The sequence below is a fragment of the Sprattus sprattus genome, assembly GCF_963457725.1.
Source record: "Sprattus sprattus genome assembly, chromosome: 9".
Lineage (NCBI taxonomy): Eukaryota > Metazoa > Chordata > Actinopteri > Clupeiformes > Clupeidae > Sprattus > Sprattus sprattus.
The window spans coordinates 32,466,493-32,538,581 of NC_137928.1; the positions used below are offsets into that span (position 1 = coordinate 32,466,493).

The 72,089-nt window shown below is 40.9% G+C and overlaps 2 protein-coding genes across 4 annotated transcripts in view; one reads left to right on the forward strand and one right to left on the reverse strand.

Moving 5' to 3' along the window:
* Positions 1-21,690: 21,690 nt before the first annotated feature.
* ercc2 (excision repair cross-complementation group 2) lies at positions 21,691-51,562 on the forward strand. 3 transcript variants are annotated; one of them, XM_080844248.1, is made up of 23 exons: positions 21,691-21,864; positions 30,157-30,256; positions 30,334-30,411; positions 30,495-30,557; positions 30,685-30,798; positions 30,878-30,994; positions 31,173-31,289; positions 33,251-33,374; positions 33,483-33,579; positions 33,752-33,885; positions 37,894-38,062; positions 38,298-38,416; positions 39,484-39,553; positions 41,831-41,900; positions 42,001-42,102; positions 47,158-47,221; positions 47,309-47,430; positions 47,609-47,701; positions 47,839-47,911; positions 48,144-48,214; positions 48,350-48,493; positions 51,013-51,156; positions 51,308-51,562. In XM_080844248.1, the coding sequence occupies exons 1-23, from the start codon at positions 21,860-21,862 to the stop codon at positions 51,398-51,400; spliced, it is 2,283 nt and encodes a 760-aa protein (XP_080700374.1). In that variant the 5' UTR covers positions 21,691-21,859; the 3' UTR covers positions 51,401-51,562. The 3 variants fall into 3 exon arrangements, with proteins under 3 accessions (XP_080700374.1, XP_080700373.1, XP_080700375.1); XM_080844247.1 differs by lacking the exon at positions 51,308-51,562 and having other exon boundaries at positions 51,013-51,292; XM_080844249.1 differs by lacking the exons at positions 47,839-47,911; positions 48,144-48,214; positions 48,350-48,493; positions 51,308-51,562 and having other exon boundaries at positions 51,013-51,292.
* Positions 51,563-62,940: 11,378 nt separating this feature from the next.
* Positions 62,941-72,089, reverse strand: part of klc3 (kinesin light chain 3) — a gene marked incomplete at both ends in the record, with an annotated part of 17,018 nt that continues 7,869 nt past the window's right edge. The window contains 5 exons of the mRNA XM_080844367.1: positions 62,941-63,042; positions 63,125-63,188; positions 63,269-63,399; positions 65,957-66,006; positions 66,575-66,674. Of these exons, the coding sequence (XP_080700493.1) occupies positions 62,941-63,042; positions 63,125-63,188; positions 63,269-63,399; positions 65,957-66,006; positions 66,575-66,674 (447 nt within the window). The remainder of the gene's footprint in view (positions 63,043-63,124; positions 63,189-63,268; positions 63,400-65,956; positions 66,007-66,574; positions 66,675-72,089) is intronic.

The following is a 72,089-nucleotide window of genomic DNA, read 5'->3' on the forward strand; positions in this document are numbered from 1 at the left end:
TGGGAAATTTGAGCCAATACGGGACGCGATTTGTTCCGTATTTCCATAAATGTACATATACAAATACACGTCTGTCACCCACACATCAACACTAAATCTAACAATAATTGTTTGTGAAGTTGATATATGGGAGGTGGAGGGGATGGGTTGGGCACATTGTGGGCCGGTGCAGTCAGAATAGTCCCGCGGTGGATTTTTGTGTCCCACTCCGCCCCTGCTATGGGTCAATTGCTAACACGAGCTAACATTGACTGAAGGAGAACAATCTATCCACATGAGCTTGTTATCATTTTGTTTACAAAATTAATGCTTCTGTGATACTCGACTATGCATGGCAAGTGCTTTACCTCGAGGGAGTTCGCTGGTTTCATAGCCAGTGTCTTACCACAGTTCTGGTAGTCCGTCATTGCCAAGCACAATAAAACAGTGAAACGATTGATTTGTGTTACATTACTTAGCATCAAGGGAAATCTCACGTCCAACGAGGGTTCGTAGGATTCAACATTTCAGCCAAATGTGGTACGTAGAATAGCTGCTAAGTACGCCCTAAGATGAGCTCTGAATTTCGCGTGCTCTGAATCAGATATGTGCTAAATCCACAAGCTACCTCACTCTGAGCGGCTCCCCAACTGACAGCTCAGTAAACTTTACTCCCTACATCCTCCGTATCATTCATGCACAATAACTACGCAGACACCTTCAACTTGTCTCATTATAATTGCAACTTTATTTGCGCAATATGAGCGCATCCACAGTTTGAAGCACAGCGACTGTCACAACACCCGGCATCTCATTCATTCATTCTTCAGAATAAAGACGAACATAGAAGCTACGCAAACATTATCTAAAGAAATTAATAAAACAACATAGATTAAATTATAGAAAGTGGACATGTCCGGAAGACCAAAAAGACGCCAGCTCACTGACGAGGAAATCAGGGAGATCTTTTTAGACGTGGGTGAAGATGCTGCTGATGAGCCAGCGCTAAATGAAGCGGACGAGCAGTCATCGGATGAGGAGGATCTGCCAGAGAACCTGACGGCCCTTGATGAAGCCCCAGAGCCAGAGGACAGCGAGGTATTTTCTTGGAGGAAGGGGGACTTCAGGCCAAAGGCCATCCAGTTTTCAGGGCAGTTGTCAGGGTTGAGGAGGCAGCCAGTAAATACCACCGAGGCAGAATGTTTTAAAATGTTTGTCTCCCCCTCAACTATTCAATCTATAGTGACTGAAACCAACGGCTATGCCCAGTCACTAAGGGAACAGTTCAATAATGCTGGGAAGCTAGCGAAATGGGTGGATACATCTGTGGCAGAGATGTACGCCTTCTTCTCTGTTCTGTTCCTCATGGGTCTGGTGAAAAAGCAAAATGTCAGAGATTATTTTACTACCAACCCAATGCTCCTGACTCCATTCTTTGGCACCATTTTTTCCCAGGACCGCTTCCTCCTCCTAATGAGAGCCCTTAATTTTACCCCAACAACGTCTCCTGACCCCCTACAGAAAATTCGTTCGGTTTTGACCCCAATTATTCACAATTTGAATCAGATTTTTTACCCCCACCAAAATTTGTGTATTGATGAGTCAATGGTAAAGTGGAAGGGAAGGCTTTCTTTTAAACAATTTATTCCCTCCAAACGTCATCGCTTTGGAATAAAACTATTTGTGTTATGCGATGTAAAAACAGGGTATGTTCAGGACCTCATCATATACACCGGTAAATCAACTGATGTCACTACCATCAGGGGTCTGGGAATGTCGGGGTCAGTCGTCCATGCATTGATGAAGCCTTTTTATGGCAAGGGCCATATTTTGTACATAGACAACTGGTATTCCAGTCCTTCCCTTTTTTCCCATCTACAACACCATGGAACGGGTGCCTGTGGTACAGTGAGGTCCAACAGGAAAGGGATGCCAAAATGTATGGACAGAATGCAGAGGGGTGAGGTTGAGTCCTTCCACAACGGGGATATTCTCGCTACAAAATGGCATGACAAGCGAGATGTGCATACTCTGTCCACAGTACACTGCGAGGGCATGGTGCCGACTGGCAAAGTCAACTATGCCACAGGGGAAACCATCACCAAACCCCTCTGTGTGCGGGACTATAATAAAAAATATGGGCGCTGTGGACAACTACGACAGGCGCAACACTTTTGTAGAGTGTGCCAGGAAAACATTTAAGTGGTACAAGAAGCTATTTTTTTATGTGCTGGATGTGTCTGTGTTTAATAGCTATGTGGTCCACCGTGAGCTAACAGGGCAGGAGATGCCGTACGCTCGCTTCAGAGAGAATTTGGCACAACAGCTCCTTGAGCAGTTCCACTCTGCCAGAAGGCCTTCCAATGGTGGACGTCCACCGATGGACAACCCTGTCCGTCTCTCAGCTCGCCATTTTCCGTCTCTCGTGCCCCAGACAGCTCAGCAGGGTGACCGATCAAGGCGCCGTTGCAGGGTCTGCCAAAAAACTACTAGGCGTCCACAGCGGCGACAGGCCACAAGATATATGTGTGTCCCCTGTGACGTACCACTGTGCGTGACACCTTGCTTTGAAGAGTACCACTCCCTGAAGCACTTTTGACTGTACTGTTCCTGTTCCTGTAAAAGATGAAATCAAAATCAAATGTTCTATTGTTACTGTTCCAGTATGTATGTGTAGGTGTGCATGTGCAAGTGTGTGTGTGTGTGTGTGTGTGTGTGTGTGTGTGTGTGTGTGTGTGTGTGTGTGTGTGTGTGTGTGTGTGTGTGTCCATTAATTAAATATTTTGCTGTTAGAAATACTATGCTGAAACTGTCATTCATCATTATCAATAAGAGCGCAATTATCATAGTTGTTATGCTTAGTTCACATTCAATGATTTGGGGGAAAACAATTCAAACTCACAGTTTCAGACATTACTTTTTAGCCATTTACCTTTTTTCCCAAACTTTTCCTAAACTGAGTCTATCTGAGATTAGACAACACACGGTAGAAGTAACACAAACTAAAATTCAGGTTTATGTTTAGGAGTGAGTTTTACAACAAGCTCTGAAATAGATAGTAGCCTACTAACTACTTTACAGATATCAATTTGTCAACAAAAAACTGGTGTCAAGCTAACGCGCTATGCAAAGTCTGTAGGCATTGATTTGCATAAATGACAAGTCTGACGTTTTCTACTATTATGTATGTATGTCCACTTACCTTTTGTAAAATCCATGGTTGGATGAGGGTGGAGCTGCAGCCACAACTCCTGAACAGAGCCCAGTTTACCTACTCCTGCTGCTCTGAAGGTAACATCAGGGGGGGGAGGGGGGGGGGGGGGTGTGCCTGGATGAGGTGTGGGGGGGGGGGGTGTGCAGGGATGAGGTGTAAAGGGGGGGGGGGGGGGGGGGGGTGCAGGGATGAGGTGTAGGGGCAAAAGGCCACCAGGAAAGGAAAAGGGATGCCAAAATGCAGAGGGGTGAGGTGGAGTCCTTCAACCAGCAAAGGGGGGGGGGGGGGGGGGGGGTTCAGGGATGAGGTGTAAATGGGGGGGGGGTGTTCTTCAACCAGCGAAGGGGGGGGGGGGGGGGGGGGGGGGGTGTCCTTCAACCAGCAAAGTCCACTATGCCACAGGGGATGGTGTCGTCAAACCCCTGTGTGTGCAGGAGGCAGCCAGAAAATACCTGAGGCAGAATCCCTTTGTGTCTGGAAAAGACAACAAAAAACCCACAGAGAAGTTAATGTCTCAATACGTATTGAATCAAATGATAATCGTCATTGCTCACGCGTGTGTGTGCATGCACACGTGTTTGTGCGTGTCCATGCACACGTGTAATTAGCCTCTTCTGACAATTAGGGTTACTTGTTTCATGAATCAAAAAGTGCTCTTGAAAATAATTACCTAAATAATAACCTTTCCTCAAATTTCAGTATACATTTACAAAATCAATTTTACTGTTCGACACGTACCATCTCCCCAGAATCAACCTCCTTCTATTTGGGATTGATTACATTAGCTTCACAAAGTAATACTAGCTGTGGATTTGCGCTAAATAGGATGGGCTTGTTTGTTGAAGGGATGTAATAAGACGTTTATTTTCTGAACCACATTTTCTTTCACATCTAGCTAGCTCTATTGGCCTACAATCTGTTCGACATCGATTGTATTCACGTTTGTATTGTTTTTCATTCACACATGTCATTCGCTAGCTAGCTCTATTGGCATACAGACGGTTTGACATAGACTATTATAGCATAAATTACAACTCTGAGATTTTCTGGATAAATAAATCAGTCATAAGATCACTTACCCTTTGTTGAAGCCATGCGAGGAGAAGAATGGAAAGGAAATGGTTTGTGCCAAGCGAGGTAACGACAAATCCACGTGTGTGGCTGGCTGGAGACGTTGTCATCGTTTCAAACGTGCACGTACCAGTTGGCCTACATTGTTACGATGACATCACACGATTGAGAAAGAACCACTTGTTGAGTTGTTAGTCTGATATTAGTAAAATATTTTAGCGAATGCATTGCTGATAAAAACGTGAAGGTAGCACATCAGATCAGGCAAACATTTATAATTTCCTTGCAGCCTTGACAATGACTGTAGAATGTTCCTGTAGAACATTCTGTAGAACCTTCGTGAAGGAGCCAGAAAAAAAACTCACCCAGCTGAGTACGTTGGAAAAATTTAAAACCCACGTTCTTAAAGGTTAAACCCCTACTAAAAAAGAGCACTCTAGATTCGTCTGTACTTAATAACTACAGACCAATATCAAATCTACCATTTATAGGTAAGGTCATTGAGAAGGTTGTCTATCAGCAGCTTAATAGCTTCCTCAATAGTAATGATCACTTTGATATCTCTCAATCCGGATTTCGCCCTAATCACAGTACTGAGACAGCGCTAATTAAGGTGGTAAATGACATTCGCCTGAACTCAGACACAGGTAATATATCAGTTTTGGTTTTATTGGATCTAAGTGCTGCATTTGATACCGTCGACCATTCTATATCATTAGATAGACTTGAAAAATGGGTTGGACTCTCTTATACGGTCCTTCACTGGCTTAGGTCATACCTGCAAGACCCTAGATTATTTTATTTCCCAGTTTAGAGCCAAAGAAGTCAATGTTTAATGAGTGGAATTGAAATCATATCATGAAACAGATACCCTTCTCAAAAAAAAATACTATAAAAAATATATCTGAAGGAGTTACTATATCTAAACTAGATTTAATTCGACACATGAAACTGAAATAGCAATACAAATGAATAGGAAGTGATATTTTTGGCATAAACAGCATTAAAATTGACATTAAAATGGCCTTAGTCAACACCATCAGAGAAACGTCAACACCATCAGACACAAATTTTGATGGTGTTGACGTCTGATGGTGTTGACAAAAAAGTAAATTTCTCCTTATATCACACAAGATTCTCACAGGAGCCATCTTGTTTATCATGTGTTGATCATGGTCCAGCCAATCTATATTGATACACACTAGATTGCAGAACATTTTACTCTAATGTTGACTCTTTAGCCATTTTGGAGTTGATACGCTATGGTTGTGACTTGTGCATATTAGTAAATACAGTAGATATGAAAAACAAAGTATTATTAAAAACTTACCAGAGCTCAAATTTTCTCATGTTACCAGGAAGACCAAGGAGGAAGGAAAGGGGTCCTTTGAGTTAAAGCTGCCCTAAATTATTCCTGATTTTTTTTCCCAATTTAAAAAAGTCTGATGGTGTTGACGAACACTCTGGACACATGTTCAACTGTCCAGAAAGTACATTGAAAATGTTTCAAAATTATAATTTTTTAATGTCTGTTAAATAAATACTATGTTATTTACATATGATATAGATAAAGTTCAATTTTATATCACTTTTTAAAGCATTGGAGTGTGATGTGACCTGCTTTCGGAATGGGTTTTTGTAGGCACTGGTCACATATCATATCATTAAGAATAAAAACAAAATGTTAGACAACAACAAAACACACTTTGTTGTGCTACCCTTGTCCTGTCGATGAGTTTGGTGAGGCTTTTAAAATATATGATGTAAATTTTAAGATGAAAAACTGTGATTTATGTCACGGACATGTTTTATCCCAGGTCACAAGAATCACTGAAGTGTTAAAATGCTAACACTAAAACTACTGTCGCTGCCCTATCTGAGTCGGCTGCCCTATCTGAGTCGCGCATGCGTAGTAGTTACCGGATCGTAGTCGCTTGCCTCACTTTACGACACTGTTACAACGAGCCAGGTAATCCACCAAGGTTTATGATGTTAAGCTTCATGTTTATTGCATTATTAGTTAAGCAGTGCATTCATTTCTAGTAACAGTAATACAAAATAGCCCCATATGTTGACGTTGAGCCTTATGCTGTTAACCGTTTGCAACACAATTAAATATAACATTAAATGTCCCCGTATTATGCGTTAAGACCAGCCCCATATGTTGACGTTGAGCCCTATGCTGTTAACCGTTTACAAAATTATAAAACATTACGTTAAATAAACCTACATTATGCGTTAAGACAAGCTAGATATGTTGATATTGAGCCTTCTGCCGTAAACCGTTTGTGTTTGAGCATGCGCAATGTGTGGGACTCAGATAGGGCAGCCGACTCAGATAGGGCAGCGACCATAGACATATAGAATTACTAGATGATTCACGGCGGAGTCTAGAACGTCCGCAGAGGTCGGCCATCTTACTCCAGGAGGATCGCTCACCGTAACATTGTGTTGGTAGTGATACATTTACTTTTTAAATAACCATAGCTTGCTCAATTTTCAACAGATTTTTAAACTTGTTGGTTTGTTATAAACGTCAGAGATGTAGTTATGACACTGTATACGTATGCATACTTATATAATGTTCTAAAAAATCGAATAAGGATCAAAAGTAGGTACAATATTTCCCTGACCAGGGCCTCGTTTCCCGATAACGACCTATCTTAACGGCCTACGTGGATTTTGGCGACATCATAGACTCATCATTGCCGTAAGTGCGGCGTCGGGAAACCGCTCTGCAACATCCCTCTTACGACCGATTTCAAGTCCTTTTTAGCGTTCGGGAAACTAGGTCCAGAATGGTTTCCGGGGACAGTCCCCGTTTTTTGGTAGCCTGTCCCCGGCTGGCGCTGCCCCGGTGTGACCAATAACAGACCCGGAACACAAGTTAAACATTTTAAAAAGAGAGAAAAGAAAACAATAACCAAATGTTTAGTTGGGAAGTGTAGTTACAGTTGAATAGAGAGGGACAGAGAGAAGAGGAGCCTTGGAACCTTAGCACATCAGTTGCAAGCCAGTTTAAAGACCCTATTATGATGTCATAATGGCCCGATTAAGTCAATGGGAGAAATTGTATTAGTTTTTCTTTAATATTTTAAAAACTATAAAGTTTAGAAAAATAAAAAGTACATAACATAAGTGTCCTTTACAAGACCTAAACAACACATTTTGAATGAAGTTTCTACGTTAAGTGGTTCGAGCTGAATTAAGCACAGAAGTCGGTACAAAGAATAATAAGTATAAGAAACGAAGGAATAACAATACAGGGCATTTCATGCACTGTAAGTATTCATAAGTATGCAGTGTCATAACTACATCTCTGACGTTTATAACAAACCAGACCGTTTAAAAATCGGTTGAAAATTGAGCAAGTGATGGTTATTTAAAAAGTACATCTATCACTACCAACACAATGTTACGGTGAGCGATCCTCCTGAAGTAAGATGGCCGACCTTTGCGGACGTTCGACTCCGTTGGCTGGCAATGCAGATAAGATATCTAGTAATTGACAACTACAATGTTCTGGTAACAGAGGAAAGCAAGCGAGCGAGGTCGTGAGTGGAAAGGAAGAGCTGGCGGAACTTCTGGGTAGTGGATTTGCACGCTGGCGGGTTTGTTTGAATCTACGAGGTTCCTTTTTCTTTAATCCTAGTAAATTAACAGGCGGTTTGCATAATCTGATTTGTGACTGGGTCTGGATATTAGAATGGAGGAATGTAGTGGTGGTGGTGGTGGAGACGACGAGGATTGGCTAAGCTTTGAGTTTAGGAATAGTCAAAGATATGGGAATGGGAGAGAGAAAAGAGCTTTGGAACAGGAGGAAACAAACATGGGAGATAGGATGGTACGAAGGAAAGTGTGTCAAGAGGATGAGTTGAGGGTCATGGTTACATTTAAAGAAGGGAATGACATAAACAAGGTTAATTTGTTTGTGTTAACTAATGGATTGAAGAAAGCGCTAGGGGAGATAATTATGGCAAAGGTGGTACGGGTTGGACGATTAATGATTAAATGCAGGGATAGTGGTCAAAGAGATAAGGCATTGAAAATGCAATCAATTTGCAAAAAAGAAGTTAGTGACGTCCGGGTGTTTGGTGAATGGGGGACGAAAGGGGTTGTATCAGGTATACCTCTGGGGGAAAAACTGGATGAACTTAAGAAAGTAATTAAGGGAGGAACAGTACAGAATGTAAAAAGACTTCAAGCAAAGCGAAATGGGGAGAAAGTGGATAGTACTTCCGTCCTATTGGAATTTAAAGAGAAAGTCTTACCTTTAAGAATAATGATAGGATACATGAGTTTCAATGTACGAGAGTATGTCCCTCCCCCTGTTAGATGTTACAAATGTCAAAGATATGGCAACGATGCGGAAAATGTGGAGGGGAGCATGAATATGGGGAATGTGGGGACGGTGGAGAAAAGAAATGCTGTAATTGCGGTGGAGACCACACGGCTGCATATGGTGGTTGTCCAGTGAGGAAAAAAGCAGTAGTAATCCAGCAAGTGAGAACAACAGGGAAGTTATCCTACGCTGAAGCTGTTAAAACAGTCCAGAGAGAATACAATGAGGAGAAGCAAAGAGAAAGTCAAATACATGATGGGGGGGCTATAGAAAGGACTAAGGAGCAGGTCATAAATACAGAAAAGTTAGTGCTGTTTATAGCTTATGTAGTCAACTGCTCGGATCAAGCAAAAACTAAAACTGAGAAAATTAAGATAATAGTGAGAGCTTCAGCTAAATTTCTAAATATAGGGAATTTGTCATGGGAAAAGATTCAAACAGATCTTATGCAGAGTGAGATGAGCGAGTTATCACCATCAACACCATCACAACCTTGTTGATATTTCAGGGGAATGCCAGAAGTTTGGTAGCTAATGGACAGGAATTAAAGGGTTTCATAAATGATAGTCATGATAAACCAGACATAATATGCATACAAGAAACATGGTTAAAACAGTCACTGGATTTAGTTATAATTAAGGATACACAAGTGTAAGAAGAGATAGAGAGGACGGTAATGGTGGTGGGTGTGCTATATTTGTGAAAAGAGGGGTACAATTCAGGGAAATAAAGAAAGGGAGAGAGTTAGAGTACATTATAATAGAGGTATGGACAAGGGTGGGTAGTGTGAACATTATTAAAAATGAAATTTTGGATGAAATCTGGGAGACTTTAAATGGGAAAGTTATCTGGTGTGGGGATTTTAATGCCCATAGTACACTTTGGGGTAGTAGGGATGATTATAATGGTGGTCTGATTGAGGGTTTTTTAGATGAAAAGGGGTTAGTTTGTTTAAATGATGGGTCTAATACTAGAATGGATGTGGTGAGGGGCCATGAGTCTGCGATAGATCTAACTATAGTGACAGAAACAATTGCTGATAAATGTAGATGGGAGGTACTTAATGGAAATAGTATAGGAAGTGATCACTTCCCTATAACTATTAGAGTTGAGTTTGAGGTGGAAAGAGTGAATGAAATGAGAGAAGGAAGGTGGATTTTAGGGAAAGCTGACTGGGAAAAGTTCAAAGAATTAAGTGACTATGAATTAGTGAAAGTTAATAGTAACCAAAGGGTGGAAAGATTATGCACTGACATCAGCAGCGGTATATTACGTGCAGCAGCACTGGCTATTCCAAAGACTGAGCCCAAGAACATTAGTAAAATTGTGCCATGGTGGTCTAAGGAATGCAGTGAAGCTATCAAAAACAGAAATAAGGCGTTTAAAAATTTAAAAAGGACACACAACTTTCAGAATCTTATTGCGTACAAGAGTTTACAAGCTAAGGTAAGAAATATAATAAAAAGAACAAAGAGAGAGTGCTGGAGAAAATTCTGTAATTCTCTTGGACGTACAACACATATAGAAAGAGTATGGGGAATGATTAAGAAAATGAGAGGCAATGGAAGGGAGTATGAATATCCAGTAATAATAGAAGGAGATAAAGTTATTACTAACAGTAAAGAAAAATCAGAGGTAATAGCAAAACATTTAGTGAAAGTACACAGTTCAGAAAATGTAAGGGATGAGGAAAAAAGAGCAAGAGAAGCGACATTGGATAAACACAGAGCGGAGGTACAGGAAAATTATCGGGAAGGTGGAGTGATAAATTAATTATTTACCTTGCAGGAGCTGAATAGTGCATTGAGGAAGGTAGGTAAATCTACACCAGGGGAGGATAGAATATGCTATTCAATGTTACAAAATCTTAGCGATATGAGTAAAGGAGTCTTGTTGGGATTATATAACAAGGTATGGGAAGAGGGAGTAGGGAGTAAGGGAGTAATCCCTTTGTCCTGGAAGGAGTCCATTATTATCCCTATAAGGAAACCTGGAAAGGATCCAAAATGCCCAGGTAATTATAGGCCAATTGCTTTAACTTCCCAAATGGGAAAATCATTTGAAAGAATGGTGAATGATAGAATGGTGTATATATTAGAAACTAAAGGTTTAATTCATCATTATCAATCTGGTTTTAGGAAGGGCAGGAGCACCATGGATCCAATTATAGCCCTTGAGGATAGTATAAGAAAGGCTCAGGCCAATAAAGAAACTATTCTGGCAGTATTCTTCGATATAGAAAAGGCTTATGATATGTTGTGGAAGGAGGGGTTAAGTGTGAAGTTGTGTCAAATGGGAGTAAGAGGCAGAATGTTGCGATGGGTTAAAAACTTCCTATCAGAAAGGAAAATTAAAGTCAAGATAAATGGGGATTTTAGCAGCAAGTATAATGTTTACAATGGTACCCCTCAAGGTAGTATAATAAGCCCCCTATTGTTTACAGTTATGATAAATGATGTATTCAAGAATATAGATAACTCAATAGGTGTTGCATTATTTGCAGACGATGGATCCATGTGAAGAGGAAGGAATATTAACCATATTGTTAATAAGATGCAACAAGCAGTGGATTCTGTCCAAAAATGGGCCCTTGAGTGGGGATTTAGGATATCTGTAGCTTAAACTCAAGTTATGTTCTTTACAAGGAAAAACATAAGCCAGGGCTTATACATTAGAGTGTATGGAAAAGAATTGTAAAGAATAGACTATTTTAAATATCTTGGTATGTGGTTTGACAAGCGTTTAACTTGGGCTGTGCATATCCAAAAAATGACAGAAAAGTGTAAAAGGGAATTGAATGTAATGCGATGTTTGAGAGGAGTGGAGTGGGGTGCAGACAGGTCTGCATTGAAAACCGTTTATATTGGATTGATAAGATCAATATTTGATTATGGGTGTGTTGGGTATATGTCTGCTGCTAAAACTGCAATGAAGAAACTTGATGTAGTCCAGAGTCAAGCACTTAGACTTTGTAGTGGAGCAATGAAAACTACCCCTGTGGCTGCTTTACGAGTGGAATTAGGAGAGATGCCTTTGCATCTTAGGAGAGACCAATTATCTCTTGTGTATTGGGCCACTCTTAGGGGTCATCAGGAGGGTCATATAGGGCTGAATTCCCTGACAAATTGCCAAGAGAGGACGAACACACTAATCAAAAGCTTTGGGTGGATTATTAATGAAAAGGCAAGGGAAATGGAGGTAAATAATTTAACTATATGTCCAACAGTTTCATACCCTGTTGTTCCTTTTTGGACCCTGGAGGTGCCTTCTGTGGATTTTGGACTTCTAGAGGTAAAGAAGGAAACAGAAGAAATTGGCAAATTTTATGTAGAATGGTATATTCGAAATAAGTATGGAGAAAGAAATATTTTATTCACAGATGCTTCAAAAATAGATAATGAAGTGGGGGCTGCTTTTTTCATCCCTAAATTAAGTATAGCCAGAATGAAGAGGCTAAGTGATAAATTAGCTGTATGTACAGCAGAGCTGGTTGCTATTCTGTTAGCGCTATCGTCAGGGGTTAAATTGGGATTTTCTATGTGGGGGGGCTCTGATCCGGAGGGGCAAATTTCACAAATCTTTCGTGGATTATGCAGTAAATAATTTGACAAATTAAACAAAAAACACATCACCGTTAAAGTTGTATTAGTATTGATTCACATCCATATGAATGGATGACAAACAAGTGGTGGGAAATGGAAAGTATTTGTTAGTAGGTTACTTTTCTCTAATCACATTTCTTTTATTTAATAAAAATATTCACAGGGTCAATGCTAAAATACACTCCTCACCCAATAGCCAGATATCCCTAACTTTTTGTGAGTAGTGTATGTTCAAGGACCAATGCATAGCCAGGAGGAAGATTCAGATGATGAGCAACCATCCACAAGCAGTGAAGCAGGCAGCCAACAACTCCAGCATTTTTTATATGTTGCTTAATATGTAGCCTACTCTGTAGATTTTGAGTGTGTTTGATGAGGTCACATTAAGAGCTGATTCATAGATACAAATAAGTTTGAAATTCATCCAGCTAGGAATGAGAAATGTGATTCGGAGATCGCATAGACTACTTGCTAAATCATTTAGAATTAGCAGCATTGTTCTTTTTAACTAGCGCTTGCGAGTTGACACACCATGTAGCAGGCTATCCCTGCATGTCTAAGGTTAATTTTTCCTGCTTAATGAAAATACAAGCCCATATCTAATGATATTAGCCTATTGGTGATGATCGACCTCTTTCAAAATACCGTGCACCTTTAATTTTGTTTCTCTTACCTCGCCATTCACCTGTCTACTACAATATGTCTGATGATGACCGATTGACGTTGTGTTGTCTGATCGCGGAGGAGGAGCTGCTGCGCAAGTTTCGTGCGCGATATGCCTACTTCTCAAACTTGCTCCAGATGTCTAGGCCAGCCTTTCCCTACCATTATTTAGATTTGTGTTTTAAAACAACATAGATTTGCAATGGAAAAGTTGTAAATGAGTAGGACAACATTGCTCGTGAATGGACTAGGCAGACTGCTTTGCAGAACTCCAGACCCGGCAGCTTATGTGCCGGGGCTCCGCCCCGGACAGCCCCGGCCCAATTTAACCACTGGCTATCGTGGTGCGAGAGTAATAGGAACAGAACAAACATAGTTATAGCTTCAGACTCCGCAGCAGCACTGCAAAGTATCAATAATATACAATCTCAATCCAGACAAGATATAGTACTAGACATAATTCAGTTAGCAAATAATCTACAGAAATCGGGAATCCTAGTTACTCTCATTTGGGTTCCAGCTTACATTGGGGTGACAGGGAATGAGGTGGCAGATCGATATGCGAAAAAAGTGTCGAAATGAATGTTACCTATAGCAAGGCTGAGGTAAGAAGTATAATAAAGGATCAAATGAGAGAAAAGTGGCAGAATCTGTGGAACATTGAACAAACAGGCAGATATTTTTACAACATTCAAGGGAGAGTTGGATGGTGCAGGAGTACATCAAGAAACACCCAGGAAGAGGATATCATATCCAGATTGAGGTTGGGTCACACTGGTTTAAACAGTACTTTGTTTTTAATGAAAAAACAGGTTAATGGCAACTGCACTGACTGTAATATCCCAGAAACTATAGAGCATGTATTGGAATCATGTCCTAGATACTAGCACGAGAGAAGGAAGTTTGTGAAATGTCTTGAGGCTGAGAAAATGCCTCTAAGGATTAGTGAAGTATTACAGAGACAGCCAGGTGAAGCATGTGTTAGAATTCTGTTTGATTTTCTTAGAGAAACGGGTCTTATAAAGAGAATATAATTTATCTTTTTATTTTTAGTTATTCATTATTTTTCAGTGCCCGTAGGAATTATGCATTCTGTAGTGTTAGCAGATGTAGGTGTAGCTGTTGGGTAGTGTAATAGCAAGACATATTTGCACTCCACATAGGTACAGGTTACACTGAAGTATTATTGTGATGCATGTTTCCTTTTCATTAAGAAATGTTTTAATGTTGTATAGCCTTTTTGGATATATACCAACAAACAAAAGTTTGAGATTATGTAGTGGATGCAGTTGAATATAGATGTCAAAGTTGCTGTCTAAACTATAAACTAAATGTCATAAAGAAAGAAATTATTTAAAATGAAGTTATGGTTGAAATAGGATCACTTCTTTATTGTAAGGGTAAGTGTAGGGTAAGAATGGTCATGCAGTTGGACTCAAATGTAGGTTAATTTTATTGAATGTATGTAGCTTACTGTACTGAATTGTATGACTTCGATGATGCTAGCTTTGACAGCCCACTCTCAGACAGATCGTAATCTAATTATGTCCTTACAATGGGAACACAGTTTAAACACTCTGACTGGAGATGGCGTTACTATCCCCCACCCGAATTCAGTGCAGGACTGGGAGGATAACATGACGACGTGGGCCCAACATAACTTACAGCGAGATTTGCGCGTATTTCGTGGACTCCATAGCAACAGATGGGAAAGCAATGGACAATCTGAAAGCCTCCGAGGCTTATCAATATAAGCTACCATTTGTAGCGGTGTAGTACTCCACTCTTGCGTTGTGATTAATGAACACAGAGCAAAGGCGATCACACACAGTATCTTCGGAATGACAGCCTCTCCCAGCCAGGGTAAATGCAGACTGAGGTTTATAATATTGCAATAATGAGAAAACAAAGTACACACGAATTACAACATATACATCGGACACTAATACATCGGAAAACCTCTCTCATTGCGTCAGTAGATGCATGAATGCATGGTCAGTGGGCTAACCACACGACTGTTCTATGACTATGACATCGTTCACGTCGCGCGGGTCCGCCCCTCTTTCTCTGAATTACTACAGTACCAATAGTGCCTCCCTACCCATAGTGCCTATGGTAAACGATAACCGTAGTGCCTACGGCAAACGGTAAAATACAAATATCTCGCAAACTATGAATTCAGAAATCTTCAAAATCAAGGATGCACAGGTTCATGACATGCGTAAGCTACATTTCAGTTGGCTAGAGTGGGTGACGTCACAATGGCTCAACATTCCACCATGTTAGTCTATGAGAGAAAAAGGTGATGAAATAAAGTGCCTACGGGAAACGATAAAATACAAATATCTTGCGAACTATGAATTCAAAAATCTTCAAAATCAAGGATGCACAGGTTCATGACATGCGTAAGCTACATGCGAAATCTCATAACTAACGTAACTACCGTCAGGGAGATACGCCTGTCACAGACAGACAGACACACAGAGATTTCTGGATTTATAGATAGATTTCTTATTTAGTTTGGAGTAGAAATAATCCAGATCCACACTCCTTATCAGAAGGTGGCGGTAATGCACACCATTCGTTGCTTGCCAACCGCCAATAAAAACGAAAAAGAAGAAGAAGAAGAACTACATTGTTCTGGCCATAGACATCCTATTCGCTCTGTGCACAATATGGCGACCGTTGGCGGAACTGATCTGTATAGGATGCTGAGCACTTCCGGTCTAAGCATCCAGATTTGACAGCGACCACGAAACAGCCAGAGAGCGAATGAGTTTCAGGGCTCTCAAGTGTCACACATTGAGCGTGACAGTCACTAATTTCGGTCTTTAGTCACGCACTCCCGCCACACATCGTACACGCTGAAAAAAACTCTCTAGGCTGTTTAATGTGCCGTATCACGCAAACATGACCTGGCCACGCTGCCCTCACCATGGAGGAATCAAGCACGGAGTTGTGAACCTAGCATACTAGCATGTATAAATATCCTGGCCATGAATGCCTTAATCATTGCATCTGTCTTTCAAAGATGTCAGGTAAAAAAACAAATGAGCATAAACACATTAACGGAGGAGATGGTGGAAGAGGAAGAGACAGTGCAGGTGGAGGGGATGGTGGAAGAAACAGGGAAGGAGATGGCTAGAACAAATGGGAGAAAAGTCCAGGAGCAGCCACTACAAGACCTCTTTTGATAGTGAATGGACCTCTAAATGGCCATTTATTACTGTAGGAAGCACCAGAGTTCGTTTACAATAATGAACACAACTTTAATAGTATTGCTATAGTAATAAGCGAATTACGAATATAATAATGAACGCAACATCAATAGTATTGCTATAGCCTAATAATTAGCGAAATACGAATATAATAATGAACGCAACATCAGTTGCTATAATAATAAGCGAATGACGACTATAATAATGAACGCAAAAGTAACTGCGTAATTAAGTAATTGGGGTCACCGAAACGACTTGACTGCACAAATAAGTTATTCAGTGTCGTATAAGTCAACCCATTTAAAGGCACCCAGTGCAACTTTCGAGGCTTAAAAATAAACATTCAATTTCTAGTCTTTTTTACACGTAGTAAGTTTCAATAACTCCATACCATTACATACCGACATTCAAGCAGCAAAGATGACACGTCGTTGTGTGCTGAGAACTGATAGAAAATCGATAACAACATCAATCGCCGCCATTTTCTTTATTTTTTGTAACCTACAATAAATAAAGCAGGCTTCCAGTCAATGGAAAAATGGCTTCTCCCCACCGGCGATTGTTGTTGTTTACGATTTTCTATCAGTTCTCACCACACAACGACGTCTCATCTTTGCTCCTTGAATGTCGATATGTAATGATATGGAGTTATTGAAACTTACTACGTGTAAAAAAGACTAGAAATTGAATGTTTATTTTTCATTGAATGTTTACATAAAGTTGCACTGGGTGCCTTTAACACAAGATATAACAGTAAAATCCACAATTTAAAAGTACTACGATCTCGAGGAGCGGTACCGTTACCTGTCGACAGAACCACGCCTACCAGACGTCATTTCATTCATTCAAACAAATGATCAAAAACTTAACTAAAACCATTTAACTTGACCCTAGAAAATAAAAATGTTAAACTATAACACTTAATATAAACATGAATTATTTCAGTCTTGCCAGAAAATATATAAAGTATAAGCAATCAACCTGTCGACAGAACCGCGCCTACCATCGTGCCGGAAGTACTGAGCATCACAATCGAGGGAGCGGAAGTAGAACGGAAGTAGCTTCTTGCACCCATAGACATGTATAGATAGACGCCGCCTCCACTGCTTCAGCCCGTTTCCTCGGCGAAACGCGTCGCCGCCATTTTGGGAAAGGAGCTCTCTGCCGTCAGAGGTCTGTCAGACGTGTCAAACAAGCGCAAGTTGCCAGGAGCTGCGGTTTATCTGGATAAAAATCACGATAACCTTTTACATTTCGCAACCAATTTCATGGAGTATTCAAGGGTTTATGCTCTACTACGTGAAGTGTGTGAAAAAGATTTGCCTCTATGTTACTTTGAATCTCGCTAGTTAAATCGCCAGTCATACATGTGCATGGGTCTATGATTAACGCTCACTTTTCTTGCAAAGCTCGTGCATTTTGAAAATACTGAGAAGATCTATAAACTATCGAAATAGTGCTTCTTTAGTTACTAGTATTGACCATCATTAAGAGAAAGAGCATACATCAAATAGTGAGAAACTGGCAGTCAGTGTGTTTTTCATAGTTGAATAGTTCCTTTTCAAGTATGTGCATTAAGAAACCTTGAACAGTGCAATTGGCAATACACAGTTATTTCACAATTATATATTGTGTCAATTGCACTGCATAGATCTGAAAATGTTAAGAGCATGATTGTATATTATGTCAAATTGTACAAATGTACAAATATATATATATATATATATATATATATATTTATATATATTATAATATGAATATATACTTATACTTAAAATATATTATATTGTATCACATATTATATATATCATATATATGTTATTCCATTGCACATTATACTGAGTCATTATATTATATTGTATTGTATATATGCTATGTTATTTATATTACAGTTCAACTATTGAGATGTGTAGGCTATGTATATATTGAGATGTGTATATTTTTACTGCTATAGAAATATATAGCTTTTTTTTGTAATGTTGATTTGTGAAATAACTGCGTATTGCCAATTGCACTGTTCAAGGTTTCTTAATGCACATACTTGAAAAGGAACTATTAAACTATGAAAAACACACTGACTGCCAGTTTCTCACTATTTGATGTATGCTCTTTCTCTTAATGATGGTCAATACTAGTAACTAAAGAAGCACTATTCTATTTCGATAGTTTATAGATCTTCTCAGTATTTTCAAAATGCACGAGCTTTGCAAGAAAAGTGAGCGTTTATCATAGACCCATGCACATATGACTGGCGATTTAACTAGCGAGATTCAAAGTAACGTAGAGGCAAATCTTTTTCACACACTTCACGTAGAGCAAACCCTTGAATACTCCATGAAATTGGTTGCGAAATGTAAAAGGTTATTGTGATTTTTATCCAGATAAACCGCAGCTCCTGGCAACTTGCGTTTGTTTGACACGTCTGACAGACCTCTGACGGCAGAGAGCTCCTTTCCCAAAATGGCGGCGACGCATTTCGCCGAGAAGCAGTGGAGGCGGCGTCCATAGACATGTATACGTAGACGCCGCCTCCACTGCTTCTCGGCGAAATGCGTCGCCGCCATATTGTTACAGGAACTCTCTGACGTCAGAGGTCTGTCAAACGTGTCAAACAACCGCAAGTTGCCAGGAGCTGCGGTTTGTCTGGATACAAATCACGATAACCTTTTACATTTCGCAACCAATTTCATGGAGTATTCAAGGGTTTATGCTCTACGTGAAGTGTGTGAAAAAGATTTGCCTCTACATTACTTTGAATCTCGCTAGTTAAATCGCCAGTCATTCATGTGCATGGGTCTATGATAAACGCGCACCTGTCTTGCACAGCTCGTGCACTTTGAAAATACTGAGAAGATCTATAAACTATCGAAATAGTGCTTCTTTAGTTACTAGGTATTGACCATCATTAAGAGAAAGAGCATACATCAAATAGTGAGAATCTGGCAGTCAGTGTGTTTTTCATAGTTTAATAGTTCCTTTTCAAGTATGTGCATTAAGAAACCTTAAACAGTGCAATTGGCAATACACAGTTATTTCACAAATCAACATTACAAAAAAAGCTATATATTTCTATAGCAGTAAAAATATACACATCTCAATATATACATACACATCTCAATAGTTGAACTGTAATATAAATAACATAGCATATATATCATACAATATAATATAATGACTCAGTATAATGTGCAATGGAATAACATATGAAATATATAATATGTGATACAATATAATATAATGTAATGTATTTTAAGTATAGGTATATATTCATATTATATAATATATATATACAGTACTGTGCAAAAGTTTTAGGCAGGTGTGAAAAAATGCTGTAAACTAAGAATGCTTTCAAAAATGGAAGTGTTAACAGTTTATTTTCATCAATTCTTCATAAATTAACAAAATGCAGTGAAGGAACAGAAGAAAATTCTAAATTAAATCAATATTTGGTGTGACCACCCTTTGCCTTCAAAATAGCATCAATTCTTCCAGATACACTTGCGCAGTTTTTGAAGGAACACGGCTGGTAAATTGTTCCAAACATCTTAGAGAACTAACCACAGATCTTCTGTGGATGTAGGCTTCCTCAAATGCTTCTGTCTCTTCATGTAAACCCAGACAGACTCGATGATGTAGAGATTAGGGCTCTGTGGGGGTCATACCATCACTTGCAGGACTTTCTGTTCTTCTTTAAGCTGAAGATAGTTGTTAATGACATTGGCTGTATGTTTGGGGTTATGTTCCTGCTGCAGAATACATTTGGTGCCAATCATACGCCTCCCTGATGGTATTGCATGATGGATTAGTATCTGCCTGTATTTCTCAGCATTGAGGACACCATTCATCCTGACCAAATCTCCAACTCCACTTGCAGAAATGCAGCCCCAAACTGGAAAGGAACCTCTACCATGCTTCACTGTTGCCTGCAGACTCTCATTATTGTACCTCTCTCCAGCCTCCAGCGAACAAACTGCCTTCTTCTACAGCCAAATATTTCTAATTTTGACTCATCAGTCCAGAGCACCTTCTGCCATGTTTCTGCACCCTAGTTTCTATGTTTACGTGCTTAGTTCAGTCACTTGGCCTTGTTTCCTTGTCGGGGTAGAGCTTTTTGGCTGCAACTCTTCCATGAAGACCACTTCTGGCCAGACTTCCCCGGACAGTAAATGTCTGTACCTGGGTACCACTGGTTTCTGCCAGTTCTGAGCTGATGCCACTGCTTGAAATCTTCCGATTTCGAAGGTAAATAAGCTTGATGTGTTTTTCATCAGCTGCATTAAGTTTCCTTGGCTGAACACTGCGTCTACGATCCTCAACGTCTTCTTCAAAAGAGCTGGAACTGCACATTTTGAAACCCCTGTCTGCTTTGAAATCTTTGTCTGGGAGAGACCCTGCTGATGCAGTATAACTACGTTGTGTCTTGTTGCTGTGCTCAGTCTTACCATGTAAATGGATAAAAAATAAACATTTATTGTTTACATTTTTCAAAGGATTCTTAGTTCATAGCATTTTTTCACACCTGCCTAAAACTTTTGCACAGTACTGTATATATATATATTTGTACATTTGTACAATTTGACATATACAATCATGCTCATAACATTTTCAGATCTATGCAGTGCAATTGACACAATATAGAATTTCACACAATATATGATATAATATAATAATTTAATCTAGGCTAGAACCCTTTAAAAAGTATCGTATTTTTTCGACTGTTGCCAGTCTGTAATTGCAGCGTGCTCAGTTTTGCAATGTGGTGCAGCCTGATTTTCTGGAATATGAATATATACCTATACTTAAAATATATTATATTATATTGTATCACATATTATATATATCATATATATGTTATTCCATTGCACATTATACTGAGTCATTAATTTCTTAATGCACAGTCATTCATTTCTTAATGCACATACTTGAAAAGGAACTATTAAACTATGAAAAACACACTGACTGCCAGTATTTCACTATTTGATGTATGCTCTTTCTCTTAATGATGGTCAATACGTAGTAACTAAAGAAGCACTATTTCGATAGTTTATAGAGCTTCTCAGTATTTTCAAAGTGCACGAGCTGTGCAAGACAGGTGCGCGTTTATCATAGACCCATGCACATGAGTGACTGGCGATTTAACTAGCGAGATTCAAAGTAATGTAGAGGCAAATCTTTTTCACACACTTCACGTAGAGCATAAACCCTTGAATACTCCATGAAATTGGTTGCGAAATGTAAAAGGTTATCCTGATTTGTATCCAGATAAACCGCAGCTCCTGGCAACTTGCGGTTGTTTAACACGTTTGACAGACCTCTGGCGTCAGAGCGCTCCTGTAACAATATGGCGGCGACGCGTTTCGCCGAGGCAACGGGCTGAAGCAGTGGAGGCGGCGTCTACCTATACATGTCTATGGCGGCGTCTACCTATACATGTCTATGCTTGCACTGAGCGAATTACGTAATAGTACGTCTATGGTTCTGGCCGGCTTTATTTCCCAAGATTCTTAGCGACCGGAAGTGTTGATGAGGCTAGACAAATGCTACGTGCTTTTGATAATAGTTTCACAGTGCTTATTTTAGGCAGGACCCATTTGCAAACAATTGGCGCAGGGCGCTAATCCAAACAAACATTTGATGGTAATGTGCTTAAAACTCAAAGAAGAAGACGAAGAGCCTTGCAACCAACACCACGACCAACAAGGAACAGTAAAGATTATCGGAACATAGTTGAAACATCTTCTGTTGGATCCGGTTTTGTAGTTGAAGAGGAATGAAGTAAGTTCCAGGCATGAGAATCACTCACCTTTCAGCGAAATTCGCCGTTTTGAAAACAAAATAGGTGACCTACGTGAATCGTGTAGATTCGATGAGTTTTGTTTTTGTGGGGGGGGGGGTTGGACATATTTTTCATATTCAGATGACATGTACATTTGTACTGAACTAGTGCTGGCGGCGGCAAGGTCCTCAGTGTTGCCAGATTGTAAATTGCGTATCATATCAAAGGCTCAAAATGATCGTATTTGGAGGATAATGAATTATATCTGTCAACACTGGGAAAGTTTGACCAATGACAGAGCTCGCGCAAGAAGGTGGAACGTAAGTGATACCCTTTCCAAAACGTGTAAAGACGTAATAACTCATTTGTGAAAGACCCAGAGAAACAATAATATCCGACAAGGCAAAATCCCGGACAATTTTGGAATCCCTGCTGGACGCATTTTTTTGTGTGTGACCGTAATGTTACCATATAAAACGTTAAAACATGTGTTCGGTAACTTAACGGGATGATTCATTTCAAGGGGCATAACCTTCAGATACAAGTATGAAAAAGTTAGCAATGATGTGATTAGCCTGGTTACGAGACGGCCACGGTGTGAATAACTGATGGAGTAAGATAATTTAGCTACATTAACTCAAACGCCACGGAGACTCCCTGTTCTAACTTTGAATCGCTCTGTTGGGGCAAAGTGACCATTGCAAAGGTGTTTGACTACAGACTGTTAACGTAGCAAATAATTCCTACTATTTCAGCCAGTCAACTTACAAGCCTTGCAGGTATAAAACAAATCATGACGTCAGATGACCATTTTCAGTCTCGTTACCATAAACAAGACCCAATACAGTGCAACCCTGAGCACTGACATGATAAGCACTTTGGTGACAAGAAAGGTGAGCATGGCTGAAAAGGGGACTCTTGTCACATGGAAGGCTTCAGTGATTCTCTGCTCAAAAAGGCCAAGTCGCCAAGCTATGAGGCAAAGCAGTCAAGAGCAAGTGCCACTGGAAGTAGATAGATGGATACTTTAATAGGAGCTTAACATATTTTTAAATATATATATCCAGTTATTCAACATAGTAAATCAGCGGCGAAAAAAACAATAGAATCATATTTTCTTGACAAGAATTCCATAAATGAAAAGAGATCCTTACATTTTGCATCATTTAGTACTTCTAAAGAATATATGATTGTATTGTTTTTTTTCGCCGCTGATTTATTATGTTGAATAACTGGATGATGCGAGTGCATGGAAATATTAACGCGAAGGGCCTCGCCAATAAAATGTATTGAAATCTGAATTACATAACATTGTATTGGCTGTCAATCATGATGGAAGAGTAGACAAGTTAAGTTACGGCATCTCTCGTGGGGGCTATGCATTAAGCCATTTGTGGTGCCCTTACCACATTGTGCCTCATATACTGTAAATGATAGACCCAGTGACAGGCTGGCATGAAATGGCTTGCATAATACTAAGAAAGGAGGCCAAAATATTTTTTGACTCATGGCTGAAGCTAAGTTTCTCCAGCTCTCCCCAGGTTGGAAAAAAAGCATCTCAAACTTCATCAGATTGACGCTTTAAAATATGGAATATTTAAATTTTACTTACAGGGGGGGCACGCCCCCGGACCCCCCCAGAGGGGTAATATCCTCCTCACCTTTTTCACCCCTTACCCGTTTTCATGCCTGAAGTTCAATAAGCCCTGACAAGGGCTGGTTTCGAAAGCCAATTTTAACATGTGGTGATACGGCTCTGTAGTTTGTTGCCATATTCATCTGGTCAATTATTTCCTGCTCTGGGCCAAAGTGCTGGATTTAAATTCGACTGGGCCTTTCTGTACAACACACATCTATCAAAGGTGCACACGCACCAAAAGCCTGCTTAGGACTTTTCTATGCAATGACGTAATTTAATTGAACAGGTGATAAGGTAATTTAACAGTAGTACTGTCCGTGTAATCTGATTAATGGACTGTATACGCTAATTGAAATACATGCACCGAGATAGAATACGTTTGATAATGAAAAAGAAACTTTCAGTTCAGGCAATACTTTAATTATGAGACTCGATCATGACACTCACAAACCCAAGCGCAACGGCCTGGACGATTCCTTAATTCTTTATTGAAGCCGTGAACTGTAGAAATTGCAGAATGCTGAAGTGCGTGATCTGGGTACGAATACATTGTCTATACAGTGTTATGAGTGTTAGGCTACTGGCCAAAACAGGTGACAGACCATATCCTAAAATCTAATTTGTAACCTATTCCATTAGATTACTCAAAGTGTGTATTCTAAATTCCAGGATAACATCAGCATTATTTTATGTATTTTTAGCTGTTGATGAAAATATTTTGCAGACGTTAAGGTTGTAAGAGCCAACACCAACACTAACCCCCAAAACCCCATACCCCCACCAAGAATAACCCACGACCCCCCCCCCCCCCCCCCCTTGCAGTAAGGATAGATAATAATAATTTGTCGTTTATAACTTGAAATATTATTATTATTATGATTGTGACTACTAACAACAGCAGTTGTTACGATGGCCAAATAACCTATGAATTGATTACAAAAACTCACCTGTGTTGAGAAATCTCGACCAATGACTGGACTATTGGCCAACAAACTGATTAACTGATTTTATAGTTCAACACAAAATTGTTGAAAAATGTAATAAGCTTCTTGTAATGTCATTTTATTTGCATTGGTCTACTTTGATCAACATTGATAGTTTTCAGCTGATGTCAGAATGACCAGATGGCGGGTAAAAAAGACGTTCCACAGCTGTTTAACACGGGAGTAAATACAGGAACCACCCACCTTTCAAGCTCTTTTAATATAAGTTAGTAAAATGCCAGACAGTTGTTGCTCGGTTGGCTGTTTAAATCGGGCAAAGAGACAAGCCCGAATTTAGTCTTTATCGCATTTATAACCCACCCACGCTCCTGCCAGCTGATTAAAAAAAATATATATTTCACCGTGGCTGCCAGCTGATTGTACGTAGACGTCTTCTGGGTCAACTTTTCTCGGACACACCGTAAAGTAGCCTTACTTTTGGAGCTGGAAATAAAAGCAGTCATCCTGTTCTGGTCACGTAATTTATCAGAATAACTACCTAAAATGGGAATAGATCAAGTAATAAAGACAAGAAACAAAGCATCCACACGATTCAAATCTGCTCTATCTAGAGCTGCTGCTCTATCTAAGTACCTAAGCAAGCAAGTAGGCTAGGCTAGTGTATTTTGTTATTCAACTAGTAATACTACAATGTCAGTAGAAAATATATGGGAAGATCATTTAATTTGTCATTCGCCAGACCAGGTTTTCGTACTTGTTTAAACCAGGGAATTGTGTCATAATAAAGAACATCGTTGGGTAGACTAACGGTTGCTAGCTTACATCAGGTACCTTGCTAGCTAGTACCTAGCTATTAAATGGCACTCATCTTTGCTCTGATTATGAAGATGGTTTTTAGTTTTCACCTTCCAGACGACATCGTTGTGAACCCAACCACTTCTGAAAATTAAATAACTATCTGTGCTTTTGTAGGCTTTCAGTTTTTGAGATGTGTATCGGGACGGATTTTCTATTAGGTAGATGTAAATATCTCCACACTGGAGCTCAGACAGGGACTTTAGGGAGGTTAACGAAATAAAAATGTCAGGACACCTGCAGTAAATGTATCAGAAGTTCCAAATTTGTTTTACCTTCGGAATATTTCTGTCTGGCTATAGTGGTATGGTCTGTGGTTGATGGCAATCGTATTTGAGTAGGCACTGCTCGAAGTTTTCCACTGTTTCTCGCTGTTTCGCTGTTCTTTTTGCCCGTCAGCTAACAATTGTAGTGACGTCACTGAAAACTATCAATAGGCTCATGTCGCGGACCCCCTGCAATGCCGTCGCGGACCACCAGGGGGCCACGGACCCCCTGTTGAAAACCGCTGGGCTAGCCTACTGATACTGCAGAAAGAATGGCCCTTTCTTGGGCTATTAATTAGCCATAAACAGAAAATAATACACTTCCTTTCTTAATATAACAAAGCTGAAGTGTGTGACAAAGAATTGGCACAGGAAGCCTCTGTTCAAAAAGGTACTTTTTCACCACTCTATCGAACAAGAAGAAATCCTTTTGTAGCCATTCACATCTTTTGATATAGAATAATCCACAAAGACGGTTTTCTGCAGGAGCCAAAAATCTCGAGTTTGCAATTCGATGAGCACGAGCATGTGTTCACATGCATGCACTCACAAATGTCCCCTCATGCGTGCCCCATATATCTTATATCATACTGTATATATCCTATCTATTTATTTTTTATATTACCACTGTACATACTCTGCACTCTTCTGCTATTTGCACTTCTGGTTAGATGCTATCTGCATTTTGTTGTCTCAGTACTTGTACTCTGTGCAATGACAATAAAGTTTAATCTATTCCAATCTAATCATCCATATTGGCCTGCGGGGACGTCCTTATTCCTCTTCATGACACTATATAATCAACTGATGGCATACACATACCCTAATGGTAAGAATAACCCATTATAATAGCATGCCTATGACTGTAGTGCAAACTCGTAGTGTATACAGCAGCCACGGTCACGTTGTCACAGACAACAATATTAAAGATTTGTATGTTGGCAAATCTAAGTATTGTCTTCAACAAACGTGGTTCTATTTGTGGCCCCGTCATACAAAGCTGAAAACACGTAAGAAAAACCGAACTTCAAGTGTTGATTCTTCAGACCTGCCTTATATCTTATTTTCAAAATGAAAAGCACACACATATATACCTGATGTACTTGTTTATTTGATTATAGAGTTGGGAAGGGAGATCCAATCACAAATGGTCATTGAAGACTCATTCTAATGATGCGTTCCATTTGAACTGGGTGGTCGGAATTTCCAAGTTCCCTGTCAGAGATTTCAACTGGAAGTCGAATTTCCGACTCGGAAAGTTGGACAAATCTCACAACACAGACTTTAGAATCCAACATGGCTGACCCGCACATCAACAGTGTGAAAGCTTTAGTAATATGCTTTATTAGGACTTAAGTCTTAGTACACACAGTAATGTCGAAGTTCTATCTTTGGACATGTTACTACAATGTTTGTATGCACAAAAATATGTGTACATCAAATGCGTTATCAACTGGGATTGTTTACAAATTCGTATTGCATTTGTTTTCTTGACTTGTTGTACTGGAATGCGGTCAACTTGGGGTGTGACGTCATAATGTATATGTTGTTTATACCCTGCATGCTTAATCAAATGTACATATGCCGCTCATGCTGTGGCTGGCTTTGCGTATATGCGGCATATATACACTCAAGCACACATACAAGATTGACAGTGGATGAAATAAGCTGCTTAGTTGGGCATACAGTATGCTCATTAGGTTGCTATTATAAGGCTAAGCAGAGCTATGAAGCAGAAAACCATGACAGTGATGGCATTTCTTTATGTTATGGATAAATGGGATGGCAGAAAGAAATATATATATAAGATGAATCATAAGTAGAGTAGAAATATATATATATATATATATATATATATATATATATATATATATATATATATATATATATATATATATACAGTACTGTGCAAAAGTTTTAGGCAGGTGTGAAAAAATGCTGTAAACTAAGAATACTTTCAAAAATGGAAGTGTTAACAGTTTATTTTCATCAATTCTTCATAAATTAACAAAATGCAGTGAAGGAACAGAAGAAAATTCTAAATTAAATCAATATTTGGTGTGACCACCCTTTGCCTTCAAAATAGCATCAATTCTTCCAGATACACTTGCGCAGTTTTTGAAGGAACACGGCTGGTAAATTGTTCCAAACATCTTAGAGAACTAACCACAGATCTTCTGTGGATGTAGGCTTCCTCAAATGCTTCTGTCTCTTCATGTAAACCCAGACAGACTCGATGATGTAGAGATTAGGGCTCTGTGGGGGTCATACCATCACTTGCAGGACTTTCTGTTCTTCTTTAAGCTGAAGATAGTTGTTAATGACATTGGCTGTATGTTTGGGGTTATGTTCCTGCTGCAGAATACATTTGGTGCCAATCATACGCCTCCCTGATGGTATTGCATGATGGATTAGTATCTGCCTGTATTTCTCAGCATTGAGGACACCATTCATCCTGACCAAATCTCCAACTCCACTTGCAGAAATGCAGCCCCAAACTGGAAAGGAACCTCTACCATGCTTCACTGTTGCCTGCAGACTCTCATTATTGTACCTCTCTCCAGCCTCCAGCGAACAAACTGCCTTCTTCTACAGCCAAATATTTCTAATTTTGACTCATCAGTCCAGAGCACCTTCTGCCATGTTTCTGCACCCTAGTTTCTATGTTTACGTGCTTAGTTCAGTCACTTGGCCTTGTTTCCTTGTCGGGGTAGAGCTTTTTGGCTGCAACTCTTCCATGAAGACCACTTCTGGCCAGACTTCCCCGGACAGTAAATGTCTGTACCTGGGTACCACTAGTTTCTGCCAGTTCTGAGCTGATGCCACTGCTTGAAATCTTCCGATTTCGAAGGTAAATAAGCTTGATGTGTTTTTCATCAGCTGCATTAAGTTTCCTTGGCTGACCACTGCGTCTACGATCCTCAACGTCTTCTTCAAAAGAGCTGGAACTGCACATTTTGAAACCCCTGTCTGCTTTGAAATCTTTGTCTGGGAGAGACCCTGCTGATGCAGTATAACTACGTTTTGTCTTGTTGCTGTGCTCAGTCTTACCATGTAAATGGATAAAAAATAAACATTTATTGTTTACATTTTTCAAAGCATTCTTAGTTCATAGCATTTTTTCACACCTGCCTAAAACTTTTGCACAGTACTGTGTATATATATATATATATATAATGAATCATCAGTGGAGTAGAAGTTGTGCAGAACCGTTAGGGGGGAGTGGAGAGCTGTAAGCAGAGGGGTTTGCAAGTGGATCTTGTTGAAAAACGACCACAGTATCCCGCAGTGGAGATGGGTTTTGAGTAAGAGGAGTCAGCCACATTGAGTGGTCACAGGTCGCTTGCCTTATGCATATACAGTACCAGTCAAAAGTTTGGACACACCTTCTCATTTTTTGAGAAGTCTTTTCTTTACTTTAATTATTTTCTACATGGTAGATAACACTTTTTTTGTTTACAACATCATTACATATGTGTTCTTCTGTAGTTTAAATGTCTTCAGTATTAATCTATAATTTAGAAAATAATAAAAGTAAAGAAAACACTTCTCAACTAAATTAAAGGTGTGTCCAAACTTTTGACTGGTACTGTATGTAATTGTAGGTAATGGTAGTAAGGTTCAATGTCATCACAGCCATCAGCATTTGCAGGGAAAGGCCCGACTATATGGGAGAGAACAGAAACAAGTCTGTCAACAGAATACCAGTCGTGCACTAGAAAATATTTCACATGCTGTCTGTCTCAGTGGTGGGAGAGCTCCCTTAAGGTAAGGAACATATATGGGCTTCGAACCCTGGTCACCTTAGGCCCCCAAAGAGAAGTAACACAGCCACATTATCAGCATCGTCAGCATGAGGAGGATTTCACCACAGGAGCCAGATCTTGATGCACTCAAATGAGAAAATGAGCTGAGATTCATGATATAAAAACTCATATCATTGAGGAGAAGGTAGGCTACATCACAGAGCATGTTTCAATATCTCAGCACCAGATCATGTTGCATACCCTACCCTTGCGTATTAAACACTTAACATACATTATGTTGATGAGGACAGACAGAAAATGTAGATGACTTCTGTGGCTTGAAAGTTTTTCATCCAGGCGTCTGCACAAGTGTAGGGGATTATCGCTTCAAAAGTGCTGGATGCACTGTGAGTCGGTAAGCTCCAGGATATTCAGATGAGATCCATCTTATCGACACTTGGCAAGCCCTTGTGACGCCAGAGAAGATTTACACCTCTAGAAAATATTCTGGGCTCCTTAGGAAAACAATGGCTCTGCTAGCTCTGTGGGACTTGGTTTGAGTAGGACGCTGCTGAAACTTGTGCTCATACCTAGATCGGGGCTCTTGATGAGAAGACAACAGCATGCAACGTAAAATGATTATAAATTAATCTAAACTAGTTCTAAAAGCCCGAACCTTAGTCCAGGTTCGTGAATTCTATATGTACAGTTATGATATTTTGAATTGTCACTACATTTGACTTTGCAGTACTTTGCTGTCATTCTCAGTCATGCTCATTTTTGGATTGTGGAAAATTAAAATACATGAGCTTATTACTTTTTATTTTTTTCTCTCTCCAAGGTTAAATATTGAAGGGCTGTTGGTGTACTTTCCATACGACTACATTTACCCTGAACAGTACTCGTATATGCTGGAACTCAAGAGAACACTTGATGCCAAGGTAGGAAATAACCTTTAACCTCCCATCATGGGAAGCAATTTGTCATATGTCCTCTTACTTGCACAAACTTTCTTTAGGGACATGGAGTTCTGGAGATGCCATCAGGGACAGGAAAAACCATCTCCCTTCTGTCGCTGATTGTTGCATATCAGCGAGTGAGTAACCATGCCTTACATTTATTGATATAAAATAATAAAAATGTGTGGTCTTTAGTACTCTGTGTTTTTGTTATTTATAGGCACATCCTCTGGAGGTAACCAAGCTGGTTTATTGCTCACGGACAGTCCCTGAGATAGAGAAGGTGAGGCATTTGTGTTCATATGCATTTCAAAGTGTTGATACCTATCACATACTGGCAGGACTTCCACATGCAATTAATGAATGGTCAGGCTTTTAATGATGTGATGTTTGTTTCCCCTTTATGTCAGGTTGTGGAGGAATTGAGGAAACTTATTGAATTTTATGCTAAAGAGACAGGCAAGACAAACAACTTCTTAGCACTGGCTCTCTCTTCCCGCAAAAACCTGTGTGTTCATCCAGAGGTGAGTATTCACAACTGGTCTGTTTGTTTTGGGAAGAAAATACAGCATGATTGAATATTATGTTTGTGTACTGGTTCAGGTCAGTTCCCTGCGCTTTGGGAAGGAGGTGGACGGGAAGTGCCACAGTCTGACTGCATCGTATATGCGAGCGCAGCGCCAGAGCGACCCCAGCCTGCCGTCCTGCTGCTTTTATGAGGTGAGGTGCAAGAAGGAACCAGAGCACCAATGTTGTTCACCATAACCAACAGAACCGAAATTGTCATTTCTTCCACAACCTGGAGAGTTTAATGTCCGACATCAGACCTAGTGATAGCCAATTGTACTCAAATCCCCAACAGAAACCCTGATTCAGTCCTCCTCTCTGAATGTTTCAGGAGTTTGATGCTGTCGGCAGACAGGTGCCAGTGTCAGCTGGTGTGTACAACCTTGATGACCTGAAGGATTATGGACGCAGAAAGGGATGGTGTCCCTACTACCTGGCAAGATACTCAGTAAGTGTCATACTACTCAAATTCACTCCTTTTAGCTAGTATCACATATTTCCAAGTTGTTTTTGACATTTTTGTACACAAGTAGAAAGAGTAAATCGTAAATACCAGCACAAAAACTAATGTGTGAAAGGGTTTTAGGCGTTCAGTGATCAGTAGTCTGCAGTGGAGCCTTACAGACAGGTGAGTCAGTGCCTGTCTATGAGAGTTCTGATAGGATTCATTTTATACAATATATTTGGAGACCCAGTCTTAGATATGATCATTTAGGAAACAGTTTTAATCTTGTACAAATGGCGGCCACCGTTGTGAGACAGAGACTGAAGTTCACTCACTCAGAGCTTCACCTAAGACTCTTCTAACTTGAGCAATTGGAACATTTCTGTTATATGCACTCAGAGTTTTGGGGTCACCCTATTTATAAGGCCCAGGTCCATCAAGGCACTTTGATTTGACCAAGAGGAAGGGAATGAGACCACTAGCCTGGATACCAGACCGAACCCGCCCACAAAATTTGAGGTTGGAAAGTTCGGTCTGGCTCTGTGCCGTTGGGGAGAGATTATCAGAAGGCAGGATTCTGCCGGACCAATCAAATTGTCAGGGCGGGCTTTATACAATGATGGACAGATGACCAACCAACGCTTGAGTTGAATTAACGGTACATACGAAATCGTACCAAGATGGCGGCGCCTCGGGAGCCTATTAGTGGGACATATTTAATGCGATTTAAGCTATCTACACGACTTTTTTATGTCTACATTGACTCAGTTAGTTGTGTATGTGCAACACGAATGTTGGAGAGTATTGTAGGTCTTAACTGAAGCTCTAACGGTGCAAACCCATGACACTGTTATGAGCAACGCGATTTCCAAACCCATGCATTTCAACGGGAGCCAATCCATTGTGACGTAGACCAGCGATTTGGGCGACGCGACCGATGACAATTTGAATATGTTGAAACTTCTCAGCGTCCAATGAGATTGTTTGATGTCGTCTGTGACGGTTTGAAAATTGTAGGACTATTTTATATTAATTTTAATTATGGCATCGTTTGGTAGTTTAATTTGCTCAAAAGAAAGGTTTGGATGGCATTGTAAGGGCTTGTTGTTGCTCCTGGTATGTTATATATTTAATCCTGGGCTTATTTGAACACAATGACAGTTTTGATATAAAGACAAGTGACTAGATAGCTTCTAACTGACTAGCTTGCTCACTAGCTCACTAGTCCAGTCTGTTATGCTATTTCCACACGCTACACCACGCCCACTCAAAGCGATGGAACTTGGTTGCGTCGCTGTCATGGGTTTGCACCGTAAAGACCATTATTGTTATGTTATTGCTAATGCATAGACCAAAAATCCATTGAAACACATAGTAGCTTGCTAGCCTCGCTGCTAATAAGTATAACGTGAGCAAAAGTTGAATGTATCAGATGGTCGTACTACGTTGCTCTGATTAGTTCTAGGTATCCAATTGAGCGAAGAGGCATTTTTTTTTCCTGGTTCATGGAAATACGCCCCATAATCACAGCTCAACGGAGAGGCATCAGACTAGAATTATGAGTATGACATCGTCAGGCTAACTTATCACACCTCATTCAGGTCAAACCATCATAAGTATATTCACCTAGCCAAAGTCCAAATAAAGCACAATAACAACTAGATATTAGATGCATTGAATTATTGACTAAGGTATATCATTATTAACTCATTATTAACTCTGAACCTTAAATTCTGATTCCTTCAGTTCCAGACAAGAAATAGATCTCTGTCCACAGTGGCAGATAACAGAAACAGATGGCTTCACCTAGCTCTAGCACTGCTGCCATTGTTGGAGCTGCATGATGTCATCATCCCCTTGAATGATCCGCACTGGTTGCTGATTGGTTGGATTGCCATCTATTGTGCTCTGTTTTTGGTATGATCACACTCTGATTCGGACTCTCTGATTCTTCTGCTTCTCAGATCCTTCATGCAAATATAATAGTCTACAGCTACCACTACCTCCTGGACCCAAAGATTGCAGACCTGGTCTCCAAAGAGCTTTCTAAAAAATCTGTGGTTGTCTTTGATGAAGCTCACAACATTGGTAATTAAAACCCTGGCTTTAAAATCTTTTAAAACCATTTTAAAATGTTAAATTGAAGAATTTTTTTTTTTTATCTGTTTGTAAGGTATGTGTTTTTCTCTTTGCCAGACAGTGTGTGCATTGATTCTATGAGTGTCAACATCACACGCAGGACCTTAGATCGCTGTCAACTCAATGTGGACACTTTGCAGAGCACGATTCAGAGGTAGATTGTTCTCATGATGGCATGAGATAACACTTAGTTGAATGATGAGTTGGGGCTGTGATATATTTTCATGAAAAGCTGAACATATTTTCCTGTCGTGTATTGCTTTACAGTGAGGTTTTTTCACGTCAGACTTAAAACAGAAACATTTCTTGGTCTTTGGTATTTTTAGGATCAAAGAAACGGACGCAGCCAAACTCAAAGAGGAGTATAGACAGCTGCTGGAAGGGTTGAAGGAGGCAAGCGTTGCAAGAGAAACAGACGTCTTCTTGTCTAACCCAGTGCTACCAGATGAAATCCTTCAAGGTTTGTTCAGCTTTATAAGGTGTTGTACCATCAGTGTTTTGCGGTGCATGTAGAGGCTACACTGATTTGCTGACGTTTCTTATTAGAAACCCGACCGTAACCCCAGTGAACCTTAATGGGGGCACTATTTGGACTATTGTCAAGTGAGATCATGGGGCAACACCATGGCTCATCAGGGTTTGCTCAAACTGGAGGAGCTTTAGTGCATGCTGTCATGAAAGTAGTAGGGGTGTAGGTTTGGATATACAGTTGCAATCGGAAATATTCAACCCCATGGTGTGAATCGAGGTTAATGAATATATGACAAAAATCCTCATTAAAACAACCAAAAATATTTATTGATGAATATTTGAGCTATTTTGAGATCATACAGTTCTTAAAGTTCAAATACAAAATGTATTTCTTTTCACAAATGTGCATGTGCACTATTATTTAACACCCAGCTTACTTTGTGGAGCATCCTTTAGCCTTTATAACTTCTAATAAGCTTTTTCAGTAAGTAAGTGTTCTTACACCTCTCTATTGGAATCTTTACGTGCAAAAGCCTCTAGCTCACTGATGTCTTAATGCTCCAACTGCCTTCTTTAAATCCCACCAAAGATTTTCAATCGGATTTTAATTCAGGGACTGAGTAGGCCAATCCAGGACATTCCAGGATCTTTTTCGCAACCAAGCTCGTCTTCTAGTTACCACTGGAGCACTTGTCCTGGCCTTCATCAGTTGATCCTGGAGGGCTTTTGCAGTAACACAGGGCTTTTTCTTAGTTGTCCTGATTAAGTTGCTAAGGGCTCGGGATGACATTTTGGGTCAGGCAAGTTTGCAGCCAATGTTGTCTCTTGGAATGTTAAATCGTTGGCAAACCTTTTTATGCCCAATTCCCTTCTGGTGCAATGAAAAAGTGTCTCCTCAGCTTTTGTGGAAGCTCCTCATAGGTGGGGTTTATGTGTGCATCACACAGTGCGTTCACATGATGGCAGTACTCCAATTTCGGCCAAACCCCGACTTCTCTCTCCATGGGGTCTCCATGGGGGGTTAACTGCGTTATCTCACGGCACATGGCAGGGAAAAATCCAGATCTTGGCCGCGTCAGTTCAAATCAAATGTGGAATGTTTACAAGCGGGCATCTGCTACCGTTGATTTTACAGTAAATAAGTTGTGAAATGAAACAAAAACACACCACAGTTAAAGTTGTATTAGTATTGATTGATTCACATCAGTATGAATGGATTACATGACTAACAACTGGTGTAAAAGTAATATGAAAATATTTGTTCAGTGAATTAGCACGTTCAGTCGTTTCAGTTTCAAAGTTTCAGTTTTCGGTTTCAGTATTTCAAAGTGAATGAGAGGGAGCACAAGAACCGCGAAGAAGCGTCTAGCAGCGATTATCATATCATGATGGCATGGGCAGGATCTCAAGAACGTGCAAAAGTTGTTGTTATCCAGTTGAAATCTAGATTCGAGAGTCACATGCGCACGTTGTCCGATTTCCAGCGTAATCCGATCACTTATCTGGGGGTGTACATCGGATTTCAGTCGGACACAGGAAATCTAGATTTGGAGAGTCACATGAATTGGATCTTCGATTGAAATCGGACTACGCTCGGAAACTGGACACATGTGTCCGCACTGAACCCAGGGAAGGGGTCGGGGGTGGTAGTGCTCCTTGGGGTAACCAACCTGGATTAGGGTAAGGGAAGAACACTAAACAATTTGAAACAGTGGTTTCAATGTCAAATGTATTTTTTATATTTTTTAATAAATTAAAAAGTAATAGGTAAAAGGCTTGGTTAAAACAATACTGCAAGCTCTGGCCATGTTCCACATGTGAGTGGACATATTCATCTATATACGGCCAACTTCCAAATGGCAGAGGTTGTGCTCAAAATGAAAGTACTATGTTTGGTGGAATTATATCCTTGTGGTTTAATTTTGTATGTTGTAGCCTGTAAAGTTTGCAGCTGTGCATCAGATTTGTGCTTTGTATCAATGAATCATTAATGTGTCACAAACTGCTGGATTCTGTTGGTTGTTGGGCACTAACTGTGTTAGGGAATTGAACTACTGTTATGTGTTGAATTACTTCCTTGTAGTGATTGGGTACAAGTAAACTGGAAAATGTTAGCAGGGAGCACAAACTTTAGCCTGTAGGAACGCAGGATAGCCACATTATGCATGTTGTAAATGTCGTTTGTCAAACACTGCATTTGAAGCTAATCTCCAGCTAGCTGGTGTGGTGTTAGTTTAATTATTGGTGTAATATACTGATATGTGTCCCCTTGGTGAAGACTGCCCTCTGGAGTTATGTGTGAGTGTAGGAAGGTCCTAAAGTGCCGGCACCTCTTGTGTCCACTTTTGAGCTCTGTGGGTGGTGAATGTTCTAAATTCTGGCAGATTGAATTCGTAACGGTGGAAAAATAAGTGGGCAAAATATTACCTGCTTAATAATTAAGAAATCTTCCAACTGAATATTTTGGAACTATTTTTGGAAGGTGAATTATTTAGCATTGAATTTTCCATGTTTGAATTGTGTATTCAGTTAAAATATACAGTCGTGGCCAAAAGTTTGGAGAATGACACAAATATGCATTTTCACAAAGTTTGCTGCTTCAGTGTCTTTAGATATTTTTGTGAGATGTTACTATGGAAGACTGAAGTATAATTACAAACATTTAATAAGTGTCACTGGCTTTTATTGGCAATTAGTTGAAGTTAATGCAAAAAGTCAATATTTGCAGTGTTGACCCTTCTTTTTCAAGACCTCTGCAATCCGCCCTGGCATGCTGTCAATTAACTTCTGGGCCACATCCTGACTGATGGCGGCCCATTCTTGCATAATCAATGCTTGGAGTTCGTCAGAAATTGTTTTTTTTTGTTAGTCCACACGCCTCTTGAGGATTGACCACAAGTTTTCAATGGGATTAAGGTCTGGGGAGTTCCCTGGCCAATGGACCCAAAATATCAATGATTTGTTCCCCGAGCCACTTAATTATCACTTTTGCCTTATGACAAGGCGCTCCATCATGCTGGAAAAGGCATTGTTTATCACCAAACTGTTCCTGGATGGTTGGGAGAAGGGGCTCTCGGAGGATGTTTTGGTACCATTCTTTATTCATGGCTGTGTTCTTTGGCAAAATTGTGAGCGAGCCCACTCCCTTGGCTGAGGAGCAACCCCACACATGAATGGTCTAAGGATGCTTTACTGTTGGCTTGACACAGGACTGATGATAGCGCTCACCTTGTCTTCTTCCCCGATCCCGCAGCTGAATCATGTTTAGGAGACGGTCCTGGCGCTTGCTGGACCAAAACATCCTCCGAGAGCAACTTCTCCAAACCATCTAGGAACAGTTTGGTGATGAACAATGCCTTTTCCAGCACGATGGAGCACCTTGCCATAAGGCAAAAGTGATAACTAAGTGGCTCGGGTACAAAACATCGATATTTTGGGTCCATTGGCCAGGAAACTCCCCAGACCATAATCCCATTGAGGACTTGTGGTCAATCCTCAAGAGGCGGGTGGACAAACGTAAAAAAAACTAATTCTGACAAACTCCATTTTCTCCATTTGTAAATTATTTGTTTGTCTCAGTTGATTGGTTTGCTTAATTGACTAATTAAGCACCCAAAAGTGTTTCACCGAATCTGTTCCCTTCTTGACTTTACCAATGGAGCTGGGGGTTCACTTACTTTTGAAAATACACTAATTCCATGTTTCATGTAGTTTTTTGGCTACTCAAACAATTCCCTCTAAACAAGTACATGCAAATGATAAACATAAACCTGACATTTCATCTATGGAAAATTGGTGATGAAAAAAATTAAAAATCATGGTAAAATAACAGATAACTCTTAAGTGCTCAAGGGGTTCACATACTTTAAAGTGGCACTGTATTTGTCCCTACATCTACACTCAATGATGTCGCCAATATCAAAAGGTTAATTTTGTTACTGTAGTGGTTGTACAATTTTAACATTGTTACTTTTTTTTACCTTTTCATTTTGAACAGAGGCTGTTCCTGGCAGCATCCGCACTGCAGAGCACTTTATAGGCTTCTTGAAGCGTTTCCTTGAGTATTTGAAGTCCAGATTACGTACCCACCATGTGGTACAGGAAAGTGCTCCTCAGTTTCTCAAGGACATCTTTGAGAAGGTGTGCATTGATCGGAAACCCATGAGGTCAGTTGCTTTCTGTATTTATTTTTGGTAGACAGTGATAACATGTTATGTAAATGTAATTTTTCCACTCTAGATTTGTCAGTATTAACATGTGAAATTGGTATAGAAAGCAATTTGTGGTGAAGTTAGAATATGACATATCTGTTGTTTCTACTGTAATTGTCAGGCAGCAAAACAAACCAACATCATGTTCTATATCCCTCAGTTAGTGAAACTCCTTTCTTTAATGTTCTAGGTTCTGTGCTGAGCGGTTACACTCTTTACTACGAACACTGGAGATTGCAGACGTTGCTGACTTCTCTGCTATTACACTCATCTCACATTTTGCCACTCTGGTCAGCACCTACAGCAAAGGTATGTGTGGTTCTCGAGCGTCACTGACTGGGACTAAAGAAACTGAGACTGTTTTCAAAGGAAATAGATGATGTGTCTGCTGAACATGCACTAACATTCAAAGATTTGGAATCGCTTCATTATTTCTTATCCATAAAATAAACAGTCATTGTCATTGTCAGTGGTAGACATAATAGTATACACTTGAAATAACAATTTTGCGAAACCTCCCATGTACCTTACAGTCATTTGAATTCAGTTCAGTTTTATTGAATCATTTTACTCCATTAACAATCGACATCAAGGCACTTTCAGATCATAGAGTCTGAAACAACAGACGTACTGGACGTTAGGCCCGGTGGTCTTTGGAAAGCTCCTCTGTGTGGAAAATGTGAACGGGTCATGTTTTGTGACCTCCTGAAATATTCCAGTGGATCTGCATGGATCTGATCGGCATAATAGGAGGTTCACAACCTTGATATGGTTCCCAGAAGTGTTTCATCATGATGCATCTTTTCCCTTCCATTAAACTTCTGTGCAAATCAAAGATGACAGTTGTGCGCCCCCAGTCCCATGTTCTCTTTTTTGGTTTTGTAAAACCCTAAAGACAAAATCAAAAAGAAAAGTTGCATTTTGGATGTAGGATTGAATTATGAATTTTGAGTATTGATTAATTTTTTTAGACTTTGGTTTTTAAATGAATTTATATGAAAAGATAAAAAAAATATATATATTTTGTTTCGTTTCCAGTTACAATGCTCATTGACAACATTAACAATGCATTCTTGTCAATAGTGAGATTTGAAAATTAAGGAGATAGAAAAAGGGAAGGGAGGGGAGGGAGGGAGTCAGAAACATGGCAGATGAATTTAAACATTATGTGTCAAATGTACGCGATACAAACAAACATAAAGATGTTATACAAGATGCAAAATGAATAGAGGACAAGAGGAGGAGAGAGCATGGCATTGCCTAGACTGTATATCAATTGAACGGAATATTTATTGAACTAAATGAGATTTACATTGGCAAAACAAGGAAAATATTGAGTTGAAAGTTTTGAACAGTTGTATATGTTGCTCTCTCAGGTTTCACCATCATCATTGAGCCCTTTGAAGACAAGACCCCCACCATCGCCAATCCAGTGCTGCACTTCAGGTTGGTTAGGCGCTCTTAAATCTGTCTGTCAAGAGGTCATTGTGTTTTAGTGTGAACTCCACTGATTGGCTCTCTATGATACTGGAGCATCAACTCCAACAGACCGGATGTCTCTCTTTTTTCTCACACATTCTTTCAGGATCAATTAATTAAATGAATTAACACAAAATCCAATGTGTGTCTTATGGTTATGAAATTAAGTTGTGCAGTGAAGGCTGTCATTGGAGAGAAAATGTCTTTTCTTTTCTTTTTGGTTATGCTCTTAAAAGTCAAGAGCTCAGGAGTTAAAGGGATCGTAGGTGAGGAATGACATTTGGGCAAGGGTTCTAGCCAACTAGCTTAATGTTTGGAGGAACTACCTAAGAGAAAGACAAGATGTGCAGGAGTCAGCTGGCGGACACAGTCCTAGGCTTGGGTTAACTGGAGGGGTATTCCATGGATGGGGGTATAAGCTGTAGAGACCAGAGGGAGAAATGTAATGTTTATATTTGGTGTCGCTGTTCTCTGAGGATGAACTATACCTCCAGTGTGTTGCTCAATGGTCAAGTGTATGAGGAGGGGCTTGGGAGCGAGAATCTGATGTTCATGCCCCTCCATGCTGAAACCAGTCTCTTCCCTGGAGAATGAAGATATCTTGAGCAGAAAATAACAATTGCCTGCTCCTGTCATTCTATAAGCACTGACTGTCTGATGATGAAAACAGGACATCATAAAAGCGGCACTGGTCTCTCAGTGGTGGTGATCAGGAGACCAATGAAAGAGGAGTGGAAGGGTGTCTGCCCTAACCATCCCAACCAGAGATAGAACCAGCCACTATCAAAACTAGTCAACATTTAGGAGGTAACAAATCGAAATGACTACTCTTTAACAGAATTCTCAATTGGATTGAATTCACACCCTCTCCACACCCTGGGTTGATGGTGCTACCCTTTCTCCACACCCTAGGTTGGCATGACTTTCTTAGTCTTAGACTTTCTTGACTGATGGCAGCCCATTCTTGCATAATCAATGCTTGGAGTTTGTCAGAATTTGTGCATTTTTGTTTGTCCACCCGCCTCTTGATTGAAGAGGTCTTGAAAAAGAAGGGTCAACACTGCAAATATTGACTTTTTGCATCCACTTCATGTAATTGTCCATAAAAGCCTTTGACACTTATAAAATGCTTGTAATTACACTTCAGTCTTCCATAGTAACATCTGACAAAAATATCTAAAGACACTGAAGCAGCTTTGTGAACATGTATATTTGTGTCATTCTCAAAACCTTTGGCCACGACTTTAGATCACATGATTACAACGATATTGAGCACCTGTGGGGATTTTGATGAGGAAAGTTGAGCAGTTCTCCCCCTCAAAGGTCAAGAGGTCATCCTTCAAGAGTGGAACAGGATAGACATGTTGTAAAATTGTCATTACATCAGCCTCATGTAATATACATGTTTATGTCCCCATTAACTCATGACCTCTGACCGTAGAGAGTAGAACCTGTTTACCTCCCGCCAATTTTTAGTCTGGGAAGTCCCGCCCCTCTTTTTCCGGCCAATTTAATTTTGCCTCCAAACTCAGTCTGGCGAAGCATCTATACAAACCTATTTCAGCATTGTAAGGATCCTTGGAGCCAATCACAAACTGGCTATTGGCTACCTGGCGCGCCATTGGCGGATTTAAACTATCCACGACTACGTCACAAAAGCGAAAGCAAAGAGAGAAGCACAGCAAAACTTCGATACTGCTCTCTCGGCTGTCTTTGATGATTTCAAAGGCAAGTTTTCTTTGAAAATAGAACAGAAACCTGCTCTGGAACAATTCATACAGAAAAAAGATGTGTTTGCTTTATTACCGATCGTTGCATAGTATCGTTGGTCTGATTGGTTAAAGGCGTGTCCAATTACGTGACTGAAGTGGACCTCCATTTAGTAGTTTGCCAGACTAACTGAGCAAATGAAATGAAATGCAGTGAAGGGGCGGGGAATTCCCAGACAAGCCAATTTTGGGACTATAAGGGAATATTGACTTGTTTTTGCTTTTCTTGTATTGCTTTTCTTCACTACTTGCATTTAAGATTCGAGGGTATCATTTTGTTGGTTTGACAAAATATTGCCAGAATACACAAACTGCAGCAAACACTACGTTGATTGAAATGAGTTGTGAAAGTTCTTCTTTCTGAAATGTTTTTCTGTCTGCATGTCTTATTCTGCACTGATGAGATTAGTAGGTGGGCGGGCTCATTACCTTCACTACTTAAGGTCACTATTCTGAAACCCTCTGTTGTCCGCAGTTGTATGGATGCTTCCATTGCCATCAAGCCAGTGTTCGAACGATTCCAGACCGTCATCATCACCTCAGGGGTAAAACTTTCTTTCAGTTCCTTGTCAAGTGTCAAAATGCTTCAGGTCATATTGCACTCAACACTGTTCTTGATGACACTCTTAATATCATGTTTTCAAGACACTCTCTCCTTTGGATATCTATCCCCGTATTCTGGATTTCCGTCCAGTCACCATGGCATCTTTTACAATGACACTGGCACGAACCTGTCTTTGTCCCCTGGTAAGTAACTTAGAATATCTTCTAAAAACCAAAGTTTCATGTCGCCTGAAGTATAACAGAGTAAATACACAATCTGACTCCTGGGTTAAACAATTATAACCATGTTCCAAGATAAAACAAAAACTGAAAAAACTTTCCTGTACTGTGAGGTGCTTCCAACAAAACACATATCAATAAATACCTGCAAGCGGCGATGAAGGGTTCTCTCACCTGCAGTCCGTAACCTGTGACATTCTGTCATCAAACAACACAATCACGTCTGAGATACCTGGCCAATTTCATGAGTTTCAGATATTGAAAGCACCTGTTTCCATGTGGTGCACCTGTTTCCATATACAGATGGCAATTTGCTCAATGTAGAAATGATTCTGTGCATTTAATGCATCGTGTCTATCACACCTCTGTTGTGTCACATAATACATTGATTACATCATTTGACCTGACTTTAGATTCTCAACCATGCTTACATAATGCAGGCTCAATCCTGTATGCGTGTGATAAATGATAGGTTTGCATCTATGGTTACTTCAGATGTGTGTGGTAAAGGTGATGAGTTTTTAAACATTAGAGGTATCAGTTTATTGTGTAGGGAAGACAGTTTTCAAATGAGAACACAGCTGTGGGACTGTGAGAGCGATACATTTAGCAACTGATCTATACTTGCACGAAATCAGATTGGATAATTTCAGCCATTTCAGATACCTCTACAATTGATAGGATAATATGCAAGATTAAGTACAGTATTATATGTCTGTTTGATGGGCCTCTATTTTGAATGTAATTTGTATGAAAATAGTGTGCTGCTCAGTATTTTCCCATCCTCTATTCTAATAATTCTATCAGTATATTTGGAGGAGGAGGGAGGAGGAACCAGCACAGATCCACAGAGGTGCATTATGGGAGAATACAGCCCTATGTGTCCTACCCTTTATCTTAGACATTTTTACCAGTATACAATTTTTACAACTCAAATGAACTAAGGCAGGCATACAGTGGTAAAACTTGGCAAGCATTAATTATTTGACGTTGATAAACACTACCGTTCAAAAGTTTGGGGTCACTTAGAAATGTCCTTATTTTTCAAAGAAAAGCATTTTTTTTGATGAAGATGACATAAAATTAATCGGAAATACACTCTATACATTGTTAATGTGGTAAATGACTATTCTAGGTGGAAATATCTGGTTTTTAATGAAATATCTACATAGGTGTATAGAGGCCCATTTCCAGCAAATATCACTCTGGTGTTCTAATGGTACATTGTGTTTGCTAATCGCCTTAGAAGACTCATGGATGACTAGAAAACCCTTGAAAACCCTTGTGCAATTATGTTAGCACAGCTGAAAACTGTTTTGCTGGTGAGAGAAGCTATAAAACTGGCCTTCATTTGAGCTAGTTGAGTATCTGGAGCATCACATTTGTTCGGTTATACTCTCAAAATGGCTTGAAAAAGAGAACTTTCATGTGAAACTCGCCAGTCTATTCTTGTTCTTAGAAATGAAGGCTATTCCATGTGAGAAATTGCGAAGAAACTGAACTTTTCCTACAACGGTGTGTACTACTCTCTTCAGAGAACAGCAGAAACGGGCTGTAACCAGAGCAGGAAGGGAAGTGGGAGGCCCCAGTGCTCAGCAAGAAGACAAGTATATTAGAGTGTCTAGTTAAAGAAATAGACACCTCACAGGTCCTCAACTGGCAGCTTTTTAAATGGTACCCACAAAACGCCAGTGTCCCCTTCTACAGTGAAGAGGCGACTCTGGGATGCTGGCCTTATAGGCAGAGTGGCAAAGAAAAAGCTATATCTGAGACTGGCCAATAAAAAGAAAAGATTAATATGGGCAAAGGAACACAGACATTGGACAGAGGAAGATTGGAAAATAGTGTTCTGGACGAATTTAAAGTTTGAGGTGTTTGGATCATACAGAAGAACATTTGTGAGACGCAGAACAGGTGAAAAGATGCTGGAAGAGTGCCTGAAGTCATCTGTCAAGCATGGTGGAGGTAATGTGATGGTATGGGGCTGCTTTGGTGCTGGTAAAGTGAGAGATTTGTACAAGGTAAAAGGGATTTTAAATAGGGAAGGCTATCACTCATTTTGCAACGCCATGTCATACCCTGTGGACAGCGCTTGATTGGAGCCAATTTCCTCCTACAACAGGACAATGACCCAAAGCGCACCTCCAAATTATGCAAGAACTATATAGGGAAGAAGAAGGCAGCTCGTATGCTGTCTGTTATGGAGTGGCCAGCGCAGTCACCAGATCTCAACCCCAGTGAGCTGTTGTGGGAGTAGCTTGGCCGTATGATGCGCAAGAAGTGCCCATCAATCCAATCCAACTTGTGGGAGGTGCTTCAGGAAGCGTGGGGTGAAATTTCTACAGATTACCTCAACAAATGAAAAGCTAGAATGCCAAAGGTCTCCAATGCTGTAATTGCTGCAAACGGACCCTGTAGCAACCGATAACGTAATAACGGCCAATAACGTAATAATTTAAATGTAATAAAACCAATAACGTAATAAACTGCCAATAATGTAATAAAGTTGCCGTGCCAATAACGTAATAACGTTTGGCCAATAACGTAATAACTTATTACGTTATTGGCCGGTTATTACGTTATTGGCCTTGCATTAAAAAAAAACCTTTGAAAATGTAATAACTGAGCCAATAATGTAATAACTGAGGTATCACTTCATTTTATCTTCAATATCTGGACAGAAAGTGTCCCACTTAGCCTTAATATTGCATCTTGCAACAGATGCTTAAATATCCGACCTTACAGATACCCCTCCACCCTCAACCCCCCCTCAACAGGAGGCCTTACAGGAGCCATTAAGAGTCATTTTGGATTAATATGTCACTCTTAGGGTTCTGTATCCATCTCTGTGACCATGCAGGCGCTTTGATGGAGTCTTTCTATGTTCTGCGTTGCAGTTTTCAGTATGGTATTGCAATTCACTGCCGGAACGCTAGGGGTTGTGGGAATTATTTTACCGTCTCCATTGGTCTCAGTCGCCTCGACTGGTAACATTTTTTGGCGGCATAAGCGTCCATAAGCTGAGCTTTACTTTTACTCTAGGATTCTCAAATCAGCCAAAACTGTGCTAGGGCCAGTCTGATCTACAAAGCAACATTAAATTGCTTGCAGATTCGGGTGGGTTCACCCAGGCTAGCACAAACACAAGCACACACTCTCACACAAACACACACACACCCTGTTATTGCTGTTATTGCTGTCTTGTTTTCATTTTTATTTATTTATTTATTGTATCCATCAATGTGTATCAAAGATACTTAAATACTAAAATAATTTAACAGCACACATGTGCCTAAACATGTACCTAAACTCGTAATAACCTTAAATTATGTTGAAAACCAGTAATGGATGGAGGATGGAGTAGAGTAAAAGTAAAGCTCCGCTTATGGTAGCCTGACGTGTGCCTCCAAAACATTTTACCAATCGAGAAGACTGAGACCAATGGAGACGGTCAGATAATTCCCGCAACCCCTAGCGTTCCGGACACACACCAAACGCACACACCCACACTCCCTCACACACACACACACACACACACCCACACACTCTCACACACACTCACACACTCGCACACCCACACACACACACACACACACACGCACACACACACAAACTCACACACAAAAACACTCACACACAAAAACACTCACACACAAAAACACTCACACACAAAAACACTCACACACAAAAACACTCACACACACACTCACACATACACACTCACACATACACACTCACACACAAACACACACACACACACACACACACACACAGACTCACAAACACACTCTCACACACACACACACTCTCACACACAGACTCACAAACACACTCACACTCACACTCGCACTCGCACACGCACACACACACACACACTGAGAGCCTTCACCTGGGTAAAGACAATGACTTTTCAATCAGCATTATGAAGCTCTACAAGGCCGCTGGACGCAACAGTGGCCTTAGCATGCATCTAAGAGATTTGTTTAGTAAGGACAACTGCTGGATGAGGGCATGGATTCTTCCAAGGCATGTAGCCTTCGGGCAGTTCAAAATTAGGTACATATCCTGGAAAAAGTAGTAGTATATTTTATGTTAATGTTTTATTTTATTTACATTAGTAAATTAGTAAATTGGCATGGTCACAGAGTTGGATACACAGAGTACTATAACAGAACCCTAAGAGTGACATATTAATCCAAAATGACTCTTAATGGCTCCCGTAAGGCCTCCTGTTGAGGGGGGGTTGAGGGTGGAGGGGTATCTGTAAGGTCAGATATTTAAGCATCTGTTGCAAGATGCAATATTAAGGATAAGTGGGACACTTTCTGTCCAGATATTGAAGATAAAATGAAGTGATACCTCAGTTATTACATTATTGGCTCAGTTATTACATTTTCAAAGGTTTTTTTTAATGCAAGGCCAATAACGTAATAACCGGCCAATAACGTAATAAGTTATTACGTTATTGGCCAAAAGTTATTACGTTATTGGCACGGCAACTGTATTACATTATTGGCAGTTTATTACGTTATTGGTTTTATTACATTTAAATTATTACGTTATTGGCTGTTATTACGTTATTGGCCGTTATTACGTTATCGGTTGCTACAGACCCTTTTTTGACGAAGGCAAAGTTTGAAGAACAAAATTAATATTTCAAATAAAAATCATTATTTTCAACCTTGTCAATGTCTTGACTATATTTTCTATTAATTTTGCAATTCATTTGATAAATACAAGTGTGAATTTTCATGGAAAACATGAAATTGTCCGGGTGACCCCAAACTTTTGAACGGTAGTGTAGATAATTTCACACTGAGATCAAATGTCATTAAAGTGCAATTAATTTGTCTCAGAATTGATATTTCTATTTGAATGTAGAAAGGGGGAATTTTATTGAAAAGACTACTCAATGAATTGCATTTTCAATTATTTCAGCCATTTTAATTTTCTAGTTCTATTGTGCGGCTAATATGTAAAAGTTTTCTGGTGAAACCCAATGGCTGTGATACTCCTTAGATTGTTGGAAGGGGCAATGACCAGGTGGCCTTGAGTTCCAAATTTGAGACACGAGAAGATTTTGGTGAGTTTCAAAACCTTCTGAAATCATCTGATTATTAAATCAGATGTAGTTGAGAGTGAACTAACTCTGTGTGATAACCTCTCACAGCTGTCATTCGCAACTATGGCAACCTGCTACTTGAGATGTCTGCCATTGTTCCAGACGGTATAGTGGCATTTTTCACCAGTTATGTGTACATGGAGAATATTGTGGCATCGTGGTATGAACAGGTACGTATTCACAAGTCACTTTGGATAAAGGTGTTTAATAAGTGAATAAATGTTTATGTATCACAATTACAGGAAACTGACATACAGTTGTGTTACGTACCCATGGAAACTCCAAACCTGTAGTGAAATGACTGAGGTCTCTGCTGACTCCTGTGCTTCCCCTTGTATTGGTGGATAGGGGATCCTGGAGAATGTCCAGAGGAACAAGCTCATCTTCATTGAGACGCCTGATGCAGCTGAGACCAGCATGGCTCTGGAGAAGTATCAGGAGGTAGGAGGGCACCTCTCTAGGCCACACTTCCACTGAGCCGTTCATGCATCTGGTCAGCTCAGTGCTGAAACACAATATGGTTACAGTGATTACTAAACCCACCTCCCCTTATGGTGACATCTGACCTGGTGTTGCAGGCCTGTGAAAACGGCCGTGGAGCCATCCTGCTGTCTGTGGCCCGGGGAAAAGTTTCTGAAGGAATTGATTTTGGTGGGTATTCTCTGACTCTCTTTTTTGAAATGTTTCCGACAGCACATACACACCCTAAATCTGATTCCTTTAGCACATAACCACACTAAATCTGTAGCACATACACACACTAAATCTGATTCATATGGCACATACACACCCTAAATCTGTAGCAAATACACACCCTAAATCTGATTCATATGGCACATACACACCCTAAATCTGATTCTCAGTAAGATCTGCCTCTCCACAGTGCATCACTATGGACGGGCCGTGATCATGTTTGGGGTCCCATATGTTTACACACAGAGCCGCATTCTCAAGGTATGACCTCCATGAGGTCTTTGAGCTCCAGTCTGACTTTCATTTCCTTCTTTCTATCATCTTGCTCTTGTTTGTTTATAAACCATGATATGAGCTGCAGTCAGTGCACTTCCTGAATCTTAATGTCTCATGAAGGCTCGCCTGGAGTATCTTCGAGACCAATTTCAGATCAGGGAAAACGACTTCCTGACTTTTGACGCCATGCGGCATGCTGCGCAGTGCGTTGGCAGGGTCATCCGTGGGAAGACGGACTATGGCCTCATGATCTTTGCTGATAAAGTGAGTGTATGGTGTGTGTGTGTGTGTGTGTGTGTGTGTGTGTGTGTAGGGCTGGGCGATAAAACAATAAAAATAATTACTGCGATAATGACTTCCCTCGATAAAGCTATCGTAACATTAATTAATTTTCAATAATATCGATAATGTCGATAGAGACTAATTAGGAACAGCAATCCATTTAATTTCTGTGATGCAGCAGGAAGTTGCAGAGAAATGGTATTAAAAAGTCTTAAATCGCTGCGTTGTCTATGGTTAGGTCAGAGCGTAGACTACTGCGCAGCTAAAGCGTCTACAAGTGACTAGATAGCCTACTAGCTGGCTAGCCGGTTAACTAGCTCTCTAGTCCTGGCTGTCAGTGCTATTTCCACACGCTACACCACGCCCGCTAGCAATGTATTATTGTACCTTACAACCAGGGGTTAAATTGGGATTTTCTATGTGGGGGGGCTCTGATCCAGAGGGGCAAATTTCAAATCTTTTGTGGATTATGCAGTAAATAAGTTGCCAAATTAAACAAAAAACACATCACCGTTAAAGTTGTATTAGTATTGATTGATTCACATCCATATGAATGGATGACATGACAAACAAGTGGTGGGAAATGGAAAGTATTTGTTAGTAGGTTACTTTTCTCTAATCACATTTTTTTTATTTAAAAAAAATATTCACAGGGTCAATGCTAAAATACACTATTCACCCAAAAGCCCGATATCCCTAACTTTTTGTGAGTAGTGTATGTTTAAGGACCAATGCATAGCCAGGAGGAAGATTCAGATGATGAGCAACCATCCACAAGCAGTGAAGCAAGCAGCCAACAACTCCAGCATTTTTTATATGTTGCTTAATATGTACTCTGTAGATTTTGAGTGTGTTGATGAGGTCACATTAAGAGCTGATTCATAGATACAAATACGTTTGAAATTCATCCAGCTAGGAATGAGAAATGTGATTCGGAGATCGCATAGACTAATTGCTAAATCATTTAGAATTAGCAGCATTGTTCTTTTTAACTAGCGCTTGCGAGTTGACACAGCAGGCTAACCCTGCATGTCTAAGGTTAATAATCCTGCTTAATGAAAATGCAAGCCCATATTTAATGATATTAGCCTATTGGTGATGATCGACCTCTTTCAAAATACCGTGCCCCTTTAATTTTGTTTCTCTTACCTCGCCATTCACCTGTCTACTTCGATATGTCTGATGATGACCGATTGACGTTGTGTGTCTGATCGCGAAGGAGGAGCTGCTGCGCAAGTTTCGTGCGCGATATGCCTACTTCTCAAACTTGCTCCAGATGTCTAGGCCAGCCTTTCCCTACCATTATTTAGATTTGTGTTTTAAAACAACATAGATTTGGCAATGCAATAGCAATGGAAAAGTTGTAAATGAGTAGGACAACATTGCTCGTGAATGGACTAGGCAGACTGCCAAAATCGGCTGGAGCTGCTGAGCAGACCTGCTTTGCAGAACTCCAGACCCGGCAGCTTATGTGCCGGGGCTCCGCCCCGGACAGCCCCGGCCCAATTTAACCACTGCTTACAACGAACTAACAGTTTATGGAAATTAAACGGCGGTCACTTAAACATATTTATCACAGTGTGAGACAGCAAAAAAAAAAAACGTTTTACATTTACGTTACGTTCTAATATGTGACTGTTAGCACAGCATTCATTCAACTCCATTGGTAGCTAACGTTACCACTTATTAGCCAGCTGTGCTGTAATCTGATGTTGCTCTGATTTTAGGAGGTGATCTACCTGTTGCTTTGATCGCTAACTTGCCACTGTAACTCAATCCCTGGAATGCTTTGAGTAGTAAAACACGAACAATGTCCTATGTTTCCATTGTGCACTTTATTCGCAAATGTTGTTTTCTTGCTGTCGTTCAAATGATCGGAACGTTGCTTTGTTGGGCTGAATCTCGTAGCCTAGACTTGAGGGGAACCCCACCCCCCGGATTCCGCCACAGCCAGGGCTCCTGTTTAATGGTTTATCATCGTATTTTCGCATCGCATTACACACATTTAGCCGATGTTCTTAAACTCAACCGGTTATTATCAGACATCGGTGTGTTTACTTGGAAAGATAACTGTATATTTCCACTTTTGATTTGTTTTTCCATCGTAAGTTTGGTCTTAAATTTCCGTGATCTTTGCAACCAACACCTTCATTTTCATACATTTTGTTTCGTTAGTCACATTTTGTTACAAAATACGTGTGGAGAAAACACAAGCGAGTCCATCACGGAAGAGAGGAACAGAGAGCTCTTTCAGTTGAGTCTCAACGGTTCTCATGTCAATTTTAAGTACAGCCCGCTGGCTTTTTTCATTTATGTTAAGGCCTAATTTATATCGTCTTATATCGTTATCGAACGAAAATATAAATGTCTATCGTGATAATTTTTTACCCATATCGCCCAGCCCTATGTGTGTGTGTGTGTGTGTGTGTTGCAGTGTCATTACCATGAGAGTTAGATGGTCAGTCTTCATGCCTTACCCTTCCCTGCTCCCCTCTTGCCAGCGCTATGCACGGGCTGATAAACGAGGGAAGCTGCCACGCTGGATCCAGGAGCAGATCACTGACAGCAGTCTGAACCTCTCTATCGATGAGACCATACAGCTGTCCAAGCACTTCCTGCGACAGATGGCTCAGCCCTTCAAACGGGTTAGGACATGCCCACAACACACCCTCTCGCCCACATGTCTGCACAGCACCAACACACTGAACATGCTGTCAGTTGAGGAGATGATGCCAAAGTACACTGGATGTGGTGGTAAAAAGTGAATGAATGTGAATTGTTTGGTGTTTTGTTTAGGAAGACCAGCTGGGCTTGTCCCTCCTGACTCTGGAGCAGCTCCAGACAGAGGAGATGCTCCAGAGGATCACCCAGCTGGCCCACCAGGCCTGAGGAACAGCTCCAGAGGATCACCCAGCTGGCCCACCAGGCCTGAGGAACATCTCCAGAGGATCACCCAGCTGGCCCACCAGGCCTGAGGAACATCTTCAGAAGATCACTCAGCTGGCCCACCAGGCCTGAGGTGCAGATCTCACACCAACCATTCCATTGGAAAACCGGTCCAGTCCTTTCAGCCACAAATAAATCTACTTTTGTACAATTTCTAATGATGTACTTGTCATTTATACATAAAGGAAACCTTTATAGTTTCTTACACTATACAACCTTGAACCTTTAATGCCCAGCTGTATCAAGTACTTTAAGGTCACACACACCACATATTTCTGCGCCGTAGAGAACCTGGTTTTGTTGTCAAAGTAAAAATATCCCCTTTCTGAAACATGAGCATTGACCAGACAGGATTCTGATAATTGGGTATTGACCCTTGTTTTGAGATGTAGAGTACCTTGCAAAAGTATTCAACCCCCCCGGAAAGTCCTCACTGTTTTCTAGAGTATGGATAGTTTCTCTAGTATGTCTCTTTCTATGTACTTTTTTTCTCAAGTAGTATTTTTATAGTGAACATTTAGGTTACAGTATACATCCAAAGTCTTAATAATATATCTACATACATAAAAAAAAAAAATCAATAAACTGAATTATTATATAGCAAAGACAGTTTGAGCATTCTGATTGGCTAATGGGTAGTCATGCCAGCCGCATATTGCCCTCCCAAGCGGTCAATACGGATCCGTAAAAAAAAATAGCGATATTACAGTAAGACATCGACAGCCATGAGCATGTAATGTTCAGTACTGATAGAATCAGGACTCCTATTATGAAATTATCTAAGAACAGGAAACCAGTTGAATGTCGTGGTACCAGCGTTCTGTGAGCAACTATAGTCAAATGAGCTCTTCCGGTTACGATTTTTCAAAATAAAAGCGCCTTATTAACCCCGTGTTTCTTTAACTGTCAGAAATATTAATTTCATAGGAACATCAAAATGGGTTAAAAACGATTAACTGATGTATGATTTTCTTGTTTAAATATATGGAACACTGACTAAACAGGACATTTTGCAATTATTATAGTAAGAAACTGCTAATAAAAGGATTATACCTCCATTAAAGTTGGTTGAACATGTTCAGTACACTGTAAAGAAAGGGTAAAATATGTTTAACAGTAATTATTCTGGTCATTCACTGTGAAAGAACACTTGACACAGATCACACAGGTGAAAAAGGATTATCTCCAATGCCAGGGTATTGCCATGTGACACGTATCACACTTTGCTGAAGATTGTGTCTCAATAAAAGGGAGGTGGAATATGTTCAGGACACTCCAAACATTAAATAAAATGTGAGAAGTAGTTGAGATTTACGTCCCTGAATGCTCCAGAATACTTTAAACATAGGCCTACAAACAGGCGAAAATGCATTATCTTTAATGGCAGGGCCATAAGACACATATCACACTTTGCTGAAGAAACTAAAGATTGTGTCTCAATAAAAGGGGGGTGGAATATGTTCAGGACACTCCAAACATTAAATCAAATGTGAGAAGTAGTTGAGATTTACGTCCCTGAATGCTCCACCATGCTTTAAACATAGGCAATCAGACAGGGAAAAATGCATTATTTTCAATGGCAGGGCCATGTGACACATATTACACTGTGCTGATGAAACTAAAGATTGTGTCTCAATAAAAGGGGGGTGGAATATGTTCAGGACACTCCCAAACATTAAATAAAATGTGTGAAGTAGTTGAGATTTACGTCCCTGAATGCTCCACAATACTTTAAACATAGGCCTACCCACAGGTGAAAATGCATTATCTTCAATGGCAGGGCCATATGACACGTATCACACATTGCTGATGAAACTAAAGATTGTGAGGAGAGAGGTGTGTAAAGGACGGAGTGTGTGATAGGGAGAGAAGTAAGGAGGAGAGAGGTGTGTAAAGGACGGAGAGTGATGGGAGAGTGGAGACAGGTATGGAGTTGATTACAGACTGCACCATCCAGCCCCTCTGACTGAGTGACAAGCTGGTGCAGACAGGTGTGAACGTCCACCTGGTATCCTGGATCACTGACTACCTGATGGAGAGACCACAGTTTCTGAGACTGTGCTGTGCAGCACCGGCGCTCCACAGGGGACTGTGCTCTCACCGCTCCTGTTCACCCTGTACACATCGGACTTCACCTACAACACAGAATCATGCCACATCCAGAAGTTCTCTGATGACTCTGTATCAGGGATGGACAGGAGGGTGAGTACAGGAGCCTGGTGGACAACTTTATGCAGTGGTGCAGGCACAGCCACCTGCAGCTGAACACCACTAAGACCAAGGAGTTGGTGGTGGACTTTAGGAGGTCTCAGCCTCCTCTGCTACCAGTCTCCATCGAGGGGGTCAGTGTGGAGGTGGCTAACACCTACAAATACTTAGGAGTGTATCTGGCAACAAACTGGACTGGTCAGCCAACGCTGATTCAATCTACAAGAAGGGTCAGAGCCGGCTCTACTTCCTGTGGAGGTTGAGGTCCTTCAATGTCTACAACAAACTCCTGCGCATGTTTTACCAGTCTGTTGTTGCCAGCGTCCTTTTTTATGCTGTGGTGTGCTAGGGTGGCAGCATAAAGAAGTGGGATGCAGGGCGACTGGACAGGCTGGTGAGGAAGGCGGTAGCTGTTGTTGGCAATGAACTGGACTGCCTCACATCAGTGGCGGAGAGAAGGACCCTGAGTAGGTTGCTGACCATCTTGGACAATGTCCACCAACCACTACACAGTACTCTCAACAGACAGAGGAGCATATTCAGTGGCAGACTCCTGTCGATGTCATGCTCATCGGACAGGCTGAGGAAGTCCTTTGTCATCAGGGCCATTCAGCTTTATAACAGAAGGGGAGGGGGAGGGAATTTGTGTATAAACTACTGAATGACCTAAATTAACCTTGGGATTAATAAAGTATCAGTCTATCTAAACTGTATGGCAGAGGGGAGCGTAATGTACTTAATGTTGCACCTTTCAAGAACACTGAACATAAGAAGTTTAAAGGGGAAAAAAACAGTTCCTCAATTGCAATAGGATAGCACTGCAATTTATTCTCTCTCAAAGGGTAAAGTAAAAGAAAGTGTTACATCCAATTTTCCAAGCTATTTATTGGCCATCTGAAAGACCAAAAGGTCAAAGACGTAGTGTGAAGCTACTTAGAACAATTTGGAGATGTAATAGGGGTGATATACAACAGTTAGTGAAGAGTATACATACTCAGAAAGAAAATAACACTAAAATGTATTTAACCACCACCAGAGACACATCAGGTATATAATCTGAGGCTGGTCAATAGAAGACATGGAACCACTATTAATCCAGAATTTCCTCTTGAATTTCAACAGAGACTTCATAATAGGTATAATTAGGTATAATTTGATTACATTGGACCTATACTGAATCCAAAATAGGAGAATATAAAAAATATAGGCCTACACTGTTAATACAAATAGCACCAATACAAATATAGACAGTTTGAGAGGGTGCATGTCTGCAGAAGATATGATTTAAAGTGAAGTAAAACCTGTGCTTTCATGATGTAGTCCTGGTTATTAAAGGTTAGTTTTTTTTTTCAATCTTATACAGTGCCTTGCATAAGTATTCACCCCCTTGGATGTTTTACCCTTTTATTGCTTTTATAAATCAGTCATTGTCAATATATGTTGGCTTTTTGGACACAGAAATTCACAAAAAAGCCCTCTTTAGTGTCAAAGTGAAAACAGATTTCTACACAGTTATGTAAATTAAATAAAAAATATGTAACGAAAATAAGTGATTGCATAAGTATTCACCCCCTTTATATAGACTGACATAATTCAACAGAGGTCCAGCCAATTGGTGCTAGAAGTCTCACAATTAGTGAAATGGGGATCAGTGTGCAGTGCATGTGTCTCAAGTGATTGTACCTGTGCCTGGAAGGTCCATTCACTGGTAAGTATTCAGTAATCAGTATTCCTGGCTACTGTTACACCATGAAGACCAAAGATAACCCTAAGAAACTCAGAGAAAAGGTTATTGAAAAGTATAGGTCAGGGGAAGGATACAAAAAAATGTCCAAGGCACTAAACATCCCCTGGAATTCTGTTCAATCCATCATCAAGAAATGGAAGGAATATGGCACATGTGTAAATCTGCCTAGATCAGGCCGTCCTTACAAACTGAGTGACCATAATAATAATAATAACTAGAATGCGTTTCGTGAACGAACTGCGAGAGTGTGCTTGCTCTGTTGCGGCCATGACCGAGAGAACAAGTGCCTTGGAATTGGGGCAGGTGTCAGCTCTCCAGCTCAACCTGCTGGATGACCATGCACAAATGAGTATGCATGAGTGAGTATGCATGAGTGAGTATGCATGAGTGAGTATGCACGAGTGAGTATGCATGAGTAAGTATGCATGAGTGAGTAAACATGAGTGAGTATGCATGAGTGAGTATGCATGAGTGAGTATGCATGAGTGAGTATGCATGAGTGAGTAAACATGAGTGAGTATGCATGAGTGAGTATGCATGAGTGAGTAAACATGAGTGAGTATGCATGAGTGAGTAAACATGAGTGAGTATGCATGAGTGAGTATGCATAAGTGAGTATGCACGAGTGAGTATGCACGAGTGAGTATGCACGAGTGAGTATGCACGAGTGAGTATGCACGAGTGAGTATGCACGAGTGAGTAAACATGAGTGAGTATGCACGAGTGAGTAAGCACGAGTGAGTAAGCATGAGTGAGTAAGCACGAGTGTGTAAGCACGAGTGAGTAAACATGAGTGAGTATGCATGAGTGAGTAGAGCCCTGGTATGGAAGGTGTCTCTTAATATTCCTAGTTATACAGTTGAATGGAGAGGGACAGAGAGAGAAGAGGAGCCGCAGGTGTCAGTGAGAGGTGTCAGTGAAGCACAGGTGCAAGCCAGTTTAATGACCCTATTATGATGTCATAATGGCACAGAGTTCTGCCATGCAAGTCTATGGAGAAAAAAGGTGATGGAAAAAGAGGAATAAAAAAGGAGTGGCAAGAAGTACCGCCACGAAAAGTCATAGCAGGTTGCACCGGATCGGGCCGGACGTTTCGGTGTTTGAACGGCGTCTCTAGCTCAATCGGGCGAGGAGTAGTTAGCTGCAAGAAAAACGGGGAGAATAAATAAAGAAAACTTGACAACAACAATACTGTGCTTCCCTTCGGGCAAGCACACTAATAATACATTTTATTTGTATTGCACTTTACATCATACAGATCTCAAAGTGCTACATATTCACATAAAAACAACAACAATGAACATAATTAGCAGAAAGCTTTTGAAAAGAGATAAGTTTTTAGGCCTTTTTTAAAAACGTCAGTAGACTGTGGGGCCCTGAGATGGTCAGGGAGGGCATTCCACAGCCTTGGGGCAGCAGAGGAGAAAGCCCGGTCACCCATGGTGCAGAGCTTGGTTCTGGTGGCTTGAAGGGTGTTTGCGGATGCAGAACGGAGGGAGCGTGAGGAGGTCTGGGGGGAGAGGAGTTCCCTGAGGTAGGGGGGAGCATGTCCGTATAGGCATTTGTGGGTGAGGAGGGAGACCTTGAACTCAATTCTGAGTGGGACTGGGAGCCAGTGAAGTGCTTTCAGGGTGGGGGTGATGTGGTCGTGTTTACGCACCCTCATCAGGATCCTGGCAGCGCTGTTCTGGATGTATTGCTCCTTGCTTTACCTGTAAGATTTGGCTTTGATTTTGATATTAAAAGGATATAGTTTTATCCTAATTAACGGAGACTCAGTCAAGTGAAAATGGAAGGTCAAATAATCCAGGCTTTATTCTTTACGGTATTGCGCAATAGAGGAGAGAGACAAGACTAAGTTTCGCTAACAAGTAGGTCCACCTTGGCTAATCTCACTGACTGACTGTTCTGAAATTCCTGTATTTAAGAAGAAGACATGGGGGATTGGGGTGGTTACCAGAATGCTAATTCGTACCTAAAAGACAGAAGGGCTTAGATGGTCTATATCCTGGCCTGAGGTGTTATCACTTCCCACAGTGATCTAGATAGCTGTGACCATTTGGGTTCTTACAGAATACACAGGAAGTTATATAATTAACATTATATAGCTCTTGACTGTGGATTACATTGAATAATTCATCTTCTATTTCTCAGATCAATATGGGTCTTCCCTTGCCTCTCTTATTTAACAGGCACAGATTCCTGCCACATATGATTTTTAATGTGCTTCTTGGTGATGGTCTTGATCGGCGTCCACCTCAAGGCAGAGATGAGGTCATTTTGAATGCCCTCCATTTCTAAATTATTTGTCTTGGATGGATGGATGGAGCTGGAATCTTTTGGAGATGGTCTTATGCACTCTCTTCGGCAAAGAGCTCACACTATGCAAGGGTCATTAATGAGGGAAAAGGAAACACCAGGGCTCTCTTTTCCACTGTGAATGGCCTCCTCAAACCACCTGATTGTACCATCCATCAGAGTGTCTCTGTTGAACGCTGCTCAGCCTTCCTGAACTTTTTCCATACAAAAATTGAGGCTATCCACCAGCAATTGGAATGTTCAATTACTCAGCTGAAACAACCATGCTTGATGAACACTACATCTCACAACAATGAACTCTGTGAATTCAGTCTCCCTGCTGAAAGTACCATCTGTGGCCTCATAAAAAAGTGCAACTCCTCCACCTGTCAGCTGGACCCTCTTCCAACAAGCCTGGTTAAGAGCTGCCTGCCATCCATTGCTCCGTTGATTACATCAGTACTCACCACCTCTCTCCTCTCTGGCACTGTACCATCATCATTTAAAACTGCTATTGTCAGACCAATGCTGAAAAAACCTGGACTGGACTCTGACAACTTCAACAACTACAGGCCTATTTCCAACTTGCCTTTTCTCTCCAAAGTTCTTGAGAAGATAGTGGCAACTCAACTCCAGGATCACCTGAAGGCCAATGATCTCTTTGAGCCATTCCAATCTGGATTCCGTCCTATGCATAGTACTGAAACGGCCATGATCAAGATTACTAATGATCTCCTCTGTGCAGCTGATGATGGACTTATCTCCATTCTGATTCTCCTTGATCTCAGTGCAGCCTTCGATACTATCTCTCACCATCTTCTGCTGGAACGTCTAGCTAATATCGGAGTGTGTGGCAGTGCTCACCAGTGGTTCACCTCCTATCTCTCTGGAAGGACACAGTACGTTCAAATGCTGAGTTGCAAGTCTGAGAGTACTGCTGTGACAAGAGGGGTGCCCCAGGGGTCTGTGTTAGGCCCTCTGTTGTTCATCATCTACCTCCTCCCACTTGGCACTATCCTCAGGCAACATGGTGTTCAATTCCACTGTTATGCTGACGACACCCAGCTCTACCTTTCAACAAAGCCCACTGCTACTCTTCCGCCAGCTGTACTCACTGCCTGCCTCCATGACATAAAATTATGGATGACACAAAATTACCTGAAGCTTAATAGCAGTAAGACTGAGCTGCTAGTGGTTGGCTCCAAATCAGCTCTTGCTAAGATGGAACCTTTCACCATATGTGTAGATGGCAGCACCATCCCTTGCTCCAACCAGGTCAAGAGCCTTGGTGTCATACTGGACAATACACTTTCATTCAGTGCACACATAAACAGTATGTCAAGAAGTGCCTTTTACCATCTAAGGAAAATTGCACGGCTTCGCCCAGCGCTCACCCAGCAGAGTGCAGAAGTCCTTGTGAATGCATATGTGACATCCCGCCTTGACTACTGTAATTCCATCTTGTCTGGAATCCCAAATAAGCTACTCCACCGGCTCCAACTCATCCAGAATTCTGCAGCAAGGATTGTAACACGCTCCAAATCCATCAGCCATGTAACACCATTGCTTATGCAACTGCACTGGCTTCCAGTATCCTACCGAATTGACTTTAAAGTCCTGCTCCTGGCCTACAAGTCCCTACACAACAGTACCCCCACCTACCTCTCTGACCTCCTGGAAGCTTACAATCCTGCCCGCTCACTGAGATCCTCCTCAGCAGGCCTACTGCATGTTCCTAAGGCGAACCTCAGCACCCTGGGAGAGAGGGCTTTCAGCTACATCGCCCCCAAGTTGTAGAATTCACTGCCAGACTACATCAGACACTGTGACTCAATTACTGACTTTAAAAGCAGACTTAAAACTCATTTCTTCAAGATAGCTTATGGACTGACTGACTGACTTTTATTTTTCTTATTTTTATTTATTTCTATGAGATGTTTTGTAATTCTCACAACCTGTTTGTGAAGTGACCTTGGGTGTCATGAAAGGCGCTTTAAATAAAATGTATTATTATTATTATTATAGCTTTCCCAAGACTGATGGGCTGTCAGTACCTTCTTCCTGATGTTCTCGGATATCTCGTTTCCTCTCGGCATTGTTGATCTGTGTGGGTACACCTTGGCACTACAGTAGTTTGGTTGGTTTCCTCTCTCTTTAATCTGTGTTGCCCAAACCTTTCCCTAAGGATGTCTCAGTTGATCGGTTTGCTTAATTTACATATTAAGCACCCAAATATGTTTCACCGAATCTGTTACCTGCTTGACTTTACCAATTCAGCTGGGGGTTCACTTACTTTTGAAAATACACTAATTCCATGTTTCATGTAGTTTTTTGGCTACTCAAACAATTCCCTCCAAACAAGTACATGCAAATGATAAACATAAACCTAACATTTCATCTATGGAAAATTGGTGATGAAAAATCAAGGTAAAACAACAGAAAACTCTTAGTGCTCAAGGGGTTCACATACAGGTGCATCTCAATATATTAGAATATCATCGAAAAGTTGATTTATTTCAGTAATTCTATTCAAAAAGTGAAACTCATATTTTATATAGATTCATGTCACACAGACTGATATATTTCAAGTGATTATTTCTTTTAAATTTGATGATTATAACTGACATCTTATGAAAACCCAAAATTCAGTATCTAAGAAAATTAGAATATTACTGTAGACCGATAGAAAAAAGGATTTTTAACACAGAAATGTTGGACTACTAAAAAGTATGAACATGTACAGCACTCAATACTTGGTTGGGGCTCCTTTTGCATGAATTGCTGCAGCAATGCAGCGTGGCATGAAGGCAATCAGTCTGTGGCACTGCTGAGGTGTTATGGAAGACCAGATTGCTCTGATAGTGGCCTTCAGCTCTTCGGTGTGTTTGGGTCTGTTGTCTCGCATCTTCCTTTTCACAATACCCTATAGAATCTCTATGGGTTTTAGGTCAGGCGAGTTTTTCTGGCCAATCAAGCACAGGGATACCATGGTCCTTAAACCAGGTACTGGTATCTTTTGAAGTGTGTGCAGGTGCCAAGTCCTGATGGAAAATGAAATCTGCATCCCCATAAAGCTGGTCAGCAGAGAGAAGCACAAAGTGCTCTAGAACTTTCTGGTAGATGGCTGCGCTGACCTTGGACCACACAGTGGACTAACACCAGCAGATGACATGGCACCCCAAACCATCACTGACTGTGGACACTTTACACTGGACCTCAAGCAACTTGGATTCTGTTCCTCACCTCTCTTCCTCCAGACTCCGGGACCTTGATTTCCAAATTAAATGCAAAATGTACTTTCATCTGAAAAGAGAACTTTGGACCACTGAGCAACAGTGCAGTCCTTTTTGTCCTTAGCCTAGGTGAGACGCCTCTGACGTTGTCTCTGGTTCAAGAGTGGCTTGACACAGGAATGCGACAAATGAAGTCCATGTTCTGGATACATCTGTGCGTGTAGGCTCTTGAAGCACTGACTCCAGCTGCAGTCCACTCCTTGTGAATCTCCCTTGAATGGGCTTTGTTTCACAATCCTCTCAAAGATGTCGTTATCCCTGTTGCTTGTGCACCTTTTTCTACCAAATAGTTTCCTTCCATTCAACTTCCCATTAATGTGCTTGGATACAGCACTCTGTGAACAGCATGCTTCTTTAGCAATGACCTTTTGTGTCTTACCCTTCTTGTGCAGGGTGTCAATGATCGTCTTCTGGACAACTGTCAAGTCAGCAGTCTTCCCCATGATTGTGTAGCCTACTGAACTAGACTGAGAGACCATTTAAAGGCTCAGGAAGCCTTTGCCATTGTTTTGAGTTAATTAGCTGATTAGAGTGTGACACCAATGGTCATCAATATGGAACTTTTTCACAATATTCTAATTTTCTGAGATACTGAATTTTGGGTTTTCATTAGCTGGCAGTTATAATAATGAAAATTAAAAGAAATAAACACTTTAAATAGATCAGTCTGTGTGTAAACAATCTATATAATATATGAGTTTCACTTTTTGAATAGAATTGCTGAAATAAATCAACTTTTCGATGATATTCTAATTTTTTGAGATGCACCTGTACTTTCAAGTGGCACTGTATGCTCTTTAGACATTTTCTCAATTCACAACCTGGCCAATGACCCTTAGGGTTCATTTTATTTCCAGAGAGATGGTTACTTTAACCAATCATTTATAGTAACTAATTACATCCTCTGTATCAGTTTAGAATCATTTATGAAATATCTAAATCTGGAACTCAGTCACAGGTTTTTTTTCTGTTAATATCTGAAATGTATTTTACCTTTGAACATTAAGTAGAAATGTTCACAATACAAATATTAATCCATCTTTTGTAAACCATTCAATTGTTATTGCCTAGGAGGGTTAAATATTTTCACAAGCCGCTGTTCAGGTAATGTAGTTAGGAAGGAGCAGCTGGACATTTGAACTCTAATGCTTAATCTATTTTGACTTGAACTCCAGCCTAAAATAACACTTGGAGTTGTCTGGGCCACCAATTTAATAAGTAGCTAATCAAGCTAATCTCTTTTCTTTTGTGAACCACGTCTGCAGTCAGATAGTCCATCCTATCGGCTTTTCCTAAACACTTTTACTTGACCTTGACGGCAAATGTCATGAGGTCAGGGAGCGATGTAAAGTAGAATTCATAAGGAAAAAACATCCTTTTCAGACAACCAAGTGTTAAGAAAATCTGCCTGCACTTACACTAGGGAACTCATTATGCAGATGTTATCAATGCGGGTCACATTGATCAGTTTTTGATTGTATTGTTGCTGCTGCAATCATTTGTGGGGCAGGACTATTTCCTTTTCTTTCATAAAGAATGGTCCAGTGTATCCTATGCTCAAGGAGAAAAGAAATGGAAGCAATGAAGCACATTTCCTATGCATTTAGAGAATTCAAGCCTGTAGACTATTTCAAGGATGTCCAGAAACAGAAGTTGAACTGGCAACCTGCCTTCCTATTGTTTATAGTAATACAAATACAGAAACTACATTTCAGTTTGAATCCTTACGAGTCAAGTAAGAAGGAAGGCATTTATTCCTCATTTCACATACAGTATCACAGTATCAGATCCAGTGTTCACCAAAATGGTTGAATTGCATCTACATTCTGAGAGAAAACTAGTTATACTCTCTACAGTTAGCAGAACAACACAGTGCGCAAATAGGCTTGTGTTTTGACTGAGAAATTGTTCAGTAGCCATTATTTAAGTCAGCATCTTCAGTTCAGTATTGGTGAGGTGAGCTGGCTGGTCGAGCAGCGACGACCCAAGGTCAAGGGACGGGGGCTTAGGCCTTGTGACGCTATCAAGCCACTGAGACTCTGCAGGCAAAAACACAGGAGACTGTAAGCCACTGCTGGACATTACTGAAAGAATCTGAAGCGTGGGGGTTTGAGGTCTCACCTGGGCAGCCTCTGAGGTCTTTCTCTCCACGTTGAGCACATTCAGGGAGTTCGCCCTCTTCATCCTGGAGTCAAAAGACATACCTGAAGTAAGCAGTACACTGAATGCCTGAATTGTGCTAAAAGTATTCAAAGAATGCTTTACCCAGCATTCCGAGGGGTCATGTCCTGGGCCCCAGCCCCCTTCAGCTTCCTCACCAACTTCTCACTGCTGCGTCGGATTGACTCACGGAGCTTTGTGAAGGAGCCTCTCCGCTTCAGGCCGCTAAGGCTGTCCTACAAGACCACATACATAGAAAGCACACTAACTGATTATCTCTACTCTGAGGGCCTGATTTACTAACATTGCGACCGCTGCTTAATCTGCGGTCGCACATTAACGGACAGTGTTTTTGCGCTTTTTCCGTGGTATTTATCAAACCAGATCTGCGCTGGGCAATCTGTGTTTACTCCGCCCTATATAGGGCCTGATTTACTAACATTGCGACCGCTACTTAAACTGCGGTCGCACATTAACGCACGGTGTTTTTGCGCATTTTCCGGGGTATTTATTTAGGAAGAGAAAATGAAGGTTCAGCGAAGTGGAGATAGATATATTGGTTCACGTTCGCTCAATCACTGAACCTGATTCAATGTGTGCGCTGCTATATTGTTGTTCTGCCCGCCATCACCTACAGCGAGATGTTTAAAAGAACACGATTATAAAGAATATGCTATTAGTGGCATTAATGCATAAACTGTCTATTATAACAATACAGCCTAGATGTGTACATGGCGAGATTAATCATTTCTACAAGGGACATGGGTTCACTACAATATATATGGACGTGGGTGCAATCAATGGTTCCAATTACGTTCAGAAAGTTTGCGATTTCAAAAAAAGTCCTGTTTGATGTCTCTAATTTCAGCTATAGCAGTGGGGAAATGTATTGACCAGTGCGCCGTAGCAATGAGTCGAGTACCTGGGTGAATATTTGGCTGAGTGAAGGCTGAGATATACCAACTGCTGATGCTATAACTGTTTGAAATGATCCGATGCCAATATTTGCAATGAGTTTAACATGAATGTGATCGTTCGATGTCGTCTCTGATCTGGTTCAGTAATTGAAGTATTGCATGGCTGGTTAACCTGTACCGTCTAATGATTTGTGGATCGCTTAACTGAAAAAGTGTTGTACGAGTTGAAAAAAATATTTCTGTGCGCTGTCTCTGTCTATATCTTCGCCTTGCTCTTATAACTGCTGCCATATCAACGTGTTCAGACTCAATGGAAATGTGCTTCCTGGTTAAGACGTGCTTTTATTAGGCAGAGAATTATCCCGCAAATTATAGACGTGCGCTGGTCAGGCAGTTTTAGTAAATACCACGCAATACATCATTAGGCGCACTTATCTTCTCTCCTCCCATATATTTTGCGCTAGACGCCTAGACGCTATTTTACGCCTGAAATGGGGGCAATCCTGTTAGTAAATCAGGCCCTGAGTGAATGCAAAAATATATTGACATGTAATCAGCACCAGCAGTCAGTCTTCAGTGGACTAGCTTACTTGCACTTTAGAACTGTGCTGCTTTTCTTCTACCCCTGGTTGGGTTTCATTTGAATGAGTTCAATTGATTTGCTGATACACCATCTAGAAACCATAACTCAACATTTGGAATGCAACTTAAAGGCAGAGTTCAGGATTCTGGCAAAAGGATGTTGATCACATTTAGTTGATCACACTAATCACATTTCACCCCTCCCTTGCATGCTCCTGAAGCAACGTGTGGATTCGTTGAAGCCCATTTACAGAGCCAGGACTGAGCACTGCAGGTATTTTTATGTTTTATTGTGCACACAGAACTAGAGGCATTTCTAATACAAAGCAAACTTGAGGCAGCCTTCCCTGCATATTGTACAACAGGGGGTAATAGTGTCAAACCATTATTTTGTAGGTTGAAGCATTCATGTCCATGTAGCTTGCATAGGGTAAGAAACAGCACAGTCCTCTGATGCTGTGATACAATCCCATACAATCTTTAGTTATTCTAGTTGCTTCTGCTCCCAGCACCTTTGAGATATCAACACCAGTCTAACTCCATGTAGTGCTCTTGTAAAAATGGTCATTCTTGTACTTTTTCATCACTAGTTTCTCCCATTGAAATGCATCTCATTGGTTCTAAAACCAATACTGGAACAGGTATTCAGGCCAAAAAGTTCAAATCATCAGACCACAGAATCTTGCCACTCTACCATAAAGGTCTGATTGGTGGAGTGTTGCCTGGATGGTTGATCTTCCGAAAGGTTCTAGGAAGATTCTTGGTGGTTCCAAACTTCTTCCATTTATGAATGATGGTGGTCACTGTGCTCTTTGGCACCTTTAAAGCGGCAGAGACTTTTCCATACCCTTCTCCAGATCTATGCCTTGACACTTGCACTATCAGCTGTGGGACCTCATATAGGCAGGTGTTGGCTATCCCCGATCATGTCGAATCAATTGAATGTATCACAGGTGGACTCCAATTAAGTTCTAAACATCTCAAGCAGTATCAGTGGAAACAAAATGCACCTCAGCTCAATTTTGGGTGTCATATCAAAGGGTGTGTGCACACTTGTGTACATTATACATTTTGATTTTTTTAATAAACTAGCACAAATGTCTAAAAACCTGTTTACACTTTGTAATTATGGGCTATTTTGTGTAGAAATTTGAGACAAAAGTTTTTGCACAGTACTTGATGTAATGCTTTGACAGAATCATCAGTCATTTAATACATACAAGTAAATACCTTGTATTACTTTACTCAGTCTAATAAGAGAAAGTGAATGGTATATTGATGATATTTAGGGTACCTGATTTGAGCTTCCTTCCTCTGAGTAGACCCAGACTGACCGCCCATCTCCTAACAGTGGTGTGTCCCAGCATGCCAACATAAAATACAGTTAAAAACCAAGTACATCTAGTTGAAACCATTGACAAACAATTACATCTAGTTGAAACCATTGAAAAACAGCCCTTTTTCAGAGCAGCTGCGGTTTACACTGAGACCCAAGCACTGTTTAAATCCATGTTTCATTTCAAACTACACAAAATTCTGATCAAAGCTAGGCCCATACGTCATATGTTTCTTGACAAATACAAGTCAAATCAGTTACTTCTGAGTCATTTATTGCCCCTGCATATTGGCATTTACTTTGTTATAGGTGCTTCACTTGTCATTCCTAGTGTAATAGTAGGATACATCAATTCTATCTCAGGTTAAGCCTATGTCTAAGCCTAAATGCCCTATGTATTGTGAAGCGTAAATGCCCTATCTATTGTGCCATTTATTATGCTCATGACATAATGGCATGGCTGACAATGACATAGCTTCACTGACCACATATTAAAATCTGGCACAGTCAAGCATAGCCTGGTCATGTAAAGAGATGAAATGGCAGCTGTTTCATCAAGTGGTTAAACTGGCCTACCTTCCACTGATCCGCAGTCATTTTCATGGGCCAGGGTTAGGATCTCTTTGTAGAGGGCTTCAGCTTGCCTATACTTCCCTTGCTTCAGATAACATGAAGCCTGCCAGTTAACACACACACACAAACTTTTAGATACTGATCCATGCTCTTGATGAAAGAGAATGGCAATCAACTTTCCACAAAAAAATAGTATGGGTTTCACAGACAGACAGACTTTGGCACCATCTCAATGTTAGCGATTTCCACTATTGGTGTCTAGATGTATGACCATACGTACTTTAAGTTTACTGTGTAAATGTGTGACCGTACATTACTTAAGTTTACTGTCTGGCAACAGGTGTGTCACCAAACGCTTCCGGGTAGCGTGCAAGTTGCTACTGAAGGTTTTGGTTGGATGACACTGAGCGAGTGTGTGCAGTGAGAAGACTGTTGGAGGTAAATGGAACTTGCGGAGTGAAATGCTTGGTGTAAACTTCGTATGGATGCGTCACCGATGCGAAGTGACTAATGGCTTTTACATCCTCGTTTTTTGGCTGATGATCTTAATGTCTATTGTAACATGTATTTTAACTGTTTGTGCCCATGTAGGTTGGTTGTGAGCCGCCCGAGAGACAATTGTCCATGTTTGTTATTTGTCATTTGACACTGCATGTCATTGAGTAGTAAATTTGCACCTCACAATTTGCTTTAATACCTGTTTGGTGTGCCTGTGCCTATGTGTGTTGTGTGCAGAGTTTGTGTGTGAGTAGGCATAAGAATCCAGAGCATGGGTGGCGTGTCGGTCTCACTCCCCTTTTTCCAGACAGGTAACCCCCTGCAACAGCTGCTTCCTATGCCCCCTACCATCCTGGTGGCAGCCATTATCAACTCTCCCGCCATCTTTCAACTCTAGCCGTTGTATTAATAAATTCTCATTCTTATTTTTGAATACCTCGTCTCTGTCCTTACTGGAGCATACCTGAGTGAGAACCCACTTGTCTCTAACAAAATGGTACAAATTATACCTAAAACTATATTTTGTTGTGAAAGTCACCAGGTTGCGTAGTCGCAATTCAGAGCCAAGACCTTATTAGACCACTAGGTTACACCTGGTTCACAGCTAAACTCAGAAAGTCAAGGTTGGAGAAGGAAGAGGCATTCAGGAGTAGGGACAGAGACCGGTTTATTGAGACAAAATACATGTTTAGCAAGGAGGAGAAACTCCAAAACAAGTTCTCAGCCAACGACTCTGCTTCTGTCTGGAAAGTGCTTAGGCAGATAACAAACTTCAAGCCCAGAGCCCCCTACTCCACTAAAGACTCACGCCTGGCCAACGACTTGAACGAGTTTTACTGTCGTTTGAAAGACAGTGGGACAGTCCTGATACCATCCCCTGTAACACAACCCATCAGCTCAAGCCAGATCAGCGTCACCGTCCCAATCACAGCTGCCCGCCTCAGAGCACCCCCCCCTTCTCCCCCACTACAGTGAAGACTCTATCCATTATGGAGAGGGACGTCTTCAGAATCTTTAGGCGACAGAACCCCCGCAAAGCAACCGGGCCAGACTCTGTCTCTCCATCCATCCTAAAGCACTGTGCTGAACAGCTGTCACCGGTGTTTACAGACATTTTTAACTCCTCACTGCAGTCATGCCACGTACCAGCCTGTTTCAAAACCTCGACCATCATCCCCGTCCCCAAAAAAACAAAGATCACAGGACTTAATGACTACAGACCTGTAGCTCTAACCTCTGTTGTGATGAAGTCATTTCAGCGGCTTGTGTTGCGGCATCTCAAAGCCATCACTGACCCTCTCCTGGATCCCCTGCAGTTTGCCTACAGAGCTAACAGGTCTGTAGACGACGCAGTAAATATAGCCATTCACTCCATCCTCCAGCACCTGGACACCTCAGGAACCTATGCCAGGATCCGGTGTGTGGACTTTAGCTCTGCCTTTAATACTATCATCCCAGCTCTGCTACAGGACAAGCTTCTCCGGCTGAGTGGGCCTGATTCCATCTGCAGGTGGATTACAGACTTCCTCTCTGACCGGAGGCAGCACGTGCGGTTGGGAAAACATGTCTCTGACCCACGGACCATCAGCATCGGTTCCCCTCAAGGCTGCGTTCTTTCCCTCTACTCTTCTCCCTGTACACCAACAGCTGTACCTCCAGTCACCAGTCCGTCAAGCTCCTCAAGTTCGCGGACGACACCACCCTCATTGGGCTCATCTCTGTTGGGGATGAGTCTGCCTACAGGTGGGAGATGGTGACCTGGTGTGGACAGAACAATCTGCAGCTCAATGTGCTGAAAACAGTGGAGATGATTGTAGATTTCAGGAAGAACCCAGCCTCACCCACCACCATCAACCTGAGTGACGCCCAAGTTGACAATGTTGAGTCCATCTGCTTCCTGTGCACCATCATCTCCCAGGACCTCAAGTGGGAGCTAAACATCATCTCTCTCACCAAAAAGTCAACAGCTGAAGAAATTCAACCTGCCAAAGGCAATGATGTTGAACTTTTACACCTCCATCCATTCCATCCTCACCTCCTCCATCACCATCTGGTACGCTGCTGCCACTGCCAAGGACAAAGGCAGACTGCAGCGTGTCATTCGTTCAGCGGAGAAGGTGATTGGCTGCAATTTGCCATCTCTCCAGGACCTGCATGGATCCAGGACCCTGAGGCGTGCATGGAAGATTATGGCCGATCCCTCCCACCCTGGTCACAAACTCTTTGTGACCCACCCCTCTGGCAGAAGGCTGCGGTCCATCAGGACCAAAACCTCGCGCCACCAGAGCAGCTTCTTCCCGTCTGCGGCTGGCCTCATCAACAAGGCCCGGGACCCCAGCCCCCCAACACGGACTCTAATCCTGAACTCTTAATTGAACACTCCTGCATTTTCCATTTAACATATTCTGTAAATGTTTAAATATATTTCATATTTAGTTTTTCCTATGTTTAATAACTTAATATGTGTATTATTTATTGTTTATTGTGTATGTTTATTGTTTGCACCAACGTCCCACAAAAAATTCCTACTTGGCAGTAAAAACCTTTCTGATACTGATTCTGATTCTGATATACCTCAGGGCAACACTGAGCATTTCAAAGTTATATAACAATGTTGCACACAGTGAATCGCATTCTAAAAACAGATAAATCTTAAACTATGTTACTGTCATAGATTAAGGGTTTTGTTATGTACAGTAATTTAGTTTAAACTTATTTTAACATACCTACATAACAAACATCAACTGTGCTTTGGAGATAGACAGTGTACCTTTTTGTGTAACGTTGGCAAGCAGGTATAGGGCCTCATTTATAAAACGTTGCGTAGAAACCATCCTACATTCTACATTCATCCTACAAGACATTTCCTGAAATGAGCGTCACTGAGATCCACAGAAAACAGACGTACACACAAAAAACACGTGTACGCCAATCCTTCGGTTATAAATCACAAATGGTCATGAAATTGTGCGCAACTGAATATCCGCCCTCAAAACACCCCTATTTAATCTAATCAGCATATTATCAATGCACAAACAGAGCGCATCCTCAATGCACAAACTCTCTGTGACAGTGGCAAGAAAGAAAGAAACATGTAAACAGAAGAATTAAAGTGAGGTTGACATCAACGTTCTGCTGATGGAAAAGCAGATGCGGGCCAAAACATCGTTAGAAAGCCTGTCTGGTGGCGTAATGGCAAAAGCAAAGTATTTGACATGTAGTAGACACATCTCCGAAGCACGAGCAGCACCAGAAGCCGCATCTGCGGCAGCAGCACCAAGGCTTTGGTGTGCTCCACTACCGACCTGTGCTGTATTGAAGTGGGCTTCCTCGCTCGACTGGTCTCCAATTTCTCATCGGAACGTTCCTGTACAGGGCCGGCCCTAGCACATTTGGCGCTCTAGGCGAGCTTCACTCCTGGTGCTCCCATCCCCCCCCCCCCCCCCCCATTGCAACTTTCAAACGCTATTTTGCCTTGTAAGACTACAATTTTTTCACATAAACACAACAGCGATCGCAGCAAATAGACTGTGTTACCGTCACACACCTGTATAAACTCAGTCCCAACACAGAACAACGACATGCAATAAGAACAGTAAGGAACAGGTACATCGTTAATGCATCATCACATATAGAAAAGTATATGCACCCGCCGCACGGCATTATGGCGCGACTATGCCGGCATGTTACAGTTTGTATTATCATTATTTGTTAAATGTAGCTTTGTGGCGAAATGTATTTCCTTGCTTCAATGTCGTTAAAAGAATACGTTACTTTGCGCATAGGCCTATGTGATATTGTTGGAGGAAGTTTGATTTGTAATTAGTTTCAGTAGACGAGGACCTGTCGAGCGGCTGTTCCCATAAATCCATGTACATGTTCGTCATTCACAATAATGTTTGATAACCCCCTGAAGAAGTTGTATTAATGTTTTCCCACGTGTTGTCTATCTGCTCATTATGCACTGTTTCTCCAAAATCAGTTTGATCTCTGAAATACTGTGTTCATTAGTGTTTTCATGATAACATATTGTAGCAACCCTTAATGTGTATTGTACATCATAAGTCCACTACCCTGCACCTTGCGGGGTTTTAATATCAGTAATTTTACGGCGGTAAAGAAGTATATCGATAAGTTCTGACATCCCGCCCATATAGTCATACATGCCGGTGGGGTTAATCCTTTTCAGAGGAAACACACACATTTGCACCGAATGCCTTCCTAAGCTAGCATGATTTAACAACACCACTGAAGAACATAGCCCTCCGTTTTCGAGTTTTGGCTCATTTTACCTCAATGATAGATTTTTTTTTTTTTATGTCAAAATTTTGGAGATATAGAAGGAGCGCCAACTTATGCGTCCGGGAAAAAAAAAATATAAAGTTTTTTTTTTTTTCTGGCGCATTATTTGGCGCTCCCTCTCTAGATGGCGCTCTAGGCGGCTGCCTAACCCGCCTGTAGGAAAGGCCGCCCCTGTTCCTGTAGCCAGGAATCCAAGAACGGACAATACCTGAACGTGTATGGCCTGGTTGCCTCTGGTGCGCCTCTCTAGACGAGAGGCCATTTGGGCACAACGCTCTCGGCAAGCGGTAGGCTACCTGCTTATCAGACATACATCATCCTGTGTCAAAAAGTCTGCGCGATCACAAAAAAACCCTCTCTCTCCTTATTGCGCAGTTGGCAATATCCTCTAACAACAGCAATGCAGCCATATCTCCTACTGAAAACTAAGCCACTATTAGTCTTTTTGTAGGTTATAAGTTTGAGCAAAATGTTTTACACTTGTGAAATTAAAACGGAATACCTATAAGATGAGAATCTCATTCATCTGTAAATTATTCTAATAGTTTATTTGATTTTATTGAGCGAAACATTAATTTGGCCTTTTACCATTAGCCCAAATGGTGACGGTGACATGATGATGAAACTGCGTGTCGGCTGTCGGCTCTCGGTGAGTCCTGAATTCCTGCAGTACTCCAGTATTGCCGCAAGGAAATGTACTTACACGAACTGAAACCAG

Excerpts from the sequence above, each read along its gene's own strand:
- ercc2 (XM_080844247.1), top strand. Across the intron at positions 30,799-30,877 it reads ACCTGTGTGTTCATCCAGAG|GTCAGTTCCCTGCGCTTTGG; the intron begins GTGAGTATTCAC and ends GTACTGGTTCAG. Across the intron at positions 31,290-33,250 it reads ACTACCTGGCAAGATACTCA|ATCCTTCATGCAAATATAAT; the intron begins GTAAGTGTCATA and ends TCTGCTTCTCAG.